General features: G+C 39.3%; 2 protein-coding genes across 2 annotated transcripts; one reads left to right on the plus strand and one right to left on the minus strand.

Moving 5' to 3' along the window:
* Positions 1-1,475: 1,475 nt before the first annotated feature.
* On the minus strand, positions 1,476-36,200 carry LOC139727458 (uncharacterized). Its single transcript, XM_071638431.1, has 19 exons — positions 35,927-36,200; positions 34,615-34,914; positions 28,133-28,204; positions 27,019-27,199; positions 25,550-25,705; positions 21,207-21,257; positions 20,197-20,256; positions 18,333-18,587; positions 15,633-15,848; positions 14,378-14,575; positions 13,398-13,693; positions 9,694-9,714; positions 8,818-8,833; positions 7,846-8,133; positions 7,234-7,304; positions 6,018-6,128; positions 5,308-5,402; positions 3,076-3,145; positions 1,476-1,706 (listed from the first exon to the last, which is right to left on the minus strand). Exons 1-19 carry the CDS (start codon positions 36,179-36,181, stop codon positions 1,476-1,478), a joined length of 2,943 nt encoding a protein of 980 aa, XP_071494532.1. The 5' UTR covers positions 36,182-36,200.
* A 2,327-nt stretch (positions 36,201-38,527) lies between these two features.
* On the plus strand, positions 38,528-46,352 carry LOC139727428 (protein AMN1 homolog). The gene is made up of 6 exons (XM_071638383.1): positions 38,528-38,586; positions 39,876-40,008; positions 41,049-41,193; positions 42,147-42,364; positions 43,339-43,507; positions 45,584-46,352. The coding sequence occupies exons 1-6, from the start codon at positions 38,555-38,557 to the stop codon at positions 45,658-45,660; spliced, it is 774 nt and encodes a 257-aa protein (XP_071494484.1). The 5' UTR covers positions 38,528-38,554; the 3' UTR covers positions 45,661-46,352.
* Positions 46,353-72,089: the final 25,737 nt, after the last annotated feature.

A 72,089-nucleotide genomic window follows, 5' to 3' on the forward strand; every position in this document is an offset into this window, starting at 1 on the left:
TCAATATTCTTTGTAGTCATAATACTTTTAATAGCTCAGTTATTTTCGATCAACGTGCACTATCAAAAAAAAAAAAACTTTTAAGGTATGATATGAAATGTGAACTTGCATAGATTTGCTACCATTACTTCACAATATGTATTCTAATCATTCATTAAGTTCATATATCGTATTAGAAAGAGTTTATGCATTTTGTGTAGGTTACACAAGTTGAAAGGATGGGAAGTATCGCTTAAAACCACTTTTTTCTTCAACCATTCAGAGTTTTTCCTTAATCTCTAAGTCGTCACAATTTTCCTAGCAGCTCACAATAAATAGCTTGGAAGAGATCCATGGCTGACTCATAGACATGGAAAAAAAAAACCCCAAACACACCCACATACTGCTCACTGACAACCAAGATTTGCAGGACCTCACTTTGCCATCGTCATAATCCGCTGGATTCTGGCAGTTGAGAGGATCCACAAGCTCCTGATTGGTGAGATGTTCAGGGAATTTCCCTTCTTATAAGAAAACATTGATGATCACGTTGAAGTAAAGTTGTCAACATTCTACTATCTAATAGATGTTACAATTATTGTGTGACAATGTTGTATTAAAAAGGATGTGGGTGATAAATATCTATTGAGTGTGTATTTATAGGTGTTAACATATTGTCTTTTACATTGATGGGTGCATAAACTCTTCATCATTCAGCAAGTATCTTAGGAGAGTTCTTTGTACATATCACTAGCTTGCAATGTCATGTGTCTTTGAATTGAAGAAACCAGAGCTGAAGTTTCTTCTTGCTAAATTCTGTTTTGTGAAACCTTCAGATTTCCTCTTCAAGCTTAAAATTCCCAAATAGCTTATTAAACATTCACAAACCTAATGTCCAGCTGATAATGAGTAATGGACGGAATCAAAACAGTACTTCTTCACACTTCTTTGGATTTGTCTGAAAGTCTTTGATACTTTTTGTTTCAATCCTTTTTCTAGTGTCTCAACACTCTATACAGAGACAGCAGTATGTGCACGCAACTGGTGGAATGGTAGTAAGAAACCACTGACGATCCATCTTCTGCTGGAACAAGGGGTGCTCCCCTGCACTCTGGCTAGATGGCCTGCATCCCTATACTTGGGTCTCTCTAGGTAACAGTCAGTCAGCTCCTGGTTTCCCTTCCTCCGTCATGACATCATCAATTTGTCCATCTCACATGGTCAAGCAAAGTTCAATTTGACTATCACATGCAGGAGTTGAGCACGTGAAAATTGATACACAAACAAAGCGACGACCCATATCAGACTTGGACAGTCTTTGAATCCACTGCTACAAGGTATGTTCTTAAATCTGTTGGAGTATGGCCTGCACAACATTGCACAAGATCTAGGATTACAGGAACTCCTCCTCCTCATCCTCTTTTTCATCCTCCTCCTCCTCCTCTTCGTCTTAGATTCCTCACCAGCTGTTCTCTCTCCCAAAATATTTTGGCAACTCATTTGTCCATTGTCATGTCAAGAGGGTTCTCTACGACCGAGTCGTGGGTGAGGATGAAGAGGGGCAGGTAGGTGAGGAAGTCCAGCATGTCCATGGGGCCCTTGGGGCCCAGGATGTCCTCGCACTCCTGCTGGTGCTCCAGGCTCACCCCGCCCGCCTTCAGCTCAATCAGGAGCTTGTCCATCTTCAGCTGCCTAGTGGTCTCGTCCAGGCACCAGTTGAACAATTCCTGAGTGTTCACGAGAAAAAGTTGGGACCACTTGACAAAACTTTATCAACTGCTTTCAGAGGAATGATACTTTGGAAGCTTGGAGATGTGAGTGCATGTAAATCAACCCTTTTTTCTTTCTCAAACTGATAGTACATTTTGTGCAATTTCAGACTAATATACCTCGATGACTGAAATTATGGAAAAATTGCCCAGATTTATGCAGATCTTCCTTCACGGAACTTAATGCATATGTGACTCTGCACCTCAAAACAAACAAAAAGTCGCCAGACATGAAATTTTAGTTAAGACCATATTCTGAAAGAGCAGACTTTAAGCTTTAAAATGATGTATAACTCAAATCAAATGGACTCTCCTAACCTATCTAAATATTGGAAAGAAATCACAAACTCAGGAAAAGTGTGAACTGAGAAAAGAGGCTCTGAAGTACAGTGTCTATTCAAGCGCTTAATCTTTGCCAAACCGTGCTGGCTGTGCGATGAATGGGACAAAAAACAGGAAGTAAACCACCAGAGCAACAACAATGAAGAGATTATCAGATTAAACTGAAATTAAGCGTGCTTCATTAAAACATTCTGTCCATAATCAATGCCAACTTTCAGAGTAGTAGCACTATCCTTTCAAAAGTTATTAGAGTTGAAAGTGAAGAGTGTGGACAAGGTTTTTCAGAAATGAAAAAGGGATTCCAAAGACACACCTAATCACACTATTCTACAAAAATGTTCGAGATAAACTGCTAAAAAATACACTTTCCTGCCCGTTTTATGATACCAAATTTTAGCATAATGTGAAAGAAGACCCGCTCTTTCAGAAAATATGAAAAAGTCAAGTTCGGCTAGGTTGACCCATTTCACTTATTTTCAGTCCTCACGCAAAATCAGTGTGTGCGACTTTATGTTCGTTTTGAGGTGCACGGTCACATATATTCTTTGATCTATGAAGGTATTCATTGTATGTGTGATGAAAGGAATGTAGAGCTTAGTTTTATGTGCTCACCCAAATGTACTCTGGTTAAATTATGTCTAAAATATGCAACTTGAAGGAGTGTGTACTAACATTTGAAAAGCAAAATATCATGCCTTTAATGAAATAAATCATCTGATGATTTACCTTTTTGAAACATGAAATCATGAAACAGATTGACTGCCTGAGAAAAAAATGGAAGATTTGTCCTGAAGTATGAATTACTAGCCAACCAATTACTTTACCTTCATTGTTATTACATATCTGTGAGAAGCTGAGAAGGAAAAACATGCCCACAGCATAATCTTTGTGTTGTCTATGCATACAACTTACAACATCTATAATTTCCATCTAACATACTATCAGCTGTATCATTTCCATCTTACACACTATCAGTTCTACTCACCTTAGCACGAAATATTTTCCAGTCCAAGGTTTCCAAGTCCATTTTAGCAATCACATTGCGAACGAACACACTGAGGAGAAAGATGGGATTGACAATTTATCATTAAACACCTACAGATGTACAAACAAAGTTGAAATGCTTCGTTACTGATCAATCTCTGTGAAAGTAGACAGGATATGGTTTTAAAATGTTGATGTGATAATTCTTTTAAGTTGGGAATGCCTTCTGCAAGACCATGGCAATTTTGCACTTGTACCTCCAACTGTTGGCAAATTAAAGGTTTTAGTTTGACAGTCTATCTAATGATGTCACATTAGAAAAACTCCACTAGTCGTTGTATAAAGATATACACACTTAGTTTACAGTAATACTAGTAACCTATATCATTATGATAGATATGGAAAAAAAAACATACAGACATAAGATTGCATCTTTGTGTGATAGACAAATATTTGTCAACTGATGATAGTGAACCAAAGAAAGTCACATTGACATATATCATAAAAGTGTGATTATTAGATAATTCTCTTTTCATCATTTCTTAGTACAAGTTGATATGGCCATATATCAGTTGTATTACAAACATGCCGAGAAATGTAAGATCTAAGGCTATTGTACAGGAACTACAGTTGATTGCATCTTAAACAAGAGACCCGCGGGTCTAGCGCTCACCTGAGTATCGCAAGTTCACCTTTCACGCAGTCACTAATCTAAATTATTCACAGCTCTACCAAAATTTGACCAGGCATTCTCAAGTAGAAGATGAAAATGTACAATAAGGGCCCAATTTTTTTAAGATTCCTTAATTTGGGGGGATTGGGGCCCCCTGGGGCCCTCTGGGTGGGGCATGGTGCCCATTTTGATAAATTGAGATCCTGACCCCCTAGGGATGCTACCTGCCAAGTTTGACAAAAATCCATCATGAGGTTTTCAGGAAGAAGATGAAAATGTACAATTCAGGCCCCCATTTGGACCCTTCCAACCACCACCCCCCCCCCCCTACCCAAGAGGGGCACCCCTGGATCTCCTATGAACAAACTTGAAACTACAGTCATTAATGTACTCACTCATAGTATTATCTCAGCTCTATATATAACTTCTGATTCTAGAGAAGATTTATAAAGATTCCTTCATTTGGGGGATTTGGGACCCCTGGGGGCCCCCTGGGTGGGGCATGGTGCCCATTTTAACAAATTGAGATCCTAACCCCCTAGGGATGCTACCTGCCAAGTTTGGTGAAAATAGGTCATGGGGTTCTCAAGAAGAAGATAAAAATGTACAATTTAGGCCCCATTAGGACCCCTCCTCACCCCCTCCCCTGGGTCCCAAGGGGGGCACCCCTAATTCTGCCATGAACAAACTTGAAACTACAGTCATCAATGTACTAACTCATAGTATTAACTTAGCTCTATCACTTCTGGTTCTAGAGAAGAAGATTTTTGCAGATATTCCTTAATTTTGGGGGGTTTGGGCCCCCTGGGGGCCCCCTGGGTGGGGCATGGTGCCCATTTTCACAAATTGATTTCCTAACTCCCTAGGGATGCTACCTGCCAAGTTTGGTGAAAATGGGTCATGGGGTTCTCAAGAAGACGATGAAAATGTACAATTTAGGCCCCATTAGAACCCTTCCCCACCCCCCTCCCCTGGGTCCCAAGGGGGGCACCCCTGATTCTGCCATGAACAAACTTGAAACTACAGTCATCAATGTACTAACTCATAGTATTAACTTAGCTCTATCACTTCTGGTTCTAGAGAAGAAGATTTTTACAGATTCCTTAATTTTGGGGGGTTTGGGCCCCCCTGGGGGCCCCCTGGGTGGGGCATGGTGCCCATTTTAACAAATTGAGTTCCTAACCCCCTAGGGATGCTACCTGCCAAGTTTGATGAAAATCGGTCTTGGGGTTTTCAAGAAGAAGATGAAAATGTAAAAAGTTTACGCACGACGCACGACGGACGACGGACGACGGACGACGCACGACGCACGACGCACGACGCACGACGCACGACGCACGACGGACGCCGGACGAAGGGCGATCGCAATAGCTCACTTGAGCCTTTGGCTCAGGTGAGCTAAAAATCAACCTCAATTCTCCAAATGAATAATTTGATGACTGACCACCAACATGAAAGTGACTTTGCCTCTTCTGTTTTAGTTTTATTTTGTTTGGTGTCATTGGGCCCTAAGCCTTTAATCCAATGACATGGAACTTCTTTTCCACTGTCTATACTCACTCAATGGAAGAAATCTTTTGGTAGAGAGCTGCCATCAGGGAAAACAATCTGAAGTCTGTGCCATGGTGCAGGTTGTAATCTGCCAACTCCAGCACCTGAGGGGGGGGGGGGGCAAACAATCAGTGGTGGCATAAACTTGGTCAGTTCTGATGTTATTACAACATACACTGTACACAATCATCATACATATTCTTGAAAAGCAGTACACCTACACACACTAGCACATCAGTGCCAGGAAGACAACCACCTATGGAAAATGACTGCCTACTGAAGATGGCGTAATTACGTAGGTTTGACGAAAATCAGAGCTGACTCTGAAACACTGCACTTGATTACTTTCAAGTAGATTGCAGTAATGTGTTCCTGAAAAAGATAAATCAATATTTCTGTTGTTTCACTGCCTCCTCTTGTGTTTAACAGTGGCAGATCGAGAGGGAGTTAACCGGACGCACACCCCCTCTTTATTTTTTTTTTTATAACAAAAGAAATAAAAAGAAAAAATGGGGGGGGGGGGTGTGCCCCCCTTTAATTTTGTAAAGGCGCCTCCCCTTTATGGAATTCCTGGATCCACCCCTGTTTAACACCAGGTGACTGACTCCACATGACATTACTACAAGACTCTCTCTCTCACACACACATACACACAAGCAATTTTGATTGTGTCAGACATGGCTAATGATGAACGGATTTCTCTCGAGAGATTTTCTCACCCTGAGGACATAGGCCTCCTCTTTCTCAGTCAGAGTGGAAGCTCCTGTGATGCCTTTCAGAGCCAGGAGAGTCTCAAAAGGGCTCAAGAAGCCGTCTTCATCCTCATCAACCTTTGAAGAGCAACAAAATACAAATAATATGATTACATGGATAAGGAATTAGACAATTGATAAAATATGTACAGGATGACTTTAAAGGGATCGTATAGTATTAGTGGAGATGAGGATTGGTCTTTTGACTTTTTGCAAAAGACCAAGAAACCACTTGTGAAACAATACAGAGCATACCATTCTATGAGGAATTCAAAGTTTACTAGATGAAAATCAGTTTTGGAATGGCTGAGACATCTAAAAACAAAGTAAAACAAAGCAATCCTAATAAAAGGTGGGTCCCACCTTTTATCAGGATTGCTCTGCTTAGATATTTCAGCCATTTCAAAACCAACTTTCATCAAATAAACACTGAACTCTCCTTGGAATGGCATGCTCTTTCATATTTCATAAGAGGTTTTTCATTATATCACTAAAAATGTTAGAAACTTGAAGTTGGTCTCAACCAAAACTATATGATCCCTTTAAAAAGGCTGCACTTGTTTGGGGTAGATATGAACAGGTTTGTCAGATGAAACAAAATTAAGGAATTCTGAGACAGGAAACAATGCATCAAGTCAGGAAATGGATTGATCATGTCAAGACGAGAACTACGACTGCATCAGGAAGCTTGCTAAACATATTGCTTCCTGGAATGCCCCTGGAGGTATTAGAGTGCAAGAAAAAAGACCACTTAACTGCTCATAATGCACTACACAGATGCAAATGCCTGGTGACATACTCAGCATAATCTTATCATTTTGACAACCTGCCTCTTAGGAATATGCCAGTAAATTGATTTGCTTTAAAAGACGATTGTTCTATACTTCTTCTTCACATCTTTTCTTTCCTTTTCCTCTTTTTTTTTTTTGTGTGCTAAGCTAGAAAACAAAGTTTTTAACCAAACACAACCCCAGAAATTTTGGATAATCACAAAATGCCAATATTAACAAGTCCTAACAGCTTCAGTTCTGATCTAAAAAGAAAATACCCTCTATTGATAGGTACAATGAATTATTCTCTGCTCAAAGACGAGTACTCTGGCACTGTAATGTCCACAAAAAAAGAAGAAGCATACGTTGCCTTTCAGATGTTGGGTAGAGGGAAGAGAAATCAGTCAACTTACCGTACTAAAAGCCATCTGGTACATTCTGACCTTTTCTTCTTTTAGTATACAAAACTGGGCCAGCCAGCCATCTGGAAAAAGAACATAAGACAAACATATTTTAAATGTATGGTTGACAAAATACATAAAGAAAAGACCTGAACAAACCACATAAAATGTGTAAATACTAAAGATTATAAGGTGGCATAAAGAGGTGATTTGAATTTTTAGCACTTAGCATGTGTTCCGCACTACACAAGGCAAAACTTCATGAAATATAATCTTGTAAATTAATCACACAACTCCTAAATGTGCAACTTCTCATAACTTTATCAGTCTTTAGCCAGTTCCACACTTAAGTCATTTTACCACTGTATGTCAAGAAGACTACACCATAAGCATGGCTAGTATTGCAAGAAGACTTTAAACAATCACAAAGTTTTGTCACTGAATGGTTAAACATCTTTTGGCTAGGATATGCATAGAGGATGAGTTGTCACAATGGCAAACAACTTGCCTGAATAAGACCCCATTCATGCTTCACACATACATGTTACCATTTTTATAGCAATCTGGTGTTAATACAATTTTGTTAAGGACTAAGATTTTCCGCATCACAGTCTTCCAACTTACACTCTTTGAATGCTAACTCCTCCGGTATCGGCTTCTCAGGCATCACAAACTTCTTCTTCAGGCTCTCGAAGGCTTCCAGCGCCTTCTGCCTCCGCACCTCAGCCAGTCTCTGTCTCTCCATCTCGGCCAGAAACTCTGGGTCCTTCTCTGCTGGCGGCAGGGGAGCCTTCTCCGGTTCGGGCGTGGGCTCCTTTGGAGGGGGTGTAGGGGTTGGAGTGGGAGGGGCTGGCGTGGGGATGGCTGGTTCGGGTTCAGGCGTGGGCTCAGGTGTGGGCTCTGGGGTGGGAACTGGTTGTCCAATTCATTTTGAAAAGAAGAGAGATCAAAAGAATATACATGAATATGCAAAATAATGTGCAAAATCTATGGCATCTGTGATATTTGCTAGTTAAAACATCAGGTGATCAACAAATCTTATCAGTTTTTAATACAATCAACAATAAAAGTTGCCATGGGATAAGTCTGTCACAGGGAAAATATGATGCAGAGGGCCATAGAACTCAGACATACTACTGAAATAGATGACAGTAAAGGAGTAAATGATGCCTGACTGCTTAAAAATGTTCATGTGATTACAGTTTTTGATGATTACTGAATGATTCTATATTTTCATTTGCACTATCCACATTAAAAATTCAAATAAAAAGCATATGTTTTAAAACAAATAATTTCACTAGTAACTCAATAATATTCAGCGAAAAGTGAATAAAAACACACAATTAGTGCAACACCTCAATCAGTGAAAAAGACACTTTACATTCTAGCACAAAAGGTACTGTACAATTTAATCTGTGTGCTCGGGCACTTAGCTATAAATTTGCTAATCTTTCACATCAGCATTCATTTAATCCTTCCAAACCTGACCTGATTGTAAGTTTTAGCAAGCTCACTGAAGAGTAGCAATGTGCCTCAGTCAAAATGGGGGAAATGCATGGAGACACAATTGGGGCAAGGGGGCTTTGAAATCTGAGCCAATTGGTGAAGAAAGCTTCCTAGTGCAAGTACCAAGTACAGTAAAGCTTAAAAGCTTCACTTCATGGAAACTGTAGAGCCATTTGCCACATTTTATCTGCAGAGAACATTGTATTTTGCCTTCATAAGAGCATAGCCAAAAATTCAAGCTGGAAATCATTCATACATGTAGCAGTGAGAAATCTGAACATAAATTGAATTTTCCTTCACTATGGATTCCCAATGGCAGATTCTAGTTGCTGTCAGTTCACATTACATAATATTATTTCTTGCTGAGAAAACATACACAGACAAGTGCTGCTTTCCTGACAATTTTTCCAAAATGATATCATTTATTGTCACAGCGACAATTAGAACAGCAATAAAGAAACTGAAGGATGTAAAGGCACCTGGTCGGGATGGGACTTCTGTAGGAAATGATAGAAGGTGGGAGGAGAGACAGCCATACAAGCCATGAAAGCAATCATTGATAACATCTGGAGAAACTGGTGTTTGGCCAAGCGACTGGACACAATCTGAAATCGTAACCTTACCAAAGGTACGACGAACGCGGGACTGCTCCAAGCATCGAAGCAGCAGTCTGTTGTGCCATGCATCTAAAGTGCTACTAGAAGTCATTCCAAGCAGGCTAGCACATTTTGTAATGCCACAGATCGCAGAGGAGTAGTTTGGTTTTGTTGCTGGCAAAGGGAAATCCGATGCTATCCTCACCATTCGCAAACATCATTGAGAAAACAGTGAAAAGACAAGATCACCAACTGTGGCTGATATTTGTCGACTACACCAAAGCGTTTGACCTCGTTAATCACGCTGTCTTGTAGAAAACTCTCCTGGATTACGGCACCCCTAAACACCTAGTTTGGCTACTTGAGAGACTATACTCAGAAAGCTACTGGAGTTATAAGAGTAGAAGGTGGCCACACAGACCAGTATCCCACTTGAGAAAGGAGTTCAGTAGGACTGCATTGTGTTCCCCTAATACTCTTCTATGCTTGTGGGGAAGCCATTTTGCGACAGGTGAATGAGACGCTAAATGAAAGATCAGGAAGCATTGCTGGTGGAAGAGCAAAATGGAATATCCCCGCTATGCTGATGGCACCACCCTGCTTGCATGCTCAAAGACAGAACTGGAAATCCAAGCAGCAGAACTAGAGAAATGCAGCCACATACACGTTGTATTTGGTCTCCATATAAACACAGCCAAAACACATGTTATGGTTCATGGTAGTAAAGAACAGATCTTCCTTAGTGGAAGTGCAATCAGCCAGGTAGATCACCTCAAATACCTTGGATCAATGGTAAGAATTGATGGAAACTCTACACCAGAGATTTGCGCTAGGTTAGCAATTGCAAGAGATACCACCAGCCAACTAACTGGATTGTGGAAGGCAAAAGAGATCAGCCTGAAACTGGAGAAAAAAAACCACACCAAAAACAGCGAGTGAAATCTCTCATGTGGAGCACAGACCTCTATGGTGCACAAAGTTGGACATCAAAGCAGAGCCACATGAAGATGACAGAATCATCTGAGCTATGGGTTTGGCGCAGAATGCTTCAGGTCAGCTGGAGAATTAGGAGAACCAATGCATGGATTCACCAAAGAGCAAAAGTTTCAGAAGAAGAAGGTCTGCTTGCCCAACTAAACAAAGAGGAAGCTGTCTATGTATGGACTTTGGCAATGCCGATCAGACAAGCCTTGTTCAGATGACAGTAGAAGGAGAGGTAGAGGGGAAGGCCAGGCCAGGATGTAGGAAAACAGGATGGATTGACAACCTCAGGAAGTGGATGAATGGAGGAATGGCTGTGGCAAGAGCAAATGCACACAAGAGAATTGCGACGGTTCTATGAGGACTACGGCAATACAACAGCAGCAGCAGTCACACTTACCAGAGATCACAATGATGGAAAACAACAGAGTTATTAGACATTTTAGCATTGAATATATTTCAGAAAATGGGAAGTTTATAGTGGTGTGCAACAAGACAGAATAAAAGACACAGCAAGGTGTGTGAATATGAATGATTCAAACAAAGTGCCATAGTGAAATCTTACGAACACCATCCCCTCATTCAAACTGTCACACACACTCTCTCTCTTCATGATGATAAACCTTGCCTAAAGATTGAAAAAAAATTAGTTCATACCATTTTCTATTTCAAATGTCAATTCTGTGCTCACTTTATAAAGATAGACTTCAAACGAGATATATAGTGCTTCAAACTGAGAACTGGGTATTATGACTCTGGTTTGGAAAAAAAAAATGTGATCAAAATCACAACTATTACAAGTTGTTTTAGATGGTCAAAGATATATTACTATCAGAGTTTTCTGCATTATTAAATCATACTTTTAGGCTGATGTGCTCACACACTGGTGCATTGCAAAGACTGTCAAAACAGAAAAAATACTTCTATAAGGATCAGACATTCATATAATTTTTTATATATACTTTAGTTTTTGTTGGAATGTAGAAGTGCTCTTCACAACAATTCTTGTGTGGTGCAAAACCTCTCAAGAGCAAAGACCACAACAAATGAATGAGAGAATAGAAATGTTTTCTCATCCTGGTGGATTTACGTTTAGGCTCTGGAGTGGGCGTTGGAGGAGGAGGAGTACGATAGACAACTGGAGGTAATGGAGGCGGCGCTGTTGGAGTGCGATGACGGAGATGGTATAAGAATGATTGGCCAGCAATTTGGAAACAAAGGACAGAAACAGGACACATGAAATGACAGTTCAGTACATATATAATTCATTGATATCATGGTCATTAACCCAACAAGTACCAGAAACAAAATTTCTTTGGTTTGCTGCTATATATTTTTATAATTTTTCTTCATGATTTGTTGCTATTGCTTCACTAAGGACATATCAGATATGGCAGACATATCAAAAGCTGATAAATTGCTAAAGCTATAACTGATCTTAGATTGGCAATACATTGCCTGAAATTGACAACTGGTGGATTTTTCATCTTGATGTTGTTGTTGTTGCAGATTTTATTAATGAATGTAACCACTTCCATCTAATCTCTCCAATATAAGAAACTGGTTAAAATTCAGAGTTGCCAATTTAAGGATAGGATGACAGACATTTTCAGCAGCAATAATACTGTAGTAATTCATGGGTTAATGCCTCATCTATATCCAAGGATCAGATATTTGAGAAAAACATGAAAGATGATTGCAACAGGAGAGTCAATCAATGCATTAGTGTTAGTTCCATTTGTCCAGTTCTTGATCAAAAGATATGCAATATATCAATGAAGAATGATGAGTTTATGCAATGTTGCTACCATCATATGCCTACAGGCAAAAAATCTGTTGCCTCCTCAATTTCTGAGGAGTCTTCTTGATTCTACATCAATATCATTTGCTCTTGAGTAAATGACAACTAAAGAATCAGAGATACACATTGTAAGATTGGTTGATGATCATTTAAACATAATTAGGACATGAGACATGAATGATCAACACTAAGCTGATAGTATCAAAGAGAAGTGTTGGTAACAGCCTCAAGAAATGTAAAATGAAATCTTCACGCATGTAAAACAACATTCTAAACATAATTATAATCAATGATGTTTCAAAGGTCGTTTTTCAATCTTCTAATAAGAATCTATAATTTTGTTAAGTTTCTCACAAGTGACCAAGGCCATCCTGATGAAATTCACTTTGTGTCATTGATAATGTAGGATCATACCAAGTATACCAATCACATCAATCTACAATTTTTACAAGAATTTCATTTTAAACCTTGAAAATTTTCTGACCTTGAAAGTCTCAAATGCAACAAGTTTCACTGAAAAGAATAAATGATCTTACAGTGATATCCTCTTGTTTTAACAGTAACAGAATGTCACTATTTGAATGTGTGAATGATTTAAGACTTAATACGATGTCCCATGCTTAGCACATGTTTGACAAATTCATTGCTAGTAACCTAATATTCATTGCAAAAAAAAAAAAAGATTAATGTTTGGATGGAAGTTACAGAAATGCCCAAAATCCCTTCAACAGAGGAGGTTGTAATGAATATAGGATGAGAAATGAAGTCACAGATGACAATTTTAAGTTCTGAGCCAAAAGAGAGCACAGAAATGTAATTATAATTCTACAGCATGTTTGATTAGAGAGGGCATATATATGAGAAAAAAGAAAGTTGTCAGGAATTTAAATAATGATAAACATAAAAGGAATGGTGAGATTAGGACAGGATGATGACGTCTAGGAGAAAATACAGTTATGTTTTAAACAGATAGCTTTATTGGTCAAGAAAGAGCACATTCAGTATATCGAAAAAAGTACTATTTAACCCTTCTATGATATAAATATCAATTGATATCTTCACATTTAATGACATTATAATAAGAACAGAAACATGAAACACTTTAATGATAATTTTTTTAGAAAAAATACGTAGCTTCACGCCATATAACCACAGTTAGTTTAATATCACTTTTCACCATTATGTACAGCGATTATTTTCTTTTTTCAAATTCACGAAAACGCTACAGTAACATTGTGATTGTGAGATGCTTATACTCTGAAACAATATATTCAATATGTTCAATCATACATACCCAACTTGATCTTTGGTGGTGGTGGTGGGGGCGTGGGTTCCTTGACTGGAGATGGGGAGGGTGTAGGGGGCTTGGGGGTGGACTCCTTTGGGGTGGGTGGCTTAGGGGTAGGAGGCTTCGGAGATGGACACTTGGGGGGTTTGGGTGGGGGAGCCGCCTTTTTCTTCTTCATGATTGGCTTTCGTTTGGGTGCCGGTTTGGGCGGAGATGGTGGTGGTGTGGGAGATTTGGGCGGAGGGGTAGGTGATTTAGGAGGTGGTGGTGTCGGGGACTTCGGTGGAGGTGGAGTTGGTTCTGTGGGGGAAAAAATAACATAGGGCACAGAAATTTGTTATCTTCAGTCATAATAGGTGTCTATAACACTTGGAAAGGAATATGCTATAATGTCACATAGAGCAACATAGCAGGAACTGCTAGGAGAGGCATATGTTTGATAATTATTCCTTTTACATTCATTACTCTTTCACCATATTTCAATTCATTTTCTAGTAATTATTAGTGCATAATAGTCAATACTTAAGGCCATTAGCTATTATGCATTAGCATGAAGGCTTATACTTTGTATAATGGATCACACAACCAGAGAATGGGGTGTCCAACATTTACATAGTGATTAACCCGTTGAGGCCGAGTCCAGAGTGTACTCGGTCAGGTGATTATGGGAAATGCGTGTTGAAGCAAATCAGCCCGTCCTCAATGGGTTAAGAAACAGCTACATTTACACAGATCTACAATATGTTAACCATTCATTGTGTTTCTTGGTACATGACATCATGGTAAACTACAAAAAAAGACTCTTATCATATTCTGTTTTGATATAGAATGGCATATGCCATTCATTATCTCTTCTAGGGATGTCTAGCTTATTTTGAATGCAAGTGATAGAAACCATTGATTTATTCAGTAGTTCACATATCGTTTTGATAAATTATGAATATAATTTATGGTAATTCAGCTGCACTAGTAAGAGTGACTCACCTCTTGGTGGGGGTGGGGTTGGTACTTTAGGGGCTGGAATGGGGGAGGGTGGGGGACTGCGCAAGTCAATCCTGTCTATGTCCTGTACTTCTGGCACCCAGGGTTCCTCTATTTTCAAAGGAGGGTCAAAGGTCACTTCCAGTCCACTGTATGACCCGACTGATGACATTTGATTTGCATCAAGGGACAATGCTTCACCTGTACATGAAAAAGAAACCGTTTCTTCAGTTCACTATGATTAGAACTACATATTAACAGGTTTCTCTATTTTTCCTGGTGGTACCTTTTGATTGAGAAATTCTAAGAGCAATGACAATAATGTATGACATTTACTGCCAAATTTCTATGTGCTTTCTATATCAACTATTAAAATATGAAAGTGTCTATTGCAATATGAGCATACGTAATATGATTAGCGATGAAAAGCCATATCAATTACAGTAGCAAACCAAGTGGTGGGCACTATTTACACTTATCCAATTAAGTGGATTTTGTACAAGTGGGTTTCATATGCCAGTTTGGAAAGTATGGAAATGAACTGTGCGAGATTTCAAATATTAGTATTGCTCTCACACACTGTACATGACACTAGCAGCCATGACTAGACACTTTACAAACCTACTGCAAGCAACTTGCTCATTAACCTAATGAAATAAAAGGTAGGAATATAATATCTCAATTTAATTCTATGCAGATTAAACACAGGTGGTAACAAAAAGGTGGGAAACTGCTACTGTAAATCATGTCCCTGATATTTTCAAACTAAGAATTCCTGAAAAGGCTTTGGAAAATCTTGGAGACACTATTCAGAAAACTCACAAAGCTTAATCTATCATGTTTGAAGAGGTCAGGCACATGTTATCCATTATACACAGAACATAGTAACCCTTATAATATACTAGAACCAGCATAACTATGTGTTCAGAGCACATACTTCAATTGTAAGTTGTTCCAGGCCACTGACTATATATGGTCTCATGAACTGGTCCAATTATTCATCAAGTTCACTGCGAAAAATTCAAATCTTGCGGTCTCTCTAAAGAAGTAGTCTTCTGTCTTCTGCTTTAGGGTGCCAGCTAGATCAGGTTTGAATTCGACGCATATCCTCATCATGGCTCTCTACACCATTAATTTTGCACATGATCTTTTAAACAATTGAACAGAAAATGATGCTATCTAAACATATATACCCTGTATATATATATATATATATGTATAGAGCACACAAAATAACGAGGATGATGATTGAACCCACCATAAACCTCAGGCTGGAGGATCTCCACGTAGTCGACGGTGAAGTGCAGCTGGGTGAGACCGGAGGAAGAGACTTCTCCCGGGAGGAGAAGATTCCCCTCCTCGTCCTCCTCAAACTGGCCATCGCCTCCTCCCCAACTCATGACCTCTTCCCAGTCGACTGTGGTGGCAGTGTAAGGGGGACTGGGGAGGCGCAAGAGGTCTACCGGTGTCTTGACTGGTGGGGGCACAGGATGGGATGGATGGGGGTAGATGAGGGGGTGAAAACAAAAGGAAGAGCTTATCAAACAGACACAGGGGATGGGTTAGGGAAAAGCAGAAAGCCAGCATTCCTGTGCAATGTGCATAAAAAGTGGTTAAGGTTATATTTGTATGTATTTTGATACATCATATTGAGTACTTTTTTGGGGGAGGGGGAGAGGGGTGGGGCAGGGCAGGTACAGGCACTGCAGCATAAGCACAACAGGTGAGTAAAAATACTGCTTGACATTTCACTCTGTGTTTTTGTAATGAGCATCTGCACACGGAAATTTTGCAAATTCATATCATATGCAATCATACTTTCAGTTGGTATGCTAGAGCAGCATGCATGTCTTCAGCTAGATGCAAATTTACATCCAAATCTTGTATGCTGATATTGTGTATGGTACTGGGCTGCTGAAGATGAAGCGACTTTTGGATGTCCACTTTGCTAACATGCGTAATATACATTATTCATGCACGCACCACTCAGCAGAATGGAGCACATTAGGACACCCTCTAAGTACAGGCTCACATGATGTATTCTACATACATTTGTGTGTGATGTTTGCACTGGTACAACCAGACACTTACTCTTTCTACTAGCTCTATCCTTTCAAAAGCAAGCAAACAAACAAACAAACAAACAATCAAACAAATTAACAAACAAAAACCAACACTACCATCATTCATTTCAGTCATTTCTAACATTCACACACACATACTGACAGTGCACACCTTTACATGACATTTTAACCTTATGCAAATGAGCATGTGAATATCATGTCCAAACTTTCATAAAGAATGCACACTTACAATTGTAAGTACACACGTTGTATTAATATTTTTGCAATTTTGTGAATTGCCGATATACAGTTAGGAAAGAAAAATCTCTGATTTATACATCATATAGCCACCTTTTCATACATTACTCTACAGGGAGTCTCATAAACAAATTGTACATGTCTGTACTTGTACACTGTAATCTATCATTTGTTTCATATTATTAATTCCACTTTTGAAGTACATTAGACAATAATATGACACTCATATGTCCATGTTGATCCACATTACCACTCACTGACAATTGATTATACACAACTATGTCAACCCTGGCACACATGAAAACACCAAAATTGAGAACTGAAAATGCAAAAATAACAAATTCATTACATTACTATGACATCCTTGAATTTTTAGTACAACCCCTGAACCTGAAAAACACACTCATATCATCAGTATAACAGGAAAGTCACATGTAGAGATAACAAAAACGAAAGACAAATTATCCCATAAAGTAAGCAAATAGTAGTTTATATCGTTGGGGTATTCAGCTATTGAGATACTTTGTCTATACATATCAGTAAACTAACATAGAAGAATTTTTCTTTAAGAATCAGCACTGCAGTTAGGAGAACTCAATTTTCTCTTTTTGTATTTGCCTATAGAAGAGCCCGAGTTAGATTCATTTCGCATTTGAATTTTTCTCTTCTCTTTCTCTTTTCAATAGGACTGTCATCCAAATAAAAACACTGCAAAGAAATTCAGATACAATTTGGGCTGGTCTGCCACATAGAGTTATATCTGATACATATAGGATCTTTGTCAAGAGAAGTATAAGAGGCGCTGTTTGGCAGACAAAATATGATACAGAATGTATGTTTCCCAGGGAGAGAGCTTCAATGACAGATTAGAGGTAAAATGAAGAGGGGAAAGGAAAGCAATGTGCAGAGTATGAAAGATGTAGATGAGAGAAAGCCAGAGAGACAGAGAGATGGAACTTCCTGAGATTAATCCTTAACCTGTTGACGACGAGCAGATATTGCTAAAACACACGTTTCCCATAGACCCAAAAACCTCACACAATCTCTCTTCAAAGTCTTCTAAATCAATTTTATGAAGTAAAACTTTTAACATGAACATGGACTGTTAGGGAACATTTAATGATAGTTGAAAAGAAGACTACACCCAACAAATCAAACATATTAAAAGTCATATATGTTGATTTTAAAATAAAATATCAAACAAACCACATCTATTTTACATTTCCTATTTAATATGCCAGTCAAAACAAACACTCATCAATCATCTCAACATATGTTATTTCAAAACCAAACACCATATTTCAGAAGTCCCCCTCATCAACATGTTACAGAGTAAACCTTTTCATATTTTCAAAGCTTGTTAGAATCTCTCCAGGACGGTTAAAATGATGAAAATATCCCTAAACATTAAACGTAACAGACTGTAACACACTCTGATAGGTGTGTTTTTGTTGATACCACACAAATGCACTCACAAATTCAGAGAGAGCATAGAGCTAGAGTTGTAACTCCATAGTCAGAATTTGCTCTGATAAAACGTTACGAATATCAAGCTGTGCTCGTGCAAAGACATCAGTTATCACACTCGGCAAACGGTGGAATGTGGTGCAACACGGAGACTGCAAGCGCTGACAAACCTTCCTCGGGTGTGGGCGGGGACACCCTAATGACGGGGAGTGCAAACAGAGCCGGGAGTGTGCCGAATGTCGGCACGGCCGTGATCACCGGGAGCGACAACTGAGGCTTGGGCAAAGCCTCGCCCTCCTCGGCCGGGCGGGGCGGTGGTGACCACGGGGGGATCGATGGAGGCGGTGGTGGTGGTGGTGACGGTGATAGTGACGATGACGGCAATGATTGCAGCGGGGGGTGGGGTGGTGGTGATGATGATGGTGCTGAATGCGTGCCGGCATGCATGATGATGATGATGATGAATGGGTGGTAAGCAACATTCTAGCAGTGACTACTGACAACAACTTGTGGCTGGTGGATTTAGTTTTGAGTGCAACTACTTTATGCAAGCTCTACAAGAACAACATTGGACATCTAATAAGTTTCTATTGTGCAGGTTACCCCTAGAAGCAGTGATAGGTTTTTAAAGATATGAATAATAACTGTCGATGGTATGGGGATACCACCTGTTTTCCTGCAGGCTTAAAATATTCTGCTTGATCTACCAGCAGCAAAAGCATAGCATGATGCTAAAAAGTTCTACAGAGGAGCTTTCCTCCACCACTTGCATAAAACTCTGAATAAACTCTGAATGCAAAACGAAGCCATAACCATGGAACCCAAAAACAGTATTGAAAAGGAATAACAGGAGTATGAAAGCCATAACCTCTACAGAAGTTTTGATCATTCTCTTTAAACACCAGTGTTTCCCATAGGTCTTAAAGCATGAACACCCAAGAATTCATGTTCGAGGTGGACCTAGTTGCAAGACTGGCATTCCAATCACCATGAAATGGGATGTCTGAATCACTCGCAAAAGCAATGCCCTCTATGAACGCAGATTTATCGTCACACTTTGAACTTACTCGACACAGGTGACTGGTTGATAGGGGTCAGTGAACTTTCGAGCAGGGGAAGTAACCTTTTAAATCGGATCCTTGACCTTTTGCCTTTTGAATACATAGCTGACAAAGAACGCATAAAATACAGGCAGAACAAATTTCTGCAGAACATGGAGGAGGTATGTTTCACTAGCATATTTTCCCTGACACAAGAGTTATCTTCCATCATTTACATCTTCACATAGAAGAAGCAAGATTGTCCACGATTTCAAAGAAATCAATGATAAAATTAACATTCATTTTGAAAGTGAGCTCTGAGGGCATACATGCGACGATGTGTTCTGTTGCTCTACAGAACTACACATTCCTTCCAAAGAATGCAAATATTATGCAAATGATGATAAAGGAGGCCAAAGCCATTTATTTGTCTTTGTGTAACAGCAAGCACATTACCAGGAAAGTTGCACCTTTTTCTGTGCTATGGATGAAGATATCAAATTTTGCTGCATATACTTGTCAGCCAAATACGTTACAAAGAACTTTGAATACCACTATAGGGTTGAAAAGCAAACAAAAATGATATCGAGCTCCATATCATGACCACATATAACAGTTATAGAAGTTTTAAATTGTCTTAGGATTGAAAAAGAGCTTTGATGGGATTATACGCAGATAATTTTTAGCATGTTTAGTATAGCACTCTTTTTTGGGTTGTATGTATATATAGCAATATGCATCTTATGCAGGATTCTGATGTATTGGAGGGACTTTAAGCTGCATGCACTCATCCATCAAACTGACAGGTCTATGCTTGCTAAAATTAAACCAGATCTATGGTACTATGTAAGGTTAGCTTGAGGAAAGAGACATTGACATATCAAAAGCCAATTCAGCATTTTTTTTTTTTTGGGGGGGGGGGGCAGGGAACAAGGAGCTGGAGGGTTGAGCATGATATAAAGAAGCAAAATAGCTCTAGATTTCCCAGTCTTACCAGTGCTGGCTGATATGACGGACTGCTTGTCAAACTCTTTACTCGGCGTCGTTTGCTTTCCTTTACGTTTGGAAGCAGCGTGCAACAAAAGGTGGTGGTAAATTGCCAAAAAACAGTTTGCATTGACGTGTTATCAAACAGAACTTCTACTATCAAAGTGAACACAGAACAAAACAGATATGAATGGTGCATGATGCTATATATTACAATATGTTACTGAATGAAATATATGAAAACTGCACAAATCAATTCAGAGATAATGCTGTGGATTTACAGCAGACAGTTATTTGTGCTCTATACGTGAAACACTCTATCGGTGAAATGACAACATATCATGTGGAAGCTATAATACAGTAGTGGCTATCAAAACAAAGTAATTAGTCTATTTGTAGTGTGACTGGACTTAAGGTTTTTATTATTCTTTCTTCAATTTAAAATAACTTATATGCTTGCTGTGTGTGAAGACAAGACAGGGTTACAATGATGTGCTTTATCAAACATGGTATCTAATGGGGACATAGCACTGACTAATGAGATGATTGTTCCTTTTTTTTTCACTGCCTAAAATAACTCTGCCATGAGAGGTCAATTAAACACAGTGGAAATGGCAACTCACTAATAACCATTAGAATTGTGACACAACATATTTGGCATTTTTGTTTTGTGCTTATTTCAATAAATGAATCCACTTTGTCACATAACATCACACTCACATACATATTGTTAGCCTTTTTTCTTTTTTATTTCATTTTGCTGTTAAAAGTCACACATTTGTTTCCAAAGATATAAAAAAAAGACCTGCATATTTCTGAAAAAAAAAAATGCCAACTGAGCATTTGACTTCACTTCAGAGTGGTTGCGGAGGCAGCTGTGCATTTTATTTTATTTTATTTTTCATGTTTAAGGCAAAATGTTAGTGCTAAAGGAACAGTTTTTGCTCTGATTTTGATTAGAAATTTTCCAAGCAAAGAAAAGGTAAAAAAAAAGAAAATATGTTTGAAATGCCTCACCAGTTGACAGTGATCCATAGTCACTATTCTCCTCTGGTTGACTACTAGGAACTAGAAATGGGAGGAACAAAAGACACTGATTGAAATACAGTATATGAAAATTTTCCCCACTACCTTAATAATAAATGTATGCAAATCCCATAAAACCCTGTACATCTTTAATATAATCCCTCCACTATCACTTCACGTACGTACTGGTACTCCAGAATTCCATAAAAAATGAAAAGGGTGTTCAGTTGCCAAGCAGCTACAGTCTGTAAATGACGCTTGCAGCTTGCCTGATAAGAATCAGACAATCTAAAGGGATGGTACAGTTTTGGTTGAGGTGGGGGGGGGGGGGGGGGGGGGCTCAGATATTAACTTTTTGCGAGATGATTAGAAACCTCTTATGGAATATGAAAGAGCATGCAATTCTAAGATTAATTAAAAGTTTATATGATGAAAATTGATTTTGACATAGCGATGAGATCCACAAACAAAGTAAAACAAGGAGCTCTTAAAATAGGGTGGGTCTCACCATGGAGCTAGTGTTGTATCTCCATGGTCTCATATTTTACTAGGATCTCTTTGTTTTTGGATATCTCAGCCATTTCAAAACCAATTTTCATCACATAAACTTTGAATTCCACTTAAAAATTGAATGCTCTTTCATATTCTATACACTGTTTCTCATTATCTCACAATAAAAGTTGGTAACCTGAAGCCAACATCTCAACCATAATGCCATCCCTGCAAGTTGTTGGAGCTGTTACTACTACTGGATGGAGTCTTGTAACATACTATCAAGCTAACTGTTTGATATCCATTACTATTGAGGTTAGGGGATGATGACAGTGATGACAATGATGATGGTGGTATGTAGTACATGAACTCGTGGTCCAGACAAACACAAACTATCAATAATATTGTGTTCAGACATCACAGTGTATAACAAGGGGTGTGATGAAACAACACACAAAATCATGACATATTAAAACGAATAATCAAATAAGAGGATGGGTTTTGCAAAGTGTTGAGGCAGATTACTGCATTGCAAACATGTTTGTGCTCTTAATTTTGATTATCCACCAGATAAAATGCCACGACATAACTGCTAAAATGGATTTTTGCAATAGCTATCAACTATGCTCACACTTCTAATGAGAATTTGGCAAAAATATTGTTACACTTCAAGTAGACTGGCATATCCCATCCCCCCTCCCCCCAAAAAGGAGTAAACTTTGAAGAAGTTTCACCAAACTTGAAATGAACACAGAACATGTTACCATGAATGTATTTCTCTTTACTGCAGTAGCTTGACTGAACGACAAAATATGCCTTTACGGGTGCATACCGTGGTATATTGTAAGACTTGCTGGAACTCCACACTAAAACAATGATATGTGTTATCTTTAATATGATTATCTTTCCTGTTCAAATCATGTCATCAGAAACCATAGCAACTATGGCACCAACTCTTAACAATAACATTACCTTATTCTTGTCATTAAACAATTCTTAGTTACTGTACAGTTATTTCAAACATTGCAAACACAGCAAGTTAGAGGATTGATAACTGCACCTAGTAGTACTCCCTGCTGGGCAAGGCTCACATTCCAATGCCATAATTCCACACAGGGCATTCTGTGCAATCCTAAAAACGATATTATTTTCAGAACCCATTTTACTCTGTATTGTACATCAACTAAAGATTCTTATAATGATCACTGTTTTTTAAATATGGTCTTTTTCCAGGTATAAAAATAACATCGATGTAATCTCATGAATGTGTAATATAAAATGTGCTAACAGTCATGGCACATTCAAGTTAATAAAAAGGATTAAATTGTCCATACAAGTGATGCTTTGACCAATGATTGTATTAATCATTCTCATCTGAAAATGTATTGTGTTTACAAATTGTATGCTACCAAGACAACATTTGTGTTTGAAGGGCCACCCCCCCCCCCACCAACCGCGATAAGAGTTAAGCCAAAGACGGCATTGCTACCGTAAGTATGATTGAATACACACAGCACAACAGACCAATAGAGTTTCCACATCATTAAGCTTACCTTTGAGCCTTTCAACAAATTGAACTTTGGAAAGCATGAACAAGGCAAAGGAAAAAAATATATAACTGTTAATGAGTATGATTTTACAGACTGAATACCCAATCCATACATCTCCTTATGACACAAGCACATTTTTTTTTTATATTGTACATGGGAGTTTAATTGAGCCAAACATTATCCAATTGATATTTGAAAAAAAAATTGTAGTGTGAATTGTCCACAAGAGTAGAAACTGATTCAAATTTGAAAAGATGATTCTACTCCGTGCATTTTTTGAGCAATAATTCTTGAGTTAACTGCACTCGCCTGCTGAGTCTGTGACCACTTCTTGCTACACAGTATGTAGTGCAAAGAAAATCCACTTTTGCACATAAAAGCAATAAAAATGCATCTGTCTTTAATACACTTGATAAATTCACTGTTCATATCATAGTGACACTCAAAATAAGATAGGGACTTTATCACTTTCACAAGCTATTACTGTAAAAGTGGATATTTTCGCGCGACTAATTTTTTGCGCTCGGCGCGGTAAGAGGAGTTTCGTGTCTTTTTAAATCCACGGTATCAAGATATCAACTACAGGAACATATGGCAAGCAAAAATATTCGTGTGCTTTTATTTTCGCGCTAGTTTCTGATTGCGCGAAATGCGCAAAAATTTCAACACCGCGTAAATTTCCACTTTTACAGTACATGCAAAAAATCCAGGGTCTATTATCTGTTTCTAAATTTGTTTACACATTGTTACAAGTGGCATTCAAATTAGGATCTATTACTTTCTGCAAGGCACTCAGGAACACTGTCTGGTATCTCTGTTGCTCCTCAACTCCCTCCCTCCTTTTACTTTTTATTTTCACATTCAATCACTCAAACACACACACACACACACACACACACACAAACACAAACATATGCATTCAAGCAACAAATGAAAAACTGACACTTGTGCCACAATTATCTCAAATACCTGACATTAAATAATCAACAAAGTAACGAGCAAACAACATAATACAGAATGTAAGGCTGAAACAATCTAGACATGATATGTCAATAGTTAAAAACCTGCAACATTTTTTTTCGTCATCTGTTCAATGGTAAATAAAATGGTCGATACTGCATTTTGGTTTAACATAAGACAATCAAAGAAAGTAAGTATATGCAATATAAATTGGGCAAAAATACAGTATATCTTTATAAATCATTTTCTACCACAAACCTCTCTTCTACAAGAGAAACAGTCTGCAGTCTAAACATGAAGTACCTATAGGCCCCATTAGAAGGGACACATATCATTTCTTGCCAATTGTACTTGCAACTACCATACAACAACCAATCAGCTTGATATGTTGTTGTTGTTGTTGTTGTTGCAACCATTGTAAGTTACTTTTATCGCAAGTCTTTCCTCCAGATGGGGCCCTGATGCTTTAAATATAAAAATCAAACCAATGCTTCCACAGAATCGTATTTCCCTCCACGGCAACGTGCAAGATGACACACGAAACGTGATCATATCATGATATATGATTCTTACAACTCAAAGTGACACACACACAGACTATATGCAACCATCATGTGTGTGAAACATCAACAGCAAAACACAAAATCTCATGAGAATAATGAACAGAGATATGCTGATCACAAGGTGCGTATGGCATTACAAAAAAAGAAGAAGATATGAAACATGATAAGAAATACACCAATCAGAATAGATTCAAGGCTGATTCTGTATTATTTTGTTGGGACTAGGAAAGTTTTCATGCAATGTGTCATTATTCCTTCTATAGTATACTTAATACTTCTACAGATAGAAATGACTTCTATCACTACTATTATGTGCCATTCTAGAGCTAATGAAAAGAGTAAAATGATAGTTAGAATTGATTGGGGCCATGCAAGATATCAGTGATCGGCAACTCTACAGATAGAACCTGGGACAACAGTACAACTCATTTGACAAAATTCCTATCGATATCTTGAAAATGTGTTATTGCTTCATTTTTTTTTCCAGGGGGCTATTGATAATCTCAATTTTGTAGGATTCTGATGGCAAGGTCAGGTTTTTGATGATAAGAGATACATCTTATAATCATTTCTTTTTTTAGCTCTATGTGTCATAAATTCACATGATATTTTTGTATTCTCTCTTACTACCAGTATTGTTACATTATGATGAAAAAAGGGGGTACTGCAAAGGAATGACCTATGAGGCGTAGTGCTATTGATGGACTATAACGAGCCTATTTTTTGGGGAAAAAAATGGGATGGGTAGGGCTGCAGAAGAGATATTTACCTGGCGTTGGCATCAGGAGGCTGCTTTCCACCACAGGTGAGGGGTCGGAAGGTGTCAGATTCTCCCACAGGACCGGAGTCGCTGTTTGGGGAAGGGGGTTGGGAGCACGCGGTGAAGGGGGTTGGGGCTGAGGGGAGGGCTGGGGGACCGGTCTCACTGTGGTATAAAGGTGGACCGTACATCATAGGAGAGGTGCAGGGTGGTAATAGGGAGGTGATGGGAACCAGGGTGGTGTAAAGAACAAGAGATAGAGTGCAACATGCAAGATTGAAAAGAAAGAAAAAAACAAAACCCTCCTGAACTAATACAGAAGAGAACAAGGTGATTTCCAATTCAAACAGTGATATATGGCAATGGCAAAAGTGAAGACGAATTCACTCATACATGTGCTAAATACCAGTAACATGCAAAATATCAAACAGTGATGGATTTTGCTGTGCAATGTGAGAATTTCTCAAAGTTCCTGTCTAGGTAAATGTTCAGCTACAATATGTAAGGATGAAATACAGAATTTAAATTTTGTTACTATTGAAGTATAGTGAAGATGCAGAAATAGACTAAGTAGATAATTTTTGGTGTGCAAACTGCCACTCTAAATGCAGAGTAGTGTTTTGGATGTCACTTTTGACCTGTTTGCCTATGAATTTAACATTTAGTTATCAAAAATCAGAGCAGTTAGTATTTGGGACTCAGGAATAAATCCATATAAGAAAGCGAGTACTTGATAAAGCTATGAAATTTTAATGTATTTTTTATGTTTGATTTTTCATCCTCTTATTTGCTCATTAAAGCTAATTTTGACAACTGAACTATACATAAAAATAGCAGGTCATGCAGTAAATCTTTGATGAGTTATACAAATCTTAGAATAGGTTTATATTCGAATGGAACTATCAGAGAAGTGCTGCTGCGTGTGCAAGTATTTCAAAATAGAAATGTCATGTGACTTTTTCATTCTCTGCAATGATCCATGTCAAGAGGATAGAACCACAAATTTGTGCATTGACTTTAAAGTGTCAGAACCATTTTCTTTCTAAGTGGCAATCCCAAAATTGAACAATTTGCACACCATTGATTACATGACTGCGCAACAGGCAAAGAAGAGAATTCATGCACTGATATAGATACTACTGCCTACTTTCTAGTGTCTAGTTTGAAGCACACTATAACAGCTACTCTATTCAAAGATGTCAGAGAAATAAATTCATCAATTTCATTTGTCTTTTTTCTCTCTCCTTATTTGCCACTTTGGTTTGCTTCAAGTCTAATCTACATCTAGTGCTTGCAGCATGTACGTGTACAGGACAGTGCTTCCAAAGATATACCTTTTTCATGCAACACACGGGAAAGACTGGTCAACAATATTTCACCACAAACGACATATACAAATCACTGAATGCCTGCACCGACAGACAACTGCAGTGACAAAAAGAGACAGTTGCCTTGACAACCAGGCAAATTTTGTCTACCTTTTCTCCTTGGTCTTGACTGCGGTACTGAGATGGGTGTCCTCCCTTTCCAAGTCCAGAACTCTGGTTTCTTAAGGTCCTTCTTCTTCACCTCTTTTACCTTGGTCTTGGCGTTGGGGTCACGGTGCCAGTGGGCGTAGAACCTTGGGCAGGGGTACACAGGGGCATCCTCAAATTCAGGCTGTCGACAGAACAAGGACAAAGTTTTTGAGATGAATTTCATTTCCTAGCCCTTGCCAACAATGGGACTTGGGGAAAATTGGAAAAGAGCTGGGAGAATGATACCAAGTGAAAGAGAGGTTGTGAGAGAGACAGAATGAGATAAAGTGAAATAAAGGTATCATCCGACTAGAAATCTTCGCTCAAAATCCAAGTCTCTCTTAGTTTGTCCCCAGACTGTCACCAAATTTTATGGAGCACGAACATTTGCTGTAGCGTCAGCAGAATCATGGAATAGTCTGCCTGATAAAATCAAAGATGCTGAAACAATTGATTCATTTAGAAGAATGTTGAAAACACATTTATTTTTGCAATGATAAGGCTCATGGCCATCAGTGTTTCTCAGTGTCAGCTTAATCTTAATTTTCTATTGTTCATTTACCTGTCCCATTTTCACCTTACTTCCTTTACTTGTATTGTTTCATTCTTAAAGTGCATACAGACTTCTTCCTGAATGTGATATGCGCTATACAAGCACAGTTTATTATTATTACTGAAATACATTAATGATTGATTGATTGATGGATTGATTGATTGATGGATGGATTGATTGATTGATTGATTGATTGATTGACTGACTGACTGATTGATTGATTGATTGATTGACTGACTGACTGATTAATAAATTGACAAATAATTGGAAGCATTCATGTATCATGAGGTGCTACTTAAATGGGTGATTGATAACCAAATGCACTGAACTATTGATGGAAGGGAAAAAATGACACTTACAGTTGTGAGTCATTTATCAAATTTCTCCCTTCTCTATGCTGATGATCTATAATTTCATTTACTTCTTTGTATGAATCATACATAACATTCTTTTTCTGCAACGTTATCAGATCGGGCCTATTTCATCTGAACAAATGCTAAACGATGTAGAGTTTGTACTCACCCGACAATCACAAAGTCCGCGGTCGTGGAGTGAGAAGGCGCCGGTAAAGCTGATGTATGCAAATGCTGAGCCCTAAAATTGGACAGAAAAAAAAAAATGAGCCTTTTTACCAATATGATGATGTTAAAATTAAATCAGTTCAATGATGAAATATGGACAGTGATATTAGATTCTCTTGTTGGGTATAAGTAAGCCTACTGGATAGCTTTTTTTACATCATGATAGTTCCTGTAACAGTATGAAATTTCTGCCTCATTCATTGTACTAGGTACTATATACATGTACATGTGGGTGATATTAGAAAAAGGAGGAAAACATGGCTTGTATTTGGCAAAGTATTGGGCTATTCATCGCTTTTCTTTGTTTTTTTCCAAGTAGCAATAATTGGTTTGACACTTTTTCTGTGACAGCCAAATTTGTTTTGATCGAGTCGTTGCCATCAACCTTCAGTCTTAATGAGAAGCAACTCTCGTCCAATTCTCTACCGTTAGCTGTGCAACCTCCAGATCAATACCTCATTAAGAATTCATGACCTACGACCTGCAGTGGCGCATTGTGCGGCCACTGGAGGGGGTCATTCTTCGTCCATTACTTGTTTCCTCCGTGACACTGAAGGCCCTCTCTAGAGACTCAAAGGGTCCTCGTGATCACAGACGTCGTTTGAAGTGGATGTTGAAACTGTGAATTCTGCCAGAACCCATCATGGTACAGACTTAAAACGTATCGATTGACAATACACTCCCTCTATGCTCACGTTGGTTGTTTGAAATGTTGGCAGACACATGACTCTTTAACTGTATTTTAATCATATTCCCATGTTCTCTACATTGTTAATTCTACATACGACTGATCAATGAAGACACTGAGGCATGAAGATAGATCTCGGAAGTCTGAATAAGAAATTACTTCACACTAGCAATATCTCTCACACACATACAATGTACATGCACCACACAGATTACTTAATAAACTTTATACTAGAATTAAAAAAACGCAAGATTTAATTGAAGGCCCTTAATTGTAATCAAGCATATGGTACAGACAATATTCTCAGATCATCAATGCAGAACGCAGAGGAGGCTAAGTTACAAGTGAAATGATGCTTTGGCATCCCTGCCACAGGTATTGAGCCGGTCGATCCTGCTCGCTTTATGAATGATGATGACCAATAGGTATCAAGAAAAGGTGGTTTTGTTTGAAAGACCGGAATGTATCACAGCGTCTTCAGTGATTAGGTGAAGCGAAAACTCAGCAAGTCAAACACCTCAGTAAACAATAGCAGACGACAATTACTTCACATGGCATGCTGCCCTGATAAAGGCATCCGCAATGCAGTAACAACGGAATTCAATGAACCAAGAGTAAGCCAAAATCAATGGCTAAATGAATGTTCTACAATTGTAAATGCATGTCACATTGGTTAGTCTCTATTCCCCTTCCTCCATCCCACCCCTCAAATAATGCTAATTTTTCATACATGGCGATCTCTTACATGTTTTTCTTGCTAGCGCAACCAACCCTGCAAACTACTTCTCAGTACTGATACTGTATCAGAACTATGGCCGTGGGAAGCATTGATTATTTCCCCCCAAGCCATCTAGCCAAACCACTAATGGCCTCCCCCTTGACTTGTCCACAAAGTTCTTGATGTCATGCACAGGACACTATCTTCACCTTTGGTCTCTTTTCTGTGTAGAAGCTTAGAGATCCCTATTTCACAAAGTTTGCAAATGGTGGAAAAAGGATGCTTCTTGGATTACCGTAAATACAGTCTATATCTTAAAAAACACACAAGCAACATCCTACATCATGAGGTATAATTGGTGACCCATCATAATGTCATCCTGAAGAGGTCACAGACATTTAATTATTAACATGGGTAAACTGCTTGCAAATACTCTGTCCTATGAAATTGGACATCTTGTTGCATGGAAGATTTGATGTCTTAATTGGAACCTGTCTAAATTTTAGTTTTATAGAATGTTTGGGGTTTAAAACTTTAAGATTGGTAAATGATGTTGCTTGTTTAGCACGGTAGATGTGTTGACTTGACATAAAACATATTCTATTGAAATCCCAATCACTTTAGTGCTTGACTTCATCTGAAACAATTTTCTCAAAAACTGTAGGCTTACACCTCATACCAGGTTTTCTGTTTCTGTGGTAGATGTTTAGAAATGAAATATGACATATGACACTGTTATAAAACATTATTTGAAAGCCTACATTGTTAAAAAATGCAAAAAAACACAGTATTCTAAACTTTAATGTTTAGCAAATTTATCATGCTTTTGTGGTGCCAGGTCAGATTTCATCTTCTAAAAGATACGATTCAAGACACAATGTACCACTGAAAGAACATAAATTAAATGGTTTTACAGCCAACAATGACATTGCATACAATGAAAGATAAAAGAGTTGAACCTTCCCCCCCCCCCCAATCCATTATCAAGGTACCAGTATCTAAAGTGAAACATGTTGACAAAGAATGAAACTACAGGAGGGTAGATAAATATTAGTTGAGGTTACTGTACATATATATATCCTGCTTTAACGGGTTAACAGCAAAACATGCATGCATTTGATTTCATTAAATCCGCTGAACAATCTACCGGTAATAAAAATGTACATCTCTGTTTCATGTTCAAATTACAACATAGAAACATGGCATTGAACGTTTTTTGTTGAAGCTTTTTTCATCATTTACAGTACTCACTTGTTACCAGCAAGAAGGATAGAATGCTATTTCAAGAATTTACAACGTTCTGCTTCAGTATCGTAATAATACATACGCACTCTGTTGTGCTGATAAAGTGAAGTAATGTAATGCACATTATGTGTTTTATTGCCGTCTGTTAGGGCACATTATGGCTGAACATTGAACGATAAGGTGAGTAATAAGATCAAGTTGAGTGAGCATATCTCGACAAATTTGGTATAGTTTGGTGGTCATAAAGGAAGCCTGCACCTAGCAACACCACTTTTTTTCGTTGCTGCTTGGATCAGTTCAGCTTCTAGACACGTCGATTTTTGTGGTGCAAACAAGAGTTATACCACTGTGAAGCATGGTGAGCATAAAAGGAATCGCTACGCTGTCTTGCTCTTAGAACCGTCTTCCATTGTTGCAAAACAGCGGCAGGATCAATACTCTGCCCCACATTCTTCCTCTTTTAGGAGGATTATAAAGGGTCTCTGGGCACAAATTGTTTCTTATTGTCAACTTTCAACCCCACCCCCTTCCTTACTCAAACAACTCTTGTACTTTGCCCTCTTACAATCACAAATGCTGTCAAAACTAAGAGAAGTACAATTGTACGTCACATTTCTTGAGAGAAAACATGGCAGGAAACTGGAAAATAAAAGTTCCTTTTTATGTTTTTGTCTGCAAGACAGGCATTTGTTAACATCAAGATGCAATCATTAACATCAGTAACCACTATTGCTATTCTGTAAACTGTATGTCTGACCTTCTTGGAGATTATTAGTGAATTCTTGAATAGAACTGTAAAGACTAGGCTTGTCCTTGCTATCTAATGAATTCCTCAACAGATTGTAGGTTGAAAAGCTGTAGAATCATGGTTACTCGATAAGTGTATAGACGCAATCCTTTTGTTTGACTGTGGCTCTTCCTTGAATTATGCTCAGCACTGGGACATTCAAACAAAGGTTCATCTTGAAGACCAAGAAACCCTGGAGATTATACCTGTACTTTCATATGATGCTGGATAATGAATTTAGCATGGCAAATTCTTCATCATCTACAATGTGTAAGTGGGCATTTGACTGCATGTACTTGTATAATACACAGTACTCCTGAGGTTTAAATCTCTATGGCAAACGTCACCATTTTTGCACGGTTGAAGAATGTCTCTAAAAATTGTATGAAACCTTTTAAAAAAAGAAATGAAAAACTAACCTCATGTCACTCAAGAATATGCTCCCCTTTTGTACCAAGGATAACAGTTGGATTCTTTAAATAAATTCACTGGAAATCAATAACATTGTTTCCCCCTCCATCATAAAGAAGTTTCCAGTTTTATCATTCTCAGAAAAGACCTGAATTACCTGCCTCTACAATATACCAGCCTATGAAAGAAATTTAATCTTAAGGGTTGGAAAAGGGACACATAATTTAAAAAAACAAACGACTCTTAAGAACAAACAAACAAACAAGTGTCACAAAAGAGCACTGATTGTGCACATTTACATGTTATATGTAATTGTAATCTTATACAAAGATTATGAGGCATACTTAAGCACTGTTGTCTTTTATTTTTTGTTCTCATTTTTGTTTTATTTCTTTGGCTATGTTCAGAGAATGTAAAAATAAAGTTTGCTAATTTATATTCATAAATTCCTTAAAGGGAAGATTGAAATCTGCAGCAAACAGCACAGGTGTATGCACAGAATACAATGTACAGATGTGTGTACATCCCATTCTGCAATCTTGCATTGGGTTGCTATAGAATACTTCACAACATGTAGTTGTTAAATAAAGTACAATAGAATTGCAGGCCAGTTTACCCACTGTGACTTACATTGTGTAGTGTGTACATTGTATTATTCACAATGTATGACCTCTTCATATCACATGCTGCCACAAAATACACTTCAAATAATCCAGTTTGGATAGCCCTATTACCTATTTACCCTGACAAGCATGCTTTCTGGTTAAGTTTGGAACCTTTGTTTGAAAGGCAGTTTTATTTAATACTGGAATCTAGTCAGTGAACCAGTCAAGTGAAGTCCACGAGTGGTTAATGGCAGATACGCAATATTGGTTACTTTGTGGTGTTACATTGCATAGCATGTTTTGAATTACAAAGACCTTGAGGTGCTTCTAGGCTAGGTAACATAGCTACAAAGCATGTTGTACGCTGCACAGGTAAACTGGTTTGTATTTCGAAGCCTCGAAGGCTGGGGGGATAAAGTTTCAAAATATTTGTATGCTGTTACATGGTACTTGATCAGCTCTGGTTTAGCAGATGATAATCAACAAGTCGAGCACAATGCTTGAAATGCCAAAATATTGACTGTGAAGCCCTTGTAAATTAAACTTCTGAGGTGTGCATGTCACATTTGACAATAAATGAAAACTCTTCCAATGTAATCTGACAATTTGAAAATAAATGAAATCATGTGGATGGCAGTTTTGGAAGAGAGTTTGCTGTTCTCCATTACAGTCTCTATGCATGCTAAGATTAACAAAAACAGCACAATTTGTTGTTTTTACTCTCTCTGAGATACTTATTCTAGAACTACATGTACATTTGAAGCATTCTGTCCTTAAGAATTAATTCACAATTCATATGCATACATGTGTACTCCTTTGAGAAGAATGCTACATACATGTACCTACTTTTTGTTTTAATTCTGAATTACTTTGAAACTGCTTCCAAACCAGATATTGACAATTGGGAGTCAAAAAGTGGCATTAGATTGTCATAGCAATCTACACCGTGTCTCTGTTATGATTTTGATAAAACAAAGTTTGATGAACATAAACCTATATATAGTTACTTCAAAATCAAACTTAAAGCATATTCGATGAGTAATGACTACAACTAACAAGCAAGTACAATTAGGTGAAGATGTCACCAATTCAAAACATTCCCACTGCTTTGAGCCAAAAAAAAAAAGAAAAAGAAAAAAAGAAAATGAAAATCATGTATCATGTTTTTGGTCTATAATTCATCAACTTTAATCCTTTCCTGTCTACTTTACATAATAAATCCTAGGTTATTGTTTCACAACAAAGTTATTATTATTTTTTCTCCTAAATTGATCTTTTGCTGAGCAGTCAGGACTGTACAATAGAATAAGACCCCAGGCTTCTGTGCACATATAATGAGGTTCAAGTTCCAGCCCAGCAGTAGTGCTCTTTGGCAAAGCACTTTATCTTTGTCGCTAAGTCCTTCGGTGGAGACTTAAAGCCATCAATCTCCATGTGTGAGAGAGCTATACCCTAAGATGTATTAAGAACCCACATCATGTCTCTCATAAAGAGCATGTTGAAATCCCAGTGAAGTGGTCAAACACAAAAACTGGCTGATATCTGCAATAATCTTCAGGACTGAAGGAGGCAGATTAAGGGAAGACTGTCTTGTGGACAAGAAAATCACGTGAATATCGGGACAGGTTGAATAAAGGGTGATACATCACATACACAGTAAATGATCATTTTGATAATGCAGGGAATAATTTTGCAACACTGCGAGTATACAATACATCGATAAAATTCTGTATTATACACCATATATTTAGTGAGTCAAATTTTTTGTGAATTGGGACTTCCTGATAATTTCGCAAGTGGTTATATTCCCAATCATGAAGTACTACAAGGTTGTACGTTGGGATCAGAGTTGATATTTTTGCATGTTGTTAAATCAGTGAATAACACCCAAATGGCAGAATGTGCAAAAATAAAAACCCCATAAATATGGCATACACAGTACATGAAATGTGTCTAAATATTCCTTTACCTGTGTTCCAGACACCCAGGCTTTCAAGCATTCGTTCCACTGTGGGTCTGCCAGCAGCTCTGCATTGGCCGTCAGGCTTGTCTCCCCCATGGTCTTCAGCGGGGGCAGGGCGTACGAGGCGGGTACGAGGGGGAGGAGTTCCTGCTCGCGATGGCGGCTGCCGGGCTCCGCTCGGCTGTTGTGCGGTGTCCGTGAGTTGTCAAAGTGCTCGGGGAGCGTCTGGAGGAAGGGAAGTGCTTCCTGGCTGCGCGACTTCTGCTGGTCCCTGTAGGCAATCGGGTGCATGGAGCTGTCATGATTCTATATTGCGATGAAAGATAAAAGGGAGAAATCAAATTTAAGTTAACATCTCAACAACCATTGCATTTATTCAATGACAGCATCTTTCACACAAATGCCACAGTTCTTATGTAAATTAAGAACTGAAAGACCAGAAAGAAATGCTATAATAATTTTTTTCTGCTGCGTTTAAGTTGTGAAGAAAAGTATTGTTTTCACAGACAAAATCATAATTTGGATGACATCCTTCATGCAGAGAACCACAGAAATATCCATGATCAGAGAATCTCAGTGACAAAGATAGTATCCAATCACTGTAATTAAAAAATGAAGATAAAAAGGAAATTGTTTCATGCATAGGAGAGAAAGTTTACAGGTTAGCAACTACCACAAAGAGGTTTCCAGAAACAAACAGATCTATCACAATCTAAAATTTTGAAGCAAAGTCTGCATTTATGGGTAGTCTCACAAATGCTGATGAGTTTGTATATGTACCGAACAATGAGAGATCTGTGCTAGCATGCACAACCAGCATATGAAAGCACAACAACATAGCAGTATAATATTATACTCCTGCACTGTTTAGGATCAAGCAGGTGATCCTTTTAGTTTTCAATAGGATTGCAACTGGAAGAAGAATATCATTACATTATATTCTACATCTATACCTGTCCTGAACATCAACTTTCCTTCAAACTGTAATCTATCACAACTATAAACATTGACCCATATCATAGTTTAGTTGACTGATTGGAAAGTAAAAGTTAGAAAAAAGGTAGATTACTGTTGGGTACACACAGTTTGCAACTTGAAGCAAACAGACAATGTGCAAGTTCCAGCATGAGCAGTGATCAGTGCATGCAATGTATGCGGTACTCTCACGTTATCGCGACTACTATTACTATAAAGTATTATGTCTGTGTTGAACATCTTTTTGTACTGCTACTACTGGTACTCTAACGGTCTTGTTTTCAGACTTCAATCGTATCTAGTCAACAAAACTGGTTCAGTCCTAGTAAGCGAGAATACTTACAAGAGTTGCATAAGAGTCATCTTTCGACGTCAAAAATCGCTTCTTTGGTATTGGAAAGCCACTTGTGTGAGATCGTTGGACAGTAACTGTCGGTGTGGCATATCTCGGTGAGTTGGGCAACGATAGAGCCTGTCTCGGAGAGGTACCGTTGCCCGACCGTCGAGGTCCCCCCAAGTCTCCCGGTAAGCGATAGCGAAAACCTGGAGGCTCCTCCTGGTCATAATTGACCATACAAAGCGTCGGCAATTGTGTCATTTCGACACTATCGCATCACCTTTTTCTACAAAATCCTGGCATTTTCATTCTTCGAAGTCTCAACAATGATACAATCGTTGTCACATTGTGAAAATTATTTCATCAAATCCTGTTAGCTGTTATTGCAGTTCAAAGTTGGCGAAGTTTTCTAACTCACGAGACTCCGTGTACTATAGTACTTTGCTAATGCGCGGTACACTACATTAGTTCGTGCATATCGGCATCAGGATCAAATCCATGTCCCGTAGGGGGTCTAGAATTATCGACGTTATATGATTTATGATCATTTTCTATCTGTTCCTCGAAAATTCGTCTATGTAAATGTAATGACATAGAGTATATTTAGCAAGTCTATCTTTTCTACAATTCATTACCTAAATTCAAGATTTTAAAGTGAGGCATATGCTTATTTTAGGACGAAAGCGTGTCCCTCACAAATGGTATTTCCCTAGTTACGAAAAATCGATTCGTCTGTACACTTGTTTCACAAACGCGTCTTTGCTTAGCATCGGGGGCTATTCATAGGTCTGCTGTAGACATGTGTAACACCAAGTAAGAAAGGAGATTGACATGAATAAGAGGGTTAACAGACAAATACAAGTGTACAATTAAGTCAATATCACCCAGATCCCTGTCTTCTATGCCGCGAAGCCAATGGTAAAAACAATAATAGTATGGATGTCAGGGAAATCAAGGGAAGGGGAGGGGATGGACAAATAGAATGCATGAGATCAATATACAATGGTTCTAATGAGAGAAACTGCGGAAAACTGATAGATAGATTTGATAGATAGATAGATAGATAGATAGATAGATAGATAGATGGATGGATAGATAGATAGATATAGATTATAGATAGAGAGAGAGAAAGATAGATAGATAGATAGATAGATAGATAGATAGATATAGATAGATAGATATATAAATAGATAGATAGATAGACAGATGGATAGATAGATAGATAGATATATAGATGGATAGATAGATAGATAGATATAGATTATAGATAGATAGAGAGAAAGATAGATAGATAGATAGATAGATAGATAGATAGATATAGATATATATAGATAGATAGAGAGAGAGATAGATATATAAATAGATAGATAGATAGACAGATGGATAGATAGATAGATAAAGATAGATAGATATAGATATATATATAGATAGATAGAGAGAGATAGATATATAAATAGATAGATAGATAGATAGATAGATAGATAGATAGATAGAAAGAGAGATAGATAGATGGATGGATGGATAGATAGGTAGATATAGATTATAGATAGATAGAGAGAAAGATAGAGAGATAGATAGATATAGATATATAATAGATAGAGAGAAATAGATAGATAACTAGATAGATAGATGGATAGATAGATAGATAAAAATAGATAGATAGATAGATAGATAGATAGATAGAAAGCTGGATGTATTGAGAGAGAGAGAGGGTATAGAATAGAGAGAGCCAAAAAGAAAAATCCAGTGATACGGAAGAGAAAGACTGTAGGGTCACTCAGGCACAAACGCCGAGTTTTTTATTTTTCTTTATTAGAAGAATCATAAAGATACAGTGTATTTACAAATTATTCGCATAGTTAGAATAACAAAATCATAGAACATGAAAAAAGGAGGTTAGAGGATGGAAAAAAATAAAGAAAAAGCAGCACAATAAGCTACAATTCAGATTAGATCTTTACAAGAGCGAGATTGGAAAGCTGAGCCCAGTGTAACTGTACACAGCCCAGTCGCTGTCCACTGTTTTCGCATAGCGTAACAGCGTCTGGTCGGGCTAAGCCCAGTGTATTAGGATCGCCACTGACCTCAACCCATAAAACAAGCGACCATTATAAACAGTCTCTACCACACCTTAGTGTAATTACTTTTAACTTCTCCAGTGCAGTTTCGTTTTGTTAGCATTCAATTTTGCTGTGATTATTGTTTATATCATCACAATTACGAATTTTATGTCATTTTATGCGATATGTTCAGATAAAGTGTAGGCTCCACTGCTATACATAGTGACGATGTGTGAACAGAACACATTTCCACGTATTATTCAGACAATAATTGAAACAAATAAAAACTATTTCAAATGAAATGAAATAAAAGCAAATGTTCGTCATCTGTCGAAAACTGAGAGACAAAATTTGTCCAAGGTTGGCAGAGTAGGAAGCACTCGGGTATTTATTAGCGCGGCGAGTCTCCGTATTCGTCGTCGACGGTCATACTGGTTTTTGTGTGGTTGATGGCGCAAAAACATGTCAAAATGTAGCACGCCATCTATTGGTGACTGTTCGTTTAATTTTGTAAACACTTGAAGTAAAAAATTAATACAATATAGCTTTGAAAAATCGCCGTAAATGGTATAGCATGGATGCCGAAGTTTCGACGTTGTTTTCAGCGTAAGTATTGTGTTCCATGCACCACTTTGGTAGAACATGAGTAAATAGGGTCTGTCTTTTTTTACGGTTTATGATTGGTTTCGTCGTGCGAAGGATGAGCTCATTTATGCATTACTTGGTACACAGTCCCATATATCCAGTTCTGTGTTTGTTGCCCACAACATGACAGCAGCATGGGGGAGGGGGCGCTCGCGTAACTAGTAAACTGTCAAATATGGCTTACGTTCTGGTCATGACTATCAGATGAGCATTTTAAAATTGTCTGATATCCTCGCCCATGCTTTTGATATATAACTCGTGCAGCATCAGGCGCTAATGATCGGGAGACTGGTGGAGTGATTTAGGACCTGCCTACCTACAGCCTACACAGGGCTACTTCCGGCTCGGGTTAGAGATGACGATGATCGTGGACATCGATGATGATGATGATGATGATGATGATTGCTTGGACTAGATCTAGTGTTTGGGACCATCTTAATAAATTGCTTTTTATGCTCTCTGTCCATGCAAGCAATGCCGTATTATGTATGGTATGACTGAATATGAGTGTAGGTTCAGTGAATTTAACTAGATCTAGTACTAGTAAGTAGTAGATAACTAGTATTTACTAATAGTAATTTAGTATTAGTACCTGGTAATATACAATACAGATGATGCAATCAAACTCATAACACAGACAATGTGAATGCATGATTTCATCATGTTGAGTAATTTTCCATTTACCTACCATCTGTAATTATATTGAAACCTTTTTCTCCTTTTCTTTAATGTCACAGCCCTTTCTTATTCTACGGTCAGAGATTATGAAGTGTCAGACATAGTGTACATTACCCTCTTCCTCAGGCTCTAGATGGCATAACCTCCGAAAACTATGGTGTATAATTGTCTAGGCGCATACAGTTTTGATTTTACACTTGCATATATTTCTCACACCGAGTAGTCAATTTATGGAACAGCCTACCACCTGAAGTCATCAATAGCAGCAGCATTAACACCTTCAAATCAAATCTGGAAAAGTCATGGAAACATAAGTTCAACTGTTATGACCCGGATACTATATTCCCATGATGCTCCTGCCCTACGCATGCAAATAGTAGAGCAAATAACAATTGCAGCAGGTTTCAAGAGGATGCAGAGGGGCAAATAAGTCCAGTATACTTTATGCCTAACATCAAGGTAAATCAAGGTAAATATATATAGTTTGTGTAAGTTTCAACATGTTTTATCATTGCTTTGTACTCAAGATTATTGAATGTTCCTTTTGAATTCTGGTCTCTGATATCTTACAGGTCCCTGCTGTCTGTCATCAAGCAGCTGCCATGTTTTATTTCACAGCTTGACAACATGCCTGTCAACATAAAGGACAAACTTCTGCATCTTATGTCCAAGCGAGGGCTTATCACCGATGCAAATGTGTCTAAGGTATAACCTGCCTGTTCGAACTGAAAAACAAAATAATGAAAATTCGCCATTGTCTATGCTTACACAGCTTGGAGTAGAATCATTTAATCACAGTTTTGATAGAGATAATAATGATAAAGTTTGAAATTTGACAAACCGAACGGACTAGATTTCATCATTCAGGTACATATGGTTGAATTTCGGTCATGTCTTTATTTACTAATTAGCTGATTTTATGATGAAATCTGTTTTTGTACAAGTAACATTGAAGTACTTATAGGTAGCTATATGGTACATTACATTATCTTTGCAAATATTTTACTCTTTTTCAGTAATTATAGTGATGATTCTGCAGAATCATCTATTAATGATAAATTCACAAAGTTATTCCATGAGTATGTACATGTAGTTACCACATATTATCTACTTAAGAAATGACAAAATCATATTCATTTGTAATTGATGAGCCATTTATATGCCTAACAGAAGTTGCTCTCTTTTCCAGACCCTTTCAACTTCTATCAATCACATTTTGTCTGAAAGCAGAATTTGACACCTGAATACAGGGTACATTTTGTGGTTACTTTGACCAATACAATAAAGCATAGTATTAGTTAAAGTATGAAATGTTAGATTTTGGTCCTTTACAGTTACCCTGGGGTTGAAAGTTATTTATTTATTTATCATTCAAAACATGTTGTGATACGTTTGATTTGAAACCTCTTGCATGACTTTGCAAATGAGGACTATTGCTTCGAAAGTTGTCAGATCACTCATTTGTAAACTCAATATTTGCCAAATTTGTCTCTGAAGATGCCTTCTCTAAGAGAAGCCTTTGTCAAACTTCATTGCAAATTTCTTCTTTTGTATTGTAAATGTGGAGCTGGAAGATGAAATAACTTCTTTAGACTCTTTCATTTATCTGGATGCCTAAGGCTTCTTCTCAGATGCCAATATATAAACATCTTATAAAGCCAGGTACCAGTAGAGGGGGAGTGGAGGAGAGAATATTTTGGTTATTTTTGTAAACTTTAATCATTCTAATCTGTTTTATGGTGTAGGTAGTTCACAAGAGGACAAGAATCTTGGATCTGAGTGAGTCTGAAGTGAGTGACAGAGCTCTCCAGCGGATCGGAGTTTGCCGAAATTTGCGAAAGATCGACCTCAACTCATCTAAGGGCGAAAGAGCTGAAATTACCTCAGAAGGTAAAGTTTAGCATTTTGCCTTTGTATTACCTTGTAAGAAATCCTGATGGTGTTGTCTCTCCTTTTCAGACATTATATTTAACGTGCTTTGGTGCAAAGAGAACATTTGTCACACTGTAGTTATGCACTGATATAGTTCCTGCTGTGACCCCTCAATGGTGTAAGAAGTAATGGATATGATGATAGAGGTGAAATGTTGCAAATCAAGGTCTCTGAACTTTGCCAATAATTTCATTTTCTATCCATGACTCAGCATAGGAATTTTTGACTGGTAAGATGATGTGGCACATAGGAAAGAAATGCATCCTAAATCATAGAGATTTGGTGATAGACAGCAAAGTTCAGTTGGCAAGATCAAAGGTCGTGATCAATACTCTTGGAAAACCATGCCTAAAAGTAAACTGTAAGAAGGGCTGTACCTATGGTGAAATTTTATTGTGTCAGAAGGCAGAGACATATATCCCAGTTCATTGCAGTTGAGATGAACAAACCTGCTTTGGATGTGCAGTGGCGTATCCAGAGGGGGGCGCGACCGGCGCACGCTCCCCTTTATTTTTCGTTAAAAAACAACAAAAGACATCTAAAGAAAAAATGAAATGAAACCTGGAAGTGGCTCAAGAAATATTAGTTGCGACCCCCCCCCCCCCCCCCCCCCTTTACAGAATTCCTGGATCTGCCCCTGATGTGCAATGTGCTGTTAGCAGTTCTCTTGCAGGATCTATGTTTTATGGTCTCAAAATAGGACTTTTTCTGCATTTTAACAGAGAGAGAGAGGAAAAAAAAACCCAACAACTTACCAGTATCAGGAGGCACTGAAACAAAACATGCACAGCCTTTCCTTTGTAACCATTTATATCATTTCCAACAGTTTTCCTCTGTTTGTGTACTGTCTACATGTCACCTATTATAGTAGGAGGTATAAAACTAATTTTCTTTGTGATGCCATTTCGTAGGTATTCATGCCCTGGCAAGATCGTGCCCTCTCCTTAGTGTGGCCTACCTGCGTCGATGCGTCAACATCACCGACGAAGCGGTGGTCACCCTGGCCCAATCCTGCCGGCAGCTGGTTGAGCTCAACCTCGGCGGCTGCCCCAGACTGACTGATGAATCACTTCTGGCTATCGGACAAAACTGCAGAACCCTCAGGAGTCTGAATGTCTCCAAAACGCAGGCAAGTGCCAAAGCTACTGGAAAACTAGAATTGTTGCATGCATGAAACTTTTGTGAAGTCTGCAAGGAACCAAGAGTTGTAAAAATTAAAATGTGAACAAAGTTTGTGTCTACACAATGCACTGAATGCCAGTCGCTAATTCGCGATGCTTGATGGTGTGAAAATGGCCGTCAGCTCCCTTTCGCAAAAGTTTAGTGCCACGAATGTCTCTCAGTCTACAGTATGTGTTTGTCGGATTGTTTTTTTTAGTGCTGCTTTGTATTTTCTCTTTAGTTCCCCACCTGCTTTCCCCCCCCCCCCAAAAAAAAAAAGAAAAGAAAGAGAAGATAATAATAAATAAATTTCAAAATGTAAAAAATAATGAATAAATAAATAAAAAGGGTTGGCTGTTTGTAGATTTGACCTGATATCAACGAATGACACTGCAAGTGATGTTTGTGATTGTTCAGAATAAGATTTCCCGAAGTTGCCAGAAGAGATAATGACATATCATGCTCTGGAAGTAGCTTGAGAGGAGGAATCATTTCAAGACCTTGATACATGCGTTACACTCCATGTATGTGAATGTGCCCATGTCTGTAGATGCACTTCATACATACCAAAAAGAGATAAGTTTAATACTATGGGGCTGTTTGATACTATGTTGTATTGAGCAGTTCTGGTGTTATGGGGCTGAAGAATATTGTTGAATTTATGCCCCAGATTTCAGCCAATCCAAATCAAAGAATATCTTATAAAGTATATATATGTGTTTAGTAACCCATAAGGACTATTCAGTTTTGCTAAAGCATGTATGCACTTTCATTCATGAAGACCCCAAGCATTACTATACTGGGTAGTAGTCTTGATTAGGTTAACTCTTTCAGTACTGCCCAGTATAAACCTGTTTATACGTGATCATAATGTAGTTTCTTAGGTAGTGGTCCTTTAGGGGTTGATGTGGAATGTGTGTCATCATTTTTCCGGTCTCCTAGGTAACGGATGAAGGCATCATCAGCCTGTGCATGGGAGTGTGTAAGCAGTCCTTGATGGAGCTCCATCTCAACAACTGTGTGCTCCTGACTGATGAATCCGTAGAAGCTGTGGTCAATTTCTGCCCGAGGATAGCAATCCTCCTCTTCCATGGATGCCCCCTCATCACCGGTAGGATTCAAAAACAGTCATTCACCTCTGACCTTTTTTTATATCTAATATGTCCAGAGTTTTCAGCTGATCTCTTTAAAGGACAAGTTCACCTTCATAAACATAAGGATTGAGAGAATGCAACAATAATGGTAGAACACATCAGTGAAAGTTTGAGGAAAATTGGACAATCGATGCAAAAGTTATGAATTTTTAAAATTTTTGTGTTGGAACCGCTGGATGAGGAGACTACTACAGCTTGTGAGTCATATGCGTACAACAGTATGAAGAAAATGTAAAAGAAAATCCAACATATTTTTACTTTTTTCGCATAATAAAAGAGCACTTGACTTGCCTCTTTCTAAAGGCGGGGGGAATAATATTACCCATAACATTTGTCGGTAACGAGTCAGGGGAATGTGTACTTTTTTCAAAAGATGGAATTTTGTGAAATTCTCTTTATATTTTCCCTATATTGTTGTACGCATGTGACATCTAAGTTATACATACACTGCAGTAGTCTTCTCATCCAGCGGTTACTGCACAAAAACTTCAAAAATTCATAACTTTTGAACGGATTGTCTGATTTTCCTCAAACTTTCACTGATGTGCTCTACTAATATTGCTACATTCTCTCAATCCTTATGTTTATGAAGGTGAACTTGTCCTTTAAGACACATCACATGTACATTTGTATTTAAATCACTCTTCCTTTCCACTGAAAAAAAAAGAGAAAATGTATCTTGTAGAATTATTTACTCTGTATTGTATCAGGATTACAATCATTATACTTCAAATAATGATAATTTTGCTGATATGCTTAGACGATTTTTAAAATGGAACTGCCTTGTTATTGTACCCCATTACAACACTATTGTGACATGGAGACTTACCATCCAGAATTTCATATGTTGTCGTAGAACATAGAATGAACTGATTAAAAGACATCAGCGCAAATGTATCCACAAGCAAGGGAGGCCTCTGTGTATAAGCCTTTTTATAGAAAGCTTCAGGTTGCATTGATTTGAGGTTTTCATCCCAAGTTAGTTTTCAAGAATATGTTTTAACTTCAAAGCTAAATGTAAGTCATCTTCAGTTTAATGTTTCTACTTGCAAGCAAAACTTGGAAAGGTTTCATATAGCCTTAGATATTCCTGACATGAGTATTTGCAAATGAATAACAATCAAGTATATTGTACAGGTACACTTGTATTGCCTTTTTAGAGGTGTAATGTAACACTTGACATTCCTGAGGGCGTTAACATTTTCTCTGAGACATTATATCATGAACTATATCAGTAAATCTAGTCGAGTGGATTTACTTGTGTTTTGGAGTAGCGACGTTTCACATCCTCTCCAGGACGCTTCATCAGGCCAACAGATCTTTGGCGGCAATTGGTTGTTGACCCGTAACAGGGTGGGGGAATTTTGCACTATGGACTTGTAATTCCACCTAACTAGATTTACTGATGCACATGTAGTTAATGATCTACCGTACTTAATCTGGATGACTGAGAACGTTCACAAACATATTTGAGACATTATATTTTTTTGCATACTATTGTTATGAGGGAAAATATAACTCACGGTGACTTTCAAGTGTTATTGTGAAACTGATAGACAAGGCAATATTTGTTATTTCGAATGGTCTACATGAATACACTTTTCATTCCAGTCCCTTCGGCATCCTGTCAAATGATGTTACCTGACTTGATGTCACTGCTCACTGAATACTGTAAAAGTTGAAAAATTAGCACAAAAATAAAAGCGTGCAAATATTTTTGCTTGCTATATGTTCCTGTGCTTGGTGTCTTGATTCCGTGGAATTAAAAACAAACGAAAAATCTTCTTACCCAGCCAAGCGTGAAAATATCCACTTTTACAGTAACAATGTCAGTCTTCACTGCATTAGTTATGTGAATGCAATATGACCAATCACCAATCAGTATTTATGTGGACCATTCAATATCTGTCATGATAGCATCTTTAGAGAGGCATCCAAGGCATGCCTTCCAGTCACCATGGCAATGAAAGATTAGCTTCTAATCATGGTGTTGTTGTTTCACTGTTTGCTTATTCTCTGCTTTTTTTACCCAGACCAGTCAAGGCAAGCCCTGGAGATGGTGCAGGGACAAGGGTCCAAGATGAGACAAGTCACCTGGACAATCTACTGATGGACCAAAGCCTTTCACCAGAAAATTATTTGTTGGGCCAAAACTGCCACAACCTTGATGTTCTTTCATGAGGAATTATTTGTTGTTTAAACTGTGTTGCCTTTGACTTGCCTTCAAAATGTGTCTTCTTTGCGTTTGGATCATCATCCATCCACCCATTGCTAGGCCACTCTGATCTATATTTAGCATTACCGTATATATGCAGGAGTGGATCCAGGAATTTCATAAAGGGGAGGCGCCTTTACACAAAATCAAAGGGGGGGGGGGGGTTGTACATGCACCCCTTTTTATGCCTCCACCAACGAAGTGGCCAGAGGCATTATGTTTTCGGGTCGTCCGTACGTCCGTCCCGTTTGTTTTTGTCGATATCTCAAGAACCGTGTGGTGGTTTTACATCAAACTTGGTATGAGGGTATATCCTGGGGGGATAATGCTTTGTTTGGATTTTAGGGTCACAGGGTCAAAGGTCAAAGGTCACAGGTTATTTTGTGAAAAAGAAGGTTGAAAATTCATGTTTTTCTCCATATCTCGCAAATGGTTCAAGGTATCTTTATGGAGCTTAGTATATATGCTTGTTCCAATGGGCAGTGATTATCTAGGGAAGTTGGGGGTCATGGTTCAAAGGTCAGGGGGTAAAACGTCAAGGTCAACTCCTCAAAATATCACTACTAGTACTTTCCTTATATTTATGCAATGCCTGAAGGTTTTGTTTGTTTTTTTAACTTGATGTATGCATGTATTACCCAATATATATTTTGTGGGAAGTTTCTTGCCAAAAGGTAAAAAGTCAAAGGTCAAGTGAAAGTGCTGAATTGCACTTTTTCCTCCATATCTCAAAAGTAACTCAAGGTATCATCATGAAACTTACATATTTATGCATGTTCGACCTAACAGTGATTCTCTTTGGAACTGTGTGGTCAAAGGTCAAAGGCCAGGTTTAGATAATGCTATTTTCCCATTTGATACTGAAATTATACTTTTTCTCAATACCTTGAAAATCACTCAATGCATAAACTTATAAAAGGGTCAAAAGTCAAGTAAAAATCATCAGTTCCCCAAATACCTGCACTCTGACATTTTAATCATTCATCCAATTGAACCTAGTTCTAGGAAAGTGAACATTCAGCACATTTGTGGCAAACCTGTCATTTTAATATTTTGCCAATTGTGTGAAACTGTCATCACACATTGTCAAGACATTGTACTATAGACCTATTAGGAGAACCATGCATTATGGCGGAGGCATATCAGTCGCCGTAGCGATATATCTAGTTCTTTTTATTTCTTTTGTTTTAACAAAAAATAAAGAGGTTGCATGCACCCGGCGCACCCCTCTCTGGATCCACCACTGATATGCACCAAATATTTCAAACTCTGAGATTAGGAAAAGGCAAAAGGGTCAGTTTTATTATTTTCCTTAAAAGAAGCAATGAATTTGATTAATGAAAATACCAGATGTGCAAACTTTAAATGAAGCCTACAAAGTTTCATAAAGTTTGAGCAATGTGTTGCAGATTATCTTGCTGTGCAAAGTACACCAATTTGCCGAGAACCACAGTACTGCCAACAATGAGGATGCACAGATAATGCCAAAGATGTAAACTCCTGCCTCAAAATGTGACCAGTCTTCTCATCAAATATGTCTTCCGTTGAGATGAAGCTCCATGATATAGATTAAACAATATAACTGTCACAGTTTTCCTTATTTAAGAGTTCTTCCCCCACTGCCGATTAGCTTCAAAGCATTTTTTCCCCACCATTTTAATGACAGATTAACAGGGACACTGTATTCTGATTTCTGAACTACCGCAGGACATTTGTTCCCTTCTTTCAATCTCTCCTGCCACTGGAGCAAAGTCTATTTCTCATACTTCAAGTTAATGTCATCCGTTGTCATAAATACAGGGAAACCTTTTGACAATGCTTTCGTTTACACTGAGGCAACACTTTAAAGAACGTAACTTTCGCAGTCCCAAATTTCTGTTCACTTGGTACTGTATCTAGCCAGTCTTTTTTTTTTTTAAGTATGTTTACAAGAAGGTAGTGGTTATAGATGAGGTATTAATCATGGCGACCTCACTCTTACGGGGGTTTCCATGCACAACAAGTACAGTATATCAAACTTTGACACTTTCATGTTAATAAAACGTTGATAGTTTATATGAATTACCCAAGTATCATGCAATATTTTTCTTCCATACCAGTTTGCCTTGAATACAAAGACACTCTGTAATGAGTAGGGCAAGACAGCACCAGCAGAGATCAAATATTTTCAGAACTTCAAGAGGTGTTTTAGAACATTGTGATGATCACCTGACATCCTGACATTTTCTGGCAGATAAGGAAAGGAAGTATCGTCCACAGCGATCCACAGTTCTAGATTGATGGCCAAAGAAAAGATGACAATTAACTGTGTGACATAAGAGTAACTACAACAACAACAACTAAGAAGAAAATTATCCTAAATGTCAAGGAAGTACTTTCAGATTTAACCAGATGCACAGTACATTTATGATTTAGAATTTGCAAGATGCTGCGTGAATGAATAAGAGTATTGTTTCATGTGTAACTATTATGATGAAAGTCTCTGACATTCCTTTATGCCTGTCTGTTTGTCTTTGTTATATGTCTATACTTGGAGATGTAAGTTGTACCCTTTTTAGTCTCTGTGCAGGCATTGAAATATGCATTTTCTATGAAATAAGAAGTAACGTGCAAAGGAATTCACAAATTTAAAAATCAAAGAGGATATTTTATTTGTAAGGATGTCAATTATAGATGAAACACCATACGTGCATTAAAGTAGAAAATTTTTGCCGCTGTTCAATTTTCACCTCATATTTTTCATAACCCACTTAATTACCATTGGTTGTTACAATGTGCCGTTAGTACTGTATCTTTTTTTGAATGGAGTTTGTTCATTTATGCTAGTTTTTGTAGATACATTGTGACATAATGTATACATAAATATATAAATGTATAAATATATAAATATATAAATATATAAATATATTGTGTATGCATGAAATTTCTATTATGCTGTACATTAGTTTGTGGAACTGTGTGCAGTGAATAAATGTAACATTCCACGAGCTGTGATAGTTGGCATCATAATGTACCTTCTTTATGACTTTCATTCTACATACAGTGCACTCCGGTTACAACGAAATAAAAATCCAGGTCGCGAAATTAGCGGCTCTATGTTTTTTATCGTTAATTTGTGTGGTTGCAACGAAATTTCGATATAACGAAAGAAAACGTGTGGAAACTTTGAATAAACTTGAAACTTGAAACTTGAACTTGAAACTGCCATCCCGAGGACTTGCGTTATAACGAGAATCCACTGTACCTGCTACAATTGTAGTGTGTTTGTAAGTGACAGTGGGAGAGCTGTGAATTACTGACATATCAAAAGAGCATTACCCTCTGTCATGGATCTTACATGCGTGCCGATATCGTTACATAAAGTGGATCCACACCCAATCTGAAACTCGATACACCGTACAGTATTCATAAGCTTTTCGCAGCTGTTTTGTTATAATTAACCAAATAAACATTAAGAGATGTAGAGCGGATAATGTTGGGACCGGATTTTTCACGTCGTTCAACAAAAATTTTGTTACAACCTTATTTTTCGTTTATAACGGAGCGCACTGTACTAACGTATGTATGCCCTCGGAATGAAATCTTATCAAGGAGAGTGGAAATTTGTTCTATAAGAAGTTTATAAAATCGTGACGTATAAAGTGATGGAAGAGAGTACTAAATAGTACACTGTACAACGTACTATGTAATACATTATCAGCCTCTGATGGGTGATATGCTTGACCTGCGAAAGGCTCATCTAGTTCTGTTATGGGACTGTCGTCCTATGCAAGCTAAGCATACCAAATGTGTGTGTGTGTGTGTGTGTGTGTGTTTTGTTTTCTTGCTGTAGTGTGCTTATATTCATTTATATGTTAGTTTTATGCGCCGTTGGCACTACCAGAATTGTGTATGTCACACCCACACACATACTCGCAAAACACACTCCTAAGTAGTTTGTTTCTTGCTGTTTCATAAGGGTCATCAGCACTGGTGATTTCCCCAATCCACTCTTTTTCCTATTGTCCCGCTAATACGCAGGGTGTTTACCGCCAGTCGTCGTCACCATCACTTCCCATAATTATCTCCTTATTTTATCCTCACAACCTCGACAGCTTTTCTAGCCATGACAAAGGCTGAGCTTGTCACTGCTGATTCTTTTTTTTTTTTAAGTGATATAGATGATAGCAACCCACTGCAAAAATTTGTGCAATGTAATGACTAAATAGATTGAAAGGAACGGTGCGTGATAAACGTTGTGGGTGTAACAATGAGCTTGTCTTGGAACTGCAATTATATGAAGACAGACGGTTGTAAAATAAACGGAGATGACGTTTTCGGCTTCAATGAGGCAACGCGGGAAGAGTGACTTTTCTTCACGAATCTGATACCATCGTCAGTCAGGTGAGGCTAATGTATCACAGGTTACGCCCATCAACACTGGTCAGCATCATGGAGAAAGTTTGAGGTAATGAAAGCTATAATTTCCCTCGTACAACGCTGGTGTGTGTGTGTGCGTGTGTGTGTGTGTTTTCTAATTCTCCCTCACCTCTGTCTCTTTCACCCGCCCCTCACACACATTACAGTTGTACACGTGTTCACACACACACACACACACACACACACACACACACACACACACAACACACACGCATTACATTCTCTCTCTTCCGCTCTCTTCTCGTCTAATCATGATGTGAACGTCACGTCACAGCTTGACAAATGCTACCAACTGTCGGGTAGGGCCTGTCCCCTGCGTAGTTTCTGGTGAAGTATCACAAAACATGATTACAGTACATTGTATTAGCGTTTGAAACCAAACTTTGCGTCAGTGACTCGATGTAGATGCCAGGATGTAATTCATTGTCATTGATAACACACTCAGGTCAATCTGAGAAAAGATGGATAAATTCAACACAGTTTCTCTTATGGCACTTTCCTTAGTCCTCTGGAGTGCACTTACAGCCGTTGGTCCCCTATCTAATAGCTTGCTCAAAAAAAAAAAAAAAGTAGTTACGGTACTTTCATTCAAGTGGTTCACATTAAAAAAAAAAATGTCCACACGAAGCAATCAATAGCAAACAAAAGTTGATAGAAGAAGACTCCCGCCTGTATACAATGTTTCGTTGTGTGTTTTTCCCATGATATCGATAAGTGCACTAGCTTTATTAGGAACACTTTTCATACTTTTGTTCGTATGATAAATTGAATGTTGCGATTCTAATGAGTCGTCTCGTGTTTTACGTTCTCAACACCATTAGGTGTTTGCTTTACTGGTATACCATCACTTATATATTTAAAATGTCTTGACATTTTGCTGTACGCAACATCTGATTCGGAAATTATAATGTTTAAAACTTTGTACCTGCTACAAATGTTTCTATGAGCCTATTTGTGAAAAAAAAACAAAACAAAAAACAAATACAGGAATAATAAAAACAACAATACTGAAAGCAAATAACGGATTTAACAACAAAATCTCAAAAAGAGAAACTGCATCACAATTGACGAGGACAAAAACGATTACGCTATTCAAACATGACAACAATTCGCCCTTGTGTCATTCCTTGACAAATTGTAATTTTCTGAAAGTGTCTTATAAGTGTCCGGATGAAGTTTCTCTTGACCTCAAAGTCAAACATTCACAACTTGAACTAAAATAACATCAAGGCAGGCCATACCGCTGACTAGCTGACGTGTAATGAATGATATTCATGCTGCCAGGACTTGCCGTCTGTTCGTGACCTTTGACCGTCCCAAAATAACTTTATTAAAGATGTCGGCTTCTCACTTTTATATACAGACATTTTTATAGCTTTGTTATTGTTGTTGTTGCTGTTGTTTTTGCGTTATTTCTTCCAGAATAATCTTTTGAGCGTCTTTACAGCATGGTGTCGGAATAATCTATTGGAGAGCAGGTAGAGGAAACAATTCCACCATCTAGTCGACAACTCGAATACTTCCAGGGCTATGGCGAGCGGCAAAACCGAGGTGTTTCCAGTCGTGTAGATCTTAGGGTAAACGTAGAAGGCATTGGTAAGCCAAGTGCTGACGCTGAAGTAGGAGAACGCACTCAAAACCAAAAGCATGCGCATCGCCTTCGTGTTCGATCGTTTGCGGGTCCTTGCGGCTCTGTTCAGTGCACTGACATGCCGGCGAGATATGACCGCCGAAATTGAGTTTGTGACCGTCGTGACCACCAGCGTGACGACCGCTGGTATTCCAGCGATTAGGACGAAGGGGATTCCTGCAATAAAAGCAGTAGGAGTTGGGCCAAGCTCCGTCTCCGTTGAGGTAGGTGGATCCTCTTGTGCGCACATCCGGTGAAGAAATCTCGTGAGTGGGAGGCTTGGTAGGGGCCACAGGACCGCCGTGCACAGGACTGCAGTGATCAGCGCACCTCCCAGAGCGCACTTCGCCCTCTTGGGTGTGGCGATGGTTGGATAGCGCAATGGCCTCATGATTCGGATCACACGATCGATGTTGATGAGGCATAAGACCAAAAGCGTCATATTAAACACTGTGTAGTAAATGGCGGGATAGACCATACAACTGAGCCATCGTTTCAAGACAGGAACGGCAGTGACCATGATAATATCCCACGAAAAGGCGATAAAGCCTCCAATAATGTCAATGACGCTCATCGCTTGAAAGAACAGACGCATGTTCTCATGGAAACCGGCCCGACACGTTTGAAAGACGTAAACTGCCAGGGAGTTGAAGACGAGGATGAAAAAGAAAGTCAAGCCATAAATGCACGTGATGATGCTTTTCTCGACCACCGACAATTGCCAGTAAATGGAGAATATAACCACATTCGCGCTCGTCTCATTCATGTTGGCTGAAACCTGCCGCGGCCAAATCTGATCATTCACGGTGAACTCTTTCGTTCCGATATCCCAACAAACGACGCTGACAGTGCAAGCAATTATTAATCACCGAATGGTCAATGGTCAGATACCAGCCATCATCATCATGTGATTACTTGTTATGGACTACAACCTATTTTGTCAAAGGACAGTGTGACACAAGTGACGGGGGTTGTCGATCCTTGAATTGGATGCTCCGTCCTCATTCCCCTCCTTGTTATTAGTGATGACCTAGGTGGTCTCGTGCAAACATCGGATGATGGTTAGGGCAAAGTGCTCATCCGGACACCGGCAGCATAAATTACGCCAAGAAGGAGAAATATCATCCGAGGAGAAGAACAAACACGATGACGCTATGTCTGTTTGGACCCAGGTATCACGAGGATTAATGTAACACCTCGTCTGTGTTTAAAGTGTTTTGACAAATATGATACAACAAAAAGAAAAACAGACAAACAAACTAAAGGAAGTTTCATTAAAATGCCTGATGAGACGTATAATACCAGAGAGTTACCGAGATCCTCTTCACGTTTTACAATCACACCACTTTTAGAACACTTAATGAAAAGAGTCTGTGATGTCAGTACTTCAAATTCCAAGTTGCTAATGTGTAGCTGCCACAACGGTTTACTCGGATGCACATTATATGATTTGTTCCTTTTATTTCATGAAAAGAAATTTCGTAAAGATTTGAAAGTCAAGATATAGCTAAATTTGTGAAGTTTTGACGCCACTGTTTCATTAAAATTGGGTATGGTGTTCGCCGCTAATGTCACTCACTGTTTACTGAAAACGTGAAAGAATTAAAGTACTTTAACTTGCCGTGAACTCTCGCTTTCCTGTACACTTAATCATGTTGATTTTAGTATATTCTGCCACAGAATATTCGGATTTAGAATGGATTTTACATGATCTATATACCACGAAATACGTCGAAATCTGAATAAAGCTCTGATTTGATAGCGCAAAGTATCTGGAAATTGATAGACAGTGATACCTATCTTGAAGATAAAAGAAGTGAATTGAAAACTGATATCATGACTTATTAAAAAGAGAAAAACAATAACAAAATGTTTGTCAAATACTCATGGTGCTTATGATGGATACATTGCATGAGAATGGACCTAGTTACTAGAATACATGTATAAACACTCATCGTAAATTTGGTAATTTCTAGGTGGAGGCGAGGGGTGTTGGACAGCTACAGTTTCGTACCCACCCCACGATCCGCGATTCTTAAAAAAAAAAAATGTTTCATCAAATATAGAATGGTAACAGGCGAATGGGCGCCAAAGATTGATCTGTGTGAGGAGGAGAGGGAGGAGAAAGTCTGTATTTGAAGTAATTTCTTTGCTCTCCCAGTATTTCCTCATGGTTCCAGAGGTCGTAGACGAAGGGAAGTGATACATCATCATCATCATCGAGGACGGCCCTTCCATGTCATCAAACCATTTTCGTACTCCAGAAATCCACTCCAAAATGTTATCAATTTCAAAAGAAGCAGAAATGAAATCCCTGCAGAACGGTTCAAAAATGATCAAAATCGGATAAGAAATAATAAGGAAGTTGTGGCGTCCTGAAATTTCAAAAATTTTCAGCGAATTGATGATACCATGCTCTCACAATTTCGTATTTATTACATAAACATTACATAAAATCTCATATTTCAGCTGAACAAACATAAAGCTTGCCTTAAAACCACAAAAAAGACCAAATATTATCTCTGATATTATTGTGTCTGCACGAGACATATTGTGACTATCTATGGTGTAGCAGTAAACAGCATGTTTCATTCATTCCATAATCAGCCATCTCACCGCCACCCTTCCACCACACTTGTCCACTGTTAAGTTCTTATCGTTCTCTGGTTTCTTTCTCTCTTCATGATCTTTGATACGCCGACAGCTACTTTCTGTTCCTACTTCCTTTCCGCTCTCCCCGTCATTCATCATCACCTCATCACACCATATCAGCAATATATTGTAAACAACACCGGAAAGTCACCGGGTCATGTTTTGTAGATATAGTGTACAGTGATACATCAAATGTACATGTGTTGGATTGATATATTGGAGAACAAGGAATAAAGCACACTTGCGTTTTGACTCCAGAGAAAAGCAGTCATGCCTCCTTCTTTCTCTCACTGAGTCTTAGAGTCCGACTTCATCCTCACACACATAAAAACATAAAAATGGCGACGAGGATGCTTACTCCGCCTGCTCCCTTCGATATTTCGGCCAGAGCATCGCATGCTTGGTCGAAGTGGAAGATGGCATTCGAGTACTACATTGCCGCTACTGGAGTCACAGAAGATGCAGCAAAACGGGCAATTCTTCTTCACTGCGTCGGACCAGATGTGCAGCAGCTTTTCGCCACGCTAAATGGGGGAACATCTTACAACTCTGCTATGTCAGCCTTGACTGGCTATTTTGTGTCAAAGAAAAACGTTGCATTCGAGAGACACTCCTTCCGCCAATGTGAGCAACGTGACAGCGAGTCTGTTGATGAGTACTACATGAGGCTTAAGACGCTCTCCTCCACGTGCGAATTCGGTGCCAACGAGGACGACCACATTCGAGATCAGTTCATTGACAAATGCAACTCCAAGTCGCTACGCCGTCGACTGCTGAGAGAGCCGGACCTTAAGCTGACTGGTCTTCTCTCTATCGCTCGTGCTGCGGAAGCAGCCGATCGCCAAGCCTCGGCGATGGAGATGAAGAACTCGACCCCCTCCACTGAACACGTAGACGAAGTGACTACTGGACAGAGCTATCGAGCGCCTAATGACAGGCGTGGTCGGCGGTTCTCAAATCGCGGTCGACACCGCAAAGGAGGAGGAAGAGGATTATACGCGCCACAATACTCGCGCCAATCTAACTTTGGACCGTGTTCTAACTGTGGGATCAACGGACATCAACCTCCAGATCAACAGTGCCCAGCTAGAGGACAGGAGTGCAGAAAGTGTCATAAAATCGGACACTATTCTCGAGTTTGTCGCAGCAGCAGCTCGAAAGGCGTGAATTCAGTGGCTGAAGAACTCAGTAATTTCCAGCCATTCGACGACGAGATCGCCAGCCACCACGACAACGGCAGTGAGACTGGTGAAACGCCTGCCACGGACACCCACCGTCTCTTCACCATTGGGCAGTCGCGAAACAAGACCCGCGTCAAAATAGCGGACATCGAAATCGACATGCTGGTCGACACCGGAGCGTCGGTAAATATAATAGACGCCCGCACATATGAGTGGATGAGAGGCCGCGCATCACCGACTGATCTGCGGTTGACCCCCACTCATATTCGCCTGTTTCCGTACGGTGCTACAACCCCATTGCCAGTGATTGGGGAATTCAGCGCTAGGACTTCGTGCTCGACTCAACTTTCCACGACAGCACGATTCGTTGTCGTGCACGGAAGCAGTGGATGTCTTCTTGGGCGAGACACAGCCGCAGCGCTACAGCTAATTCGAGTCGGAGACGAGAGTGTACAAGAGACAAATCACAACGCCAGCGCCGTTCACATTGACGCTCATCTTGCCAGCCACCACGTCGATGACCTCCAGCGTCAATATCCAGAAGTTTTTGCCGGTTTCGGCAAGCTCACCGAATACAAGGTGCGTGTACATGTTGATGCGGACATAGCCCCTGTTGCTCAGCCAGCCCGTCGGATACCGTTTCACCTCCGTGAAAAGGTGGACCAAAAACTTCAAGAGCTAATCGACATGGACATCATCGAGCCTGTGTCAGGCCCGACATCGTGGGCGAGCCCGCTTGTGGTTGTTCCAAAGCCAAATGGGGACATACGAGTCTGTGTAGATATGCGAAAAGCCAATCTAGCTGTGAAAAGAGAGCGCCACCCGATCCCCACCCTAGACGAGACCCTTACCGCACTCAACGGTGCCGCGGTATTCTCTAAGCTGGATCTAAAGTGGGGATACCACCAAATTGAACTCGAAGAGACCTCACGAGATATAACGACATTCGTGACGCATCGTGGTGTGATGCGTTATAAGAGACTGATTTTCGGATTGTCATCAGCAAGCGAGGCATATCAGTATGCCATACAGACCGCATTGCAAGGACTGGAAGGCGTAAAGAACATCTCGGACGACATCGTGGTGTTCGGGAGGGACATCGCCGAGCACGATGCCCGCCTCCACGCCGTGCTGAGACGACTCAGCGACCGTCACCTCACCGTGAATCCGGAGAAGTGCATCTTCCGGGTGCCGAAAATCAAATTCTTCGGCTCCGTGATTTCGAGAGACGGCATCGCAGCCGATGACGCTCGAATAGCGGCCATCAAAGAAGCTCGACAACCGACAAACTCCTCAGAAGTTCGCTCGTTCTTGGGATTAGTGAATTATTGTGCGCGACTGATCCCAAATCTTGCCACCATTGCCGAGCCCCTTCGCCGACTCACTCGCGCGGACCAGCCATGGATTTGGGGTCCTGAGCAGCAGCAATCATTCGACCAACTTCGACATGCCCTGACGAGCGAGGAAGTCATGGCACATTTCGTCACGAGAGCACCGACCGAGCTACGAGTCGATGCCAGCCCCGTCGGTCTCGGTGCTGTTCTTACGCAGACGATCAACGGGAAAACACGCCCAGTCGCGTATGCTAGTCGCACGCTCTCTGATGTGGAACGTCGGTATTCGCAAATCGAACGAGAAGCGTTAGCTGTCGTGTGGGGTTGTGAGAGATTTCATCTCTACTTGTACGGAACTGAGTTTGTTCTCCACACCGACCACAAGCCGCTCCTATACATCTACGGACCGCATGGTCGACCACACGCACGCATTGAACGATGGGCCCTACGCCTACAGCAATATCGCTTCACGATTAGGCATATGCCAGGGAAGACAAATCCAGCTGAAGTTTTGTCACGTCTACCGATTGATCAACCTCATCGCGATCGAAATATCGCAGAAGAGTACATTGACGCAATTCTGACGCACGCAATACCACGAGCACTTTCGCGACAACAAATCACCGCAGCCTCCCTAGCCGACTCCGAAATCCAACAGGTGATCGATGCGGTGAATACAGGCAAGTGGCCCGACAACCCGCGATTATCCGCGTATCAACGAGTTCGCGACGAGCTATCAACGAAGAATGGTCTTCTTCTTCGCGGAACTCGCATCGTCATCCCTACTGTGCTGCGAAAGCAAACGCTCGACATCGCACACGAGCCGCATCAGGGCATTGTGAGACTGAAGCAGGCCCTACGCACAAAAGTTTGGTGGCCGAGAATCGATGTCGATGCAGAGACAGTAGTTCGAAACTGCTCAGCCTGCCAAGCTGAGATGCCAGCTCCTCCCTCTGTGCCTCTCCAGCCATCGCCCATGCCTCGCGCTCCGTGGAGCAGACTCCACATCGATTTGTGTGGACCTCTACCGACTGGAGAAACGCTTCTAGTCGTCGTAGATGCAGCTACGCGGTGGCCAGAAGTTGAAATCCTCAGATCAACGACATCGCAAGTGATCACGTCGCGGCTAGATAAAATCTTCGCGCAGCATGGATTTCCCAACGAAATCGTGACGGACAACGGACCGCAGTTTATTTCGCAGGAGTTCGCGGAATACGTGAAAGCGATCGCTGTCGAACACCGCCGCGTCACAACCTACCATCCACAAGCAAACGCGGAAGTTGAGAGATTCAACGCTACTCTCATGAAAGCGATCAGAACAGCGAGGAATAGCAACCGTGATTGGCATCGAGCTATGCTAGCTTTTCTGCTCATCTATCGCTCAACGCCTCATCCGGCAACACTGGCGACACCGGCAAAGCTCCTATACAATCGAGAGCTTCGCACGAAGTTGCCGTCAACGCCAACGCCAACTCGCAGAGCGTACGCCAGTGCCAGACGACACGATCAGCGATACAAAGCGAACATGAAGGCGTATCACGACAACAAGAAACGCTCGCGACCACGGAATGTCAACCCGGGGGATCATGTTATCATCACGCAGAGAAAGCGAGACAAATTCTCCTCGCGATTCGACCCCAAACCGTGGGTAGTTATCGCGAGAAAAGGTGGAAGCGTAAAACTTCGCAGGGGAAACGAGACAGCGATGAGATACATGTCGCAAATACGCCAAATCCCCGCTCCACAAAAGCCAGATTCGCGAGAACGCGACGTCCACACCGACTTCGACCTTCACGAAGACACTCAGCTAGACCGTCAGACCGCTCCGCAGCAGAACGGAGCAGAGCTTCGACGATCGCACAGACAATCGCGACCACCAGACAGACTTACATACTTCAGGTCAGGTGTAATCATGTGAACACTCATGTAAACCATAGTGAATTCCTGAGTCGTTAAAAAAAAAAAAGGTGGACTGATTGAAGTGAAGAACACTCAGCGGAGAACTATCAGTGTCACACGAACTGTAAATAACTGTAAATATCTGTAAATATATGAATGAGAAGTCTGACTGTTCAATCATGATGTGTGATCGAAATGTAACCCTTTACCATGTTTATCCATGTTTATAAGATGTGTATTCGCAGACTAAGTTAAGACAACTCATTATGAACCCTGATTATATACTTGTAATGAAATTCACATTACATTGCTCGTATGACATTTCATTCGTGTATTGTCGTATTATCAGAAGTATTCACAAATGTGTAAAAAAAAAAATTGTATTCATGGTGAATAACAGACATCAGATTTTCCTTACTTCTGTCTTCCTTTTACTCTCTATAACCTATCTCCTGTTTCTATGGTTAAAATACGATGTATATTCATGTTTGCGATACAACTTTGTTGGTAAACCAAAATTCAAGCTTGCAGAGTACACATATCAAGATCATAAAATACACTTTAATGTATTAATTTCTACCTTCACGAGTTGATATGTTAAATATCGTTACATGCAAGTACATAATACAACAGTGCATGGATTCATATTCCACTGAAGTTTGACATGCAAAACATAATTTGTTCCAGTTTATCATGACCGTATTTTGCTTGAAAATCACTCGTAACTGTATTCCGTATATTCCTATGTCTATTGCTCTTCCTTAACTCTTGGCTATCCTTTCACTCACAGACAACATTAGTGATGTGTTTCTTTTCCAAGAAGGGAAGGGATATTGTGTCTGCACGAGACATATTGTGACTATCTATGGTGTAGCAGTAAACAGCATGTTTCATTCATTCCATAATCAGCCATCTCACCGCCACCCTTCCACCACACTTGTCCACTGTTAAGTTCTTATCGTTCTCTGGTTTCTTTCTCTCTTCATGATCTTTGATACGCCGACAGCTACTTTCTGTTCCTACTTCCTTTCCGCTCTCCCCGTCATTCATCATCACCTCATCACACCATATCAGCAATATATTGTAAACAACACCGGAAAGTCACCGGGTCATGTTTTGTAGATATAGTGTACAGTGATACATCAAATGTACATGTGTTGGATTGATATATTGGAGAACAAGGAATAAAGCACACTTGCGTTTTGACTCCAGAGAAAAGCAGTCATGCCTCCTTCTTTCTCTCACTGAGTCTTATAGTCCGACTTCATCCTCACACACATAAAAACATAAAAGATATATTTCGGTATGGAAATATGCTTTTACCTGTATATGCTGAAAATGCATTTCCGCGAATTTCATATGCAACATAGTACATGAAAAGTTGTGAGGGCATGACATTATCAACTTTAAGTCGCTCATTTGATTATTCAGAAGGATTAGTCAAGAAATGTTTTAAAAAGTCGGATTTAAGAATGTAATATCTTCCTTATTTCTTGGCTGATTTTTTCTCCATTTTTGGAACGTTCTGTATTTTCCCTTTTCTTTTAGAGTTTAATTACTTTTGGGGTGGATTTCCTCTTTAATGTGTATTTGTATACAGACAGCAACTGATAATTGGCAATCAAATCAATGTCATAATGTGTATGGCGATCGAGTATCACCAGTTTCTGCAGAGTGCTTGTTAGCTCATATTATTTTCCGGACATATACGAAAGAGACGGCAATCCGTCGAAGTCAACACAGAAAAAGGGGTTGCTGGTTGTTTTATATATAATATGGATGGCTGTCATTATCTTTTAAATGACTTGTACTCATCGAGCAGTAATTACCCCCAAACGCTAGCCTGTGTATTATCACAGGACAATAAAATGGCAAAGGGTAACACGCATGCATAGCGATTCTATGTAGGCTTACTGAGTCTGTCTTCATTTTTCTCTGGCATACAGATCAGCGTGTCAGTCGATATGTCGAAAATTTAAACACTATTGGTCTTCTGACGGCTTCTGGCAAAAATAGAAAATGAGGACAAACGTCACATGCTAGAGGTTTCTGATAGAATCTGTAATATTTTCATATTCTTCACACCTATATAATATCTCAATATATAACAAAGAATTTCCTTTAAAAAAAAGAAACATCGAGAAGTTGCAGTAGTTCACAAGGCTTTCTCCCGAGAGCCAAGAAGAGGGAAAGAGAGAGAGAAAAAAAAAACCAACAAACTGATTTGCAGCAGACCATCGACACGGCATTCTAGATAAATTGAGTGATTACTGGACACTTTTAGTTGTTACGTCAACGACCATTTCATGAGCTCTCAAGTAGTACCAATTACTGTATAGTTACAAGAATATATTGCTCTTTACATATTGACAGTATAACATGGTCTTATTAACTTAGCTCGCTTTCACACTGATTTCAAATCACGCATCTCCTAGTGCAATAACCTGGACCCCTGAAAAGCAGATTCCATGAGGGAGTGCTTTGAAACATAGTATCATGATAAATACATTCAAAACGAGTGAATGAATGAGTATGCATGACCTTAGATGAAAGTGTACGTAACTGCATGACGACAAATTTTTTGGTCAGAACACCACAGCCAAATCTGCGGAACAGAGAAGCATACAGCAAACGGTTTATTAGTACGGAAAGGTAATTTCAAATATAATAATGATGACAAACATGATTTTCTCGGATATGAAGCGACAACCACTCTTGATTCTGTCGCTCCAGATTACAGCTATTTGTATAGGACTGTTAAGTGAAGTGGTATAGCGAGGATATCAATGAGCGAGCGGGCTTCCACTTTATTGAACTGCTTCGTTCGGCCGAACGGTGAATCGCTGACAAGCACTCTTGCAATAAGTGATTTATGATTAACTACTCCTGTCCCGTGACTGTATCGCTCAATAATGGACGTGTCAACGTTTTTTACATTATTGCACGGGCATGAAACTGTAAAAAACCGAAACTAGGGTAATATAATACACTGGTAAGGTAATTACTCCAATCACATGAGATATTGATTATTGATTGATTGATCAGGATATAGATTCAGTTGCTGAGTTACTGATTAATGGCTATTGTAATTAAGAAAAGAAATTACCGGAATCTGTTTGCACAGACAGAAGCTTGACTTTGCACTTGAGATGCGCTTATTGATTTGAAAATAAATACAATATTCCCATTTGCATATGAAGCTATCTACACTCTGTAGCCGAATTAGAACATTTTGATGTATGATTTCTATTTGATTTGACATAGTAAACCAAACTCTTTTTATGTATGGATGGGAGGTAGAGACGAATCAAGATAAGACTTTTATACAATTTAGAGCTTAAATGTTGTTCATTATTTATCTATTCATTATCATTAATATTGTTGTTCTTTCCTTCTTTTTTCGTTTCCGGATGAAAAGCAAAGGGGCGGTATACTCTAACCGCCAAATCTGATGTTATTCCTTTATACCAACCGATATCTATTGGTAACATTGTTTCTTTTGAACGACGAATTATCAACCATATGAATATGTTTAGGTTCATTCGTGACATAGTTATGCGCAGAAACACTATGAGACTCAGCCGATATGTCTTCCATTCCTGGCTTTTTTCTTGGAAGCAATCTTTACAACAAGGCAGTAGCTATTATTTTTTTTTAAATTTCCGATAGCACTCTTATCTTGACTATCACTGACGTTGTATCTCAATAATCCTGAAAAACACAGTGGCTTTCTTTGCAGGATGGATGCAACTACTACTTTAGTATGGGATTAAGTCGTCACCGGAAATCAGCAAATAGACTTGGGGTGACAAGAAATGACATTTTTTTTACATTATTGAGACAACAGAGGCATACAAAGGTGTACATACTGAAACATTGTATAATAACATTTGAACAGAAAGTTCTTCTCCTAAACGTAACTGTTCATCTGTAGATCATGTAAATTGTACAGTTCATGGTAACCGATCTATTTCAAATACAAACATGTACGTATATATTGTCGACGTTTGTAATCACTTTAAACTCTGGCACACCGGCGTAATTTCTGAAAGGTGCTTTTGGCTTGAGTCCTGAAACCCTTGTTGGTCAATAGATAGATGGCGCCGTTCCACCATCTCGTCGAGAGTTCAATGAACCCAGACACTATGAAGAGCTCCCGGTAAGGCGAAGATTCCAATCTGGGATAGATGACCAAAGTGCCGAAAAGCCAAGTGCACATTCCGAGGTAGGAGCAGCCAGTGATGACGATAACGGTCCGGACTCCCCTCGTCATGTCGGGGGACGGTGATGCGTTCAGGGATGGGTCATTATGGGATCGAGGGGTGATGCGTCCAAGACTTCGAGCTTGACGACACGCTATGATAATGAGTCCCAAATTCGAGATGGTGACTATCGCCATGGTGAGACTGCAGAACAAGATGATGGGGAGAAAGCTCCAGAAGAACACGTCATCGGCAAGATCATCGTCGGAGGCCTGTAATCCGCAAGTGCTTCTAAGAACGTTGGTGGCCGGGAAACTCGGCAAGGGCCAGAGACCACATGTTAGGAGGATCGGGATAACGAGAGCGAAGCCCAGGGCCCAGGAGGCTAGCTTGACGGTAGCGAATTGAAGATATTTCATCGGTCTTAAGATGGTGAGAAGCCTGTCGACGTTTATACAACAGAGAACGAAGAGCGTCTGACCGAAGAAAGAATAGTAGATTGTCGGGAGTAACATGCAGAAAGGACCGCCCACCCCGAAGGATAGTTCTGACGGCGTCAGCACGCTCATGTCTATAGAAAATCCAATGGTACCACCAATCACATCCACCACTGCTAGGGCCTGGTAAAAGAGCCGCGTGTTGTCGGGAAACGCCCTTTCGTCACAGGCCCGCAGCACGTAGAATGTAAAGACATTAAAAGTGAGAATCAGAATTTCGGACAGACTGTACAGAGTCATCCCTGTTACCTGAACACCTATGGGATATCTCACTTGGAAGAGACCTATTTGCTGAGACGAGTTCGTAGACATTGTATCGACTTACCAGCAGTCCTCAAAGTTCTCCGTTGCTATTGGACGGAATGAAACCAATTACTTTTACCAATAATCAATGGCCTTTATTTTTAGTATGTATCATCCAGATGTAGTATATTATGACATGGTTTTGCGGTCTTGGTTTGCCGTCGCGATATGAGGTGTCTTTGATCAGACGCAGCGTTCTCTGGCTCCAAGTTGTGTTTTACGAACCCCTTCAGCTACCCTGCGATAATTAGACAATGGAACATGAGGCGTTACAGCTGTACGAGATGATGTGTCGAGATCACAGTGTTTCTGAAGTTTAGAACAAGGTCCCACAGTCGATCTAGCTAACGGGTACGAAAGTCGACTTATAAAAGGTTACAATATCAGCACTGCTGTACAAGCTTGATGTAAGATTGCACGCTCTAAGCCAGCAAAAATCATCATGTTAATTTGAAGCTTTTTTTAAAGATTTTAAAACTAACACACTGCTATTCTTAGTTCAGCAATATGTCTGCAGGTGACCAATCTAATCCATATAAACAACAATAAATCATTCTTACTCAGGGCATGAGTTACTGTCCGGTACCAATGTTCGTCACCGATGTCGCGATAAAAACCTTTCTAATAAAGTACTCATTAAGAGCTCTTTCCACTCCCATCCTACTTTGACAATGATCGCGGCGCACAATAATGTGCGTCCGACGGAGTCCGTTCCATCAGTGTGCCTAACACCATTGTGCAAACGCTGCCCCCATCATTTAGAATTAATATGGACAGCAAACAGGCGAGGATCTTTCCACCTAAGCATATGCCTATATAGAGGAGCAGAATTGGATGGAAAAAGAGGGGAGAAGGCGATGAGAAATAGAGATTACACAGAAACTGAGCTACAGTCTATAAGCAATTACAAATATTGCATAGATGGTTGACGTAAGATACCTGAATGTATGGAGGGACAATTTTGTTTCGTTTATTGTACATTGTAATGTATAATACATGTAGTCTCTACGAAGCCTTATTCATTATTCAAGTTCTTTTCTTCAAGTATCAGCGTTGGGTGTCAAACTTGTTTCAGGCGTTCCGTATAAAGTGCCAAACGGTGTGAGTATCGTGTGTGCTAATTGGAATAGTTACTACGAATTCAATGGCCGAAGTTAGTCATATAACAGCTTGACTTGCGCAAAATGATGATTGTATCAACATAAAAGATTCATCTTATTATCTTAGAAGAAGTGACAAGGCATATTACTGGTGTGTAGCTATTGGATTGGTACGATTTTTATTACGTATTTTGGACTTTCGTCGGATCCATTTCAACTTTTTTGCTTTAGTACTAACAATTGAGAAAAAACATACCCTCGTGTTGACTCGCTGCAAACCTAGCTTTTCATAACCAATGACGATCTTTTGGGGGTACCTATCAGATAATAAGTACTAGTAAGTGATTTATGATTACGCCCCAGTCACATAAGCCATGTTCAGACGTACATTGTACTTCTACAGTCGGGGTAAAATTTTATGACGCAGCAATTAAAATTCAGATTTATACATATCTTACCACGACCCTGTGTCCACACGACGGTCGTGGGAAGAACCTCCTACCAATTTACCACGACCCTCACGGGGATCACCGTGGAGTGTCGGTGTAACTTCCGGAAGTGGTAGCGCCGCGCACGTCGACCATACGTTTGTTTGTTTGTTTTTTGTTTTTGTTTTTGTTTTTTTTACCAGTGGCATTTGTCTTCTCCATTCTTGTTGATGGAAGTTTTTGAGCGCTAGCTTCTGCGTAGCGATCGACTAGGTTAGAATTGCAGTACACGCGCACGTGTACTCGCAAAATATCAACATTGCGATTTGACCCCGGAAGTTTTACCTAGTTCGTAAGGTATGTAAGTTCAAAGATACTTCGAGGGCTTGTCCGCACGGGCAATTCACTCCGACCGGCTGTATAGTAGTGGTAGCGAGATACTCCTAAGAAAACTCAGGAGTAGCTTGGTCGGAGGAAGTTCCGACCGGAGGAAGTTACCACGACCTTGTTCAGACGGGAACTATTCCGACCTTTCCTCCGAAGTTACTCCGACCAAGCTTCCTCCGACCCTTTCTCCGAAGCTACTTGTACTCAGACCAAGACTGCTCTCGTCTAAACACAGCTAAATAGACACGGATCCTCAAAGATCTACGCGGTGATCCGGGGAGAACCGGGGAGATCCGGGATAATTTCGACCTCGATGAAGTGTCGATATATATGGCGTTTATATGACTGTACACACGGTATTAACACGGGAGCTACACGGATAAGGTCGGCAGAGTGCGGCGTTCACACGGACAAACACGGCATCTACATGGATCAACACGGCAGCTACACGGCAGTCACACGGACCATCCCGGATCGCTCTGCCAACACGGAAATCCCCTGATGACGCCGGATGATTTTGACCATCAAAATTTGCCGTGTTAGCCTCCCGGATGTTCCCGGATATACACGGACATACACGGATGTCCAAGAATGTCCAAGGCGTGAACACAGATCTCTCCCCGGATCACCCCGGATCAGATCCGCGGTGGCTCGGGGTGATCCGGGATGTCTATGTGACTGGGGCATTAACGACTCCAATCTCATGACTGCATTGCTCAATAATAAACGTGTCAGTGTTTTTACATTATTGCACCGAGATGACACCGTAAAAACCGAAATTAGAGTAAAATAAATAACATAATTACTGCTATCACGTGAGATATTGATTGATTGATTGATTGATAAATAGATATAGATTCAGTCGCTAAATCACTGATTAATGGCTATTGTAATTAAGAAAAGAAATTACCGGAATCTGTTTACATAAACAGAAGCTTGACTTTGCATCACTTGAGATGTGCGTATTGGCTTTGAAAATAAATAAGATATTTCCATTTGCACAATATGAAACTATCCACACTCTGCAGCCATTTAACGTGTCGTGTTCGTGACAAAATTATGTGCAGAAATACTGTATGGGACTCGACCGATAAGTATTCTATTTCCAAACGCTGCTGCCATCATTTAAAACTAATATGGACAGCAAACAGGCGCGGATCTTTCCACCTAAGCATAGGCCTATATAGAGGAGCAAAATTGGATAGAAAAAGAGGGGAGAAGGGGAGGAGAAATAGAGATAAGACAGAAACTGAGCTACAGTCTATAAGCAATTACGTATTGCATAACTTTTTTTTCTCTACAGAGGTACTTTATTCATTCATTTTCTTCATGTGAATAACATACTAGATGAAGCATTGTGGTATAACAGTAATAATGTGCTTTAATTGAAAAACTTTGTTTTTTTGAAGAATAGCACAAGAAAGGTATCTTGACACTTCATTATGTAGTCGAAAATAGATTTTTAAAATCTCTTGAGTCCATTTGTTGTGCTCTTCATTCTGATAGTTTATTAGTGGACTTTAAGTATTCAAAACTTAAAAAGGCAATTCCAAAGATATGGGTGTAACGAATATCAGGAGTAGATAAATGTGAAAACGCTCACAAAGACTGTGATATTGATTTATATGCAATACAGGACAATGATTATATCTGATTATATAAAACAACATCGAAACAATTTTATGATTTGTTATGTGAGAGTAAGAAAGGTGATCTAACTATATTGTTATATTGGAAAGACAGATTTGATTTGAACACTGATTTTAATTGGAATACTGTTTTGAAACAAAAAATTCGAAAACTAAGGAACAACAAAGTTAAGCAATGCTACTTCAAGACATTACATGGTATTTTACCTTATTCACTTTTCAAATGGAAAATTGTAAGTGAAAATTTGTGTACTATTTTGCTCAAAAACAGAAACCTTTAGTCATGTTCTCCTGGGGTGTCCCAAAGTGTCTATGTTTTGGAAAAAGATCACTGATTTTATTCATTTCGCTTTCAGAGAAACAATTTTATTTAACGAGAAATTATTGATTATTGAAGTGGAATCAAGGAGTCCAAATGTAACTAATATAAAAAAGATACTGATATATGCTCAGTATGCAATTTATAAACAATATATGATACGCTTATTTCAAGGACATTCATACTATAGTTTAAAATATGGATTAGTTTTAGAAATGAAATACTGTTAGATAATATTTCTGACATTGTATCAAACATGATGAGCTCATTTACTTAGTAACCAATGAAGAATATGTACTTTTTGAGTATGTGCCCATTCAATTGTTTCAAAAAAGAAATCGCTCGACGTAGTTTTGGAAATTGAAAATACATATTACATAGATGGTTGACAAAAAATACCTGAATGCATGGCGGGACAATTTGTTTCGTCTATTTTACATTGCAATATAAAATACATGCACTCTATCATGTCTATACGAAGCCTTCTTTCTCATAGTATTCAAGTTCTTTTCTTCAAGTATCAGGGTTGGCCGTCAAACTTGTTTCAGGCGTTCCGTATTAAGTGCCAAACGGTGTGATTGCCGTGCGTGCTAACTGGAATAGCTGCTACGAATTCAATGGCCGAAGTTAGTCATTTAACAGCTTGACTTGCGCAAAATGATGATTGTATCAACATAAAAGATTCATCTTATTATCTAAGAAGTGACAATGCATATTACCGGTGTGTATAGCTATTGGATTGGTACGATTTTTATTACGTATTTTGCAATTTCATCGGATCCATTCTGGCTTGCTTTTGTACTAATACTTGAGAAAAAATACCCTCGTGTTGACTTGCTGCAAACCTAGCTTTTCATAACCAATGACGATATTATAGGGTACCTATAAGATAATAAGTAATAAGTGATTTTCTGATTAACGACTCCAGTCTCGTCACTGCATTGCTCAATAATAGACGTGTCAACGTTTTCACATTATTGAACCGAGATGAAACCGTAAAAACCTAAATTAGAGTAGTATAAGTAAGGTAATTACTGCTATCACGTGAGATATTGATTGATCGATCAAGAGATATAGATTCAGTCGCTGAATCACTGATTAATGGCTATTGTAATTAAGAAAAGAAATTACCGGAATCTGTTTGCATAAACAGAAGCTTGACTTTGCATCACCTGAGATGCGCTTATTGGCTTTAAAAATAAATACAATACTCCCATTTGCATACGAAACTATCTATACTCATTAGTGATTAAAAGTGTCAAGTTGGAATACTTTGCTATGCTATGTGATTTCTATGTAATTTTACATAATAAAACAAGACTCTTTTATGTATGGATGGGGGAGGGGGTAGAGATGAATCAAGATAAAACTTATATACGATTTAAAGCCTAAATATTGTTCGTACATAGTCTATCGAAAAACAAGACGAATCAAGATAAAACTTACATACGATTAAAAGCCTAAATGTTGTTCATACACAGTCTATTCAAGATCATTATTACTGTTGTTCTTTCTTTCTTTTTTCGTTTCCGGATAAAAAGTAAATTAGCGGTATACTTTAACCCTAAATCTGATGTTATAATTCCTTTATACATGCTGATATCTATTGTTGGCATTACTTGTTTCTTTTGAACGATGAATTATCGAGCATAATATGAATATATTTAGGTTCATTCGTGACAATATTATGCGCAGAAATACTGTATAAGATTGGACCTATTGTCTTTTATTCCTGTCCTCTTCTTGGAAACAATCTTTATAAAAAGGCAGTAGCCATTAAATTGTTTATTCCGATGACACTCATGTCTGACTATCACTGCCATTGCAGTACATTAATCATGAACAACACAGTGGCTTTCTTTGCAGGATGTATGCAACTACTACTTTAGTATGGGATCAAGTCTTCACCGGAAATCAGCAAAATAATAGACTTGGGGTGACAAGAAATTACTTGTATACGTTATTGAGACAACAGAGGTATAAAAAGGTGTACATACCACAACGTTGTATTAAAACATTTGAACTGAAAGTTCTTCTCCTAAACGTAACTGTTCATCTGGAGATCATGTAAATTGCACAGAAAGAGTTCATGATAACCAATCTATTTCAGTTACAAACAAAAACGTGAATATTGTCGACGTTTGTAATCGCATCAAACTCTGGCACACAGGCGTAATTTGCGAAAGGCGCTTTTGGCTTGAGTCCTGAAACCCTTGTTGGTCAATAGATAGATGGCGCCGTTCCACCATCTCGTCGAGAGTTCAATGAATAAAGACACTATGAAGAGCTCACGGTAAGGCGAGGACGCCAATCTGGGATAGATGACCAAAGTGCCGAAGAGCCAAGTGCACATTCCTAGGTAGGAGCAGCCAGTGATGACGATAACAGTCCGGACTCCCCTCGTCATATCGGGGGACGGTGATGCGTTCAGGGATGCGTCATTCTGGGACTGAGGGATGATGCGTCCAAGACTTCGAGCTTGACGACAAGCTATGATAATGAGTCCCAAATTCGAGATGGTGACTATCGCCATGGTGAGACTGCAGGACAAGATGATTGGGAGAAAGCTCCAGAAGAACACGTCATCGGCAAGATCATCGTCAGAGGTCTCTAATCCGCAAGTGCTTCTCAGAAGGTTGGTGGCCGGGAAACTCGGCAAGGGCCAGAGACCACATGTTAGGAGGATCGGGATAACGAGAGCGAAACCCAGGGCCAAGGCGGCTCGCTTGAGGGTAGCGAATTGAAGATATTTCATCGGTCTTAAGATGGTGAGAAGCCTGTCGACGTTTATACAACAGAGAACGAAGAGGGTTTGACCGAAGAAAGTATAGTAGATGGTCGGGACCAACATGCATAAAGGACCGCCCTCCCCGAAGGATAGTTCTGTAGGCGTCAGCACGCTTATGTCCGTGCAAAATCCAACGGTACCACCAATTACATCCACCACCGCTAGAGCCTGGTAAAAGAGCCGCGTGTTGTCGGGAAACGCCCTTCCGTCACAGGAGCGCAACACATAGAATGTGAAGACATTGAAGGTGAGAATCAATATTTCGGACAGACTGAACAGAGTCATGCCTGTAACCTGAACACCTTTGGGATATCTCACTAATACGAAGGGGCTTATTTGCTGAGACGAGTTCGTAGACATTGTATCGACTTACCAGCAGTCCTCAAAGTTCTCCGTTGCTATTGGACGGGATGAAACCAACCTTTACCAATAATCAATGGCTGGATTTTCAGTCTGTATCATCCAGATGTAGTATATGGCGTGGTTCCGCTGTCTTGGTTTGAAGTCGCGAGATGAGGTCTCTGTGATCATACGCAGCGTTCTCTGCTCCAAGTTGTGTTTCACAAACCCCTTCACCTACCCTGCGATAATAACACAATGGAATGTGACGCGTTACAGCTCTACGATAAAATGCATGGAGATCACTGTGTGTCTGAAGTTCAGAACAATGTCCCGCAGTCGATTAAGAAGAGCTAACGGGTACGAAAGTAGACTTATAAAAGGTTTTATAATACCAACACTGCTGTACAGGCCTGATGTAAGTTTGAACGTTATAAGCCAGCAAGAATCATCATGTTAATTTGATCCTTTCTTTAGGTTTTATAACAAACACATTGCTATTCTTAGTTCAGCATTATGTCTTCAGGAGACCAATCTAAACCACAGAAACGACAATAAATCATTCTTACGGCAAAGAGTTACTGTGCGGTACCAATGTCCGTCATCGATGTCGCGATAAAAACCTTTCTAATAAAGTATTCATTAAGCACTCTTTGCACTCCTATCCTACTTTGGCAATGGCCGCGGCAGACAGTAATGTGCTTCCGACGGAGTCCGTTCCGTAAGTGTGCCTAACACCATTATGCAAACGATGTCGCCATCATTTAAAATTAATATGGACAGCAAACAGGCGCGGATCTTTCCACCTAAGCATATGCCTATATAGAGGAGCAGAATTGGATGGAAAAGAGGGGAGAAGGGGAGGAGAAATTGAGACAAGACAGAAACTGAGCTACAGTCTATAAGCAATTACATATTGCATAGATGTTTGGCGAAAGATACCTGAATGCATGGCGGGATAATTTGTTTCGTTTATGGTACGTTTTAATGTACACTATACATGCACACTATACGAAACCTTGTGTAGTATTCAAGTTCTTTTCTTCAAGTATCACTGTTGGCCGTCCAACTTGTTTCAGGCGTTCCGTATAAAGTGCCAAACGGTGTGATTACCGTGTGTGCTAATTTGATAGTTGCTACGAATCCAGTGGCCGAAGTTAGTCATATAACAGCTTGACTTTCACAAAATGATGATTG

Source organism: Diadema antillarum, unplaced genomic scaffold (genome assembly GCF_040938485.1).
Source record: "Diadema antillarum isolate AM-2024a unplaced genomic scaffold, OU_Dant_1.0 seq00000131_RagTag, whole genome shotgun sequence".
NCBI classification, from domain to species: domain Eukaryota; kingdom Metazoa; phylum Echinodermata; class Echinoidea; order Diadematoida; family Diadematidae; genus Diadema; species Diadema antillarum.

Excerpts from the sequence above, each read along its gene's own strand:
- LOC139727458 (XM_071638431.1), bottom strand. The coding sequence starts at position 36,181 with ATGACACAATTGCCGACGCTTTGTATGGTCAATTATGACCAGGAGGAG. Across the intron at positions 34,915-35,926 it reads ATGACTCTTATGCAACTCTT|AATCATGACAGCTCCATGCA; the intron begins GTAAGTATTCTC and ends ATCGCAATATAG. Across the intron at positions 15,849-18,332 it reads CCCGCCCACACCCGAGGAAG|TCAAGACACCGGTAGACCTC; the intron begins GTTTGTCAGCGC and ends TGCCCCCACCAG.
- LOC139727428 (XM_071638383.1), top strand. The coding sequence starts at position 38,555 with ATGGATGCCGAAGTTTCGACGTTGTTTTCAGC. Across the intron at positions 38,587-39,875 it reads GTTTCGACGTTGTTTTCAGC|GTCCCTGCTGTCTGTCATCA; the intron begins GTAAGTATTGTG and ends GATATCTTACAG. Across the intron at positions 42,365-43,338 it reads TGAATGTCTCCAAAACGCAG|GTAACGGATGAAGGCATCAT; the intron begins GCAAGTGCCAAA and ends CCGGTCTCCTAG.